We start from the raw sequence: 72,089 nt of genomic DNA, 5'->3' as shown, positions 1-72,089 counted from the left end.
GAGGATGTTTTTCTCTGACTGCTGCCTAAACCTCCAAGTTTCCCTTCTTGAACGTAACTTTAAAGCCCTGCAAAGCTAAGTGAGACATAGAAATAAGCCCTCCCCCTCCTCCTCTTATTTTTTTTCGTCCTGAAGCTTGTTACATGGAAATGGATAGAGTAAATATGTTAATAAAGCTGAAGAATGAGCTGAGATAAATCTATATAGAGACCTGCCCCTGCCCTGAATGTGAGCTCACACACAGATTGCCATAATTTGACACTAACTTGGCACTAGCACATTTGCCAGATATTTGTCAGATAAAGCTTTAATGTTGAGATGTTAGATACTGAAGAACTATGCACAGGTTTACATGCACACACACACATTCCTCGTTTTAACACACTGCAAATGTCCAAAATACCTCTGAACCCTCTCCAAGAAAAGTCTCCAAACGCTGCTAATGATTTCAATGGAAAGAAAAAACAAACAGCTTTTTCTCCTGCGCCTGCATGATGGCCATTTGGGTGCAATTTCAAGCTATTAATACTTCATTTTCATAATTGTGGGGTCATCTCCCGGGTGTCTGAATATTTCCCCAACAGCTGGCTGCGAAGCACCGTTTAGTCTGGCCTGGGAGATAATCAAAGCCAGCAGGCTGGTTAGAGTTACACCGTCGAATCAAAGGTGATTTTTTGGCACTTATTTTATCAGAGTATACAATGAGGACTGACAGGTAAGACGAGAGTGACACAGAGAGCTGTAAGCTACAGAAACCAAGCCCATAAGTTTGGCAGAAGAGGTGTTTTTAATGCCATTTATAACTTGAACTCAAAACGAAGCATTGAAGCATGTCGGACAAAATCAAACAGGCTGAACTGATTAAAAGAGGAAGCTGTTGATTTATCTCTCTCATGCCCTTGTTTCCTAGCTTGGAGCAATATGACTGATTAAAAGAGATCATTATTTACCTAAATGATTTTAGTTCTCAAATAATGTGCAGCTAGAAAACGAAGCAAAGCATGCCCTGTTTTAAAATTCACACTAAGGAATGAAAGAACCACCATTAAGGCCTCTGGAAACTTGGTCGAAAGAGTAAAAATGCATTTATGATATTAAAGTTGAGTCTCTCTAAACATCTATTAGAGTCAAAGTCACTATTACAAAAACTCTCTAGACCAAGACTGTGTTGACCTGGCTAATGATGTCATAACTGACACCTCTCTGGCTCTGCACACAACAGTTGACAGTGCATGTGACAATGAGTTTAGTGAACCCTGAATGTGTGAGACATCTGCTTCATAAATATATGTATTAAGTGTATTTTAATTGGTTATTTAATGGTGACTTAAAAATCCCTTTGCTATCCATATGTTAAGCGGTAAGCATACACACACAAAGTTAGCAGAGATGCTCCTATTCGTTTTCATAAATGCAATGCTAAACGATAGCTCTGAAGCATCAGCTGGACTCATACTGTATTATTGAACCACACTCCCTCCTGTGATGCTCAACTCCTGACTCTAAAAACATCAACGGCCCGAACTGAACTCCCCAAACCAAAAAAATGACAAAAGCTGTCGACACTTCTGTGTTACTCACCTGTTCCACCGTGCCTGATTAGCTCCAAGGACATTTAAGCAGTCCACTATTATTGTACATTTTCACCAGCTCTCTGCCAGATTGTCTTTGTGCTTTGCTTTAACTTTTCAGCGTTCCTTAGTCTGCTTTCTGATCTAGATTTTTTGACCCAGCTCGTATTCCGTATTAACGCCTGGATCCCACAGGATCCGTGTCCGCTGCTTTCCATATTCTGGTCCGTCAGACAGCGCGAGCCCTCGCCCACAGGAAGCGTGTCTGATCCGCAGCGCAGCAGAGCGCTGGCCCAAGCAGCTGGATTCACGAGATCACAAGATTGCGGGAAAACTTAATTATCGTGCGAAAATTGCGAAATCACGCAAAATCTGTTCATTTGGATATCATTCCGCAATTTTTGTGCTTCTACCATTGATGAGTACACTACTTAATTAAGTAATTAAGTGTTCAAGATTTCAGTGTGTTGTCGTTATGAAAACGGACTGTAGTCTGTACATGGTGTTTTATTTTGAAATGACCGGATGCTATATGCTGTTTTCGTGTGTGACTTCCTGTTTGGAACAATCTGCTCTGTTTAGCTTGACGCGCGCTTGAAGTGGCCTCCATCAAAAATAGATCTTTATCGCATATCTTTAGTGGAGCAGAGCGGAGAGACGCTTCTAGGACGTGCCAGAGACGGACTGCGGCGCGTTCTGTGGAATTACAAGCATTGACTTGCATAGGTGCGATTGACTCCATAGGTCACACCGGAGACAGATCCTGTGGAATTTGAGGTTAACGCCTCCAATTCAAACGAAATTTAAGGAAAATTTGGGGAAACTTAAATACTAAAATTTCATATTTGATGGAAACTGATCATAGATACTTTTTAGATGCAGTATGGACATAAGACCCTATATTACACAGTTTGAAGACTACTGAATTTCCCAGAGGGAGTCATCCCAAAGGGATCAATAAAGTTGAGTCTAAGTCTATTGCAGACTGGGGTTTCCAGTGACTATAAGAGAGTATTCAAACACTCAGTAACCTGGGGTGACCGATGACCTGCAGAGAGAGGGTGACGGCTGAATGTGAGGAACCCTAAGAAGTAGACGAGTTAATTCCCCCAGTTCCCCAAACTCGTCCAATTACTACTCAACACTTCTCTACTGGTTGTCAACATGGGATTGTTAAGATTGGAGTGTTGAGGTCTAGAAGATCATCCGTCCGTCCACCACTGTCAGCATCAACTGGACTGCACTAAAGGAGGGGAGGCCGACAGTTTCACGGCTTCCACCCAGAAGTGTTTTCAGGTTCAATCAACCATCAAACGTGGCCAAGTCCATGCCAGTGCGGAGGGAAAACAACAGAACGAGCCCAAAGCCGCCGCAACCAACCCGAAAGCTCGGCACGTAAACACAGGTCAGGCCTCAGCTGCAGGACTCAGATCAAAGTGAGCTGTGGGAGAGCACATCGTGACTTTTGCTCATTTGTAGACGTCAGCACCTTTTTACCTCGGATCTAAAGCAGCCAGAGTTGTACGGTCTTGTGTGATTGTGATTGTATTGTATATTTATGATGTACAGAACTACGCAGTTTGTTTTGTAGAAGCTGAGGGAGACCGGCTCCATTTTTTAACTGGAAATGAAAAATTAAAATTTACGGACTGGATTTTCAGGTCTAAACGAATAAACTGAAGGGATTTAAAAGTATTCTGTGTTTATTTATAAACCTTTATCCATTAAATCAGCTTTATTTATGTGGCGTGACTAACCGCCAGAAGATCTAGGTCTACGAATAAATGGGACGGAACGGTTACTAATTTTTACAAACCCCATGACCCTCTGTGTTACCAGTGCCAACAAGTGCCAATTAAATCATGGAAAATTATGCAAAACCAAATGGGCACCAGAAGCTAGATCAAACCAGTGTGAAGGAAAGAGTGGGCCGATGTAAAGGTACACTCACTGTTTCTCTCTCTTCTGCGTCTTTATTGCTGGATTAGTCTCCTGTAAAACACTGCACCTTGCAGACAGGGTCTCCTTTTACATGCAACAGGGGTCTCCACCTCAAGGCCTATAAAGTCCAACCAGCTGGCCCTATGCAGACCAATTTAACTCATTACAATACAGAGAGAGAAAGGAAGTCAGAACGACAGCTCATGGACAGAGAGAAAATCATAAGCACAACAAAAGAGCAACAGGTAGATAAGTAAGCAACCTTACAGGTAAGTTTCATGCTAACGTAATAGCTATGCTAGTAGCTGTTGATTTGTTGGTTGGCTGGTCCATCACTTCCAGACTGAAAGATCTCAACAACTATGTAATGTGTTGCTGCATAACAGGGTACAGGCATTCATAGTTCACAGAAGAACTTTGCTCCGAACACCATCATGAGGTTTCTTTTGTGGAGCGTCTCGGACCAAATATTTGAACAACTGTTGAATGATTGACGTAAGATTTTGTTAAAACATTAGAAGATTAATTCTAAATAACCAATCACAGCGACTCTATACTGACTAGCATCATCCGGCTGCCATGTGACTTGTTTTAGCAGCGCGCACGCAGAGGTTGTGTCAATCAGGAGCTATGGCAACTTGCGGTAAAATTCCTGTACCACCGTTAACAGTAGCTCTTACGCTAACAGCTAACAGTAGCAGTAAGCGCCAACACCTACAGGTAAAAAGGTGGTCCACACCCACAATCATAACTGTAATGATAACTTTAGTAGTATTTGAACATTGTGCCAGCAATAAAGAGCACTTTTATAATAATAAACCGCATCTCTCCTCTCTCTCTCTCTCTCCCCACCGCAACGGCTGTGCAGCACTCACCAGTTGCAAACTGCGCATTCTTGTTTGGTGTAGCGGAGTCATACAGAGAGGCAGAATTACATTGTACTGTTCATGTTGCTTACTGACACTTTAAGTGATCCCTAAATTGTGCCTTCATTGGGTCAAATTTAGATTCCTTCTGTAGTTTGGTTTCATGAACGCACGCCTGAAAAGACATTCACATTAGCCTTAGCTGTACATTGTTTAGCACAATTAGCAAATGTTGGCATGATAAAATGCTAATCTGAGATGGAGAAGGCCTGCTGAATATTAGCATTGTTATTGGGAGTATGCTAGCAGGCTCATGTTAGCATTTAGCTTTAAGCACTGCTCTCCTGTGGTACAGTATGACAGAACTGTTGGCTAAAGTCCTTGTTATGGTGACTTTTCTCTGTTTTTGCTCCTTAGTCTGAACCGCTAACCACTGAGGTCGCCGAGTTCCAGTAACGTGACCAAGCCAGTGGAAAAAAGTGGACACATACCTTCATATACATGCAGAAAAAGCCCACGTTTAACCACAGTATAAATACATATAATGTGTTTCATAACTAAAGTCGTCACAGGCTGTATGTACAAAAGAGTGTAGGTGAGGCAGTTCCTGCAAACCCTAACTGACCTCTCTAAAGGCAGCACATGGCAACAGACAGGATCATACTCTCAACAGTCATTTGGAGGAACTAAATGTCTGATTATGCTTTATAAAAGAGAAATATTTCACCGAGCACCTGTTTATTACTATCATTAGCCAGCTATCTGAAACGGAGGCTGTGGGCTAAGTGCATCTGGCATGGCTTAATATAGCACGCAAACTACTGCAATGGCAAGTAACCATAAAACCACACATGTAGTAGTTAATATCCACCTCACTCCGTACCATTAAAAACTGATTAAGGACTTCAAACAGCCTCCATTACAGAAGCGGTCTTCTGCTTCGGTTTAGGAGAAAACAGTCAGGTCTCTATAAACAGCTCTGGTTTGGACTGTTGTGGTCTCATTGGTGTTCTGCTGTATTAATGTGGTCAAAGTTAGTCATTATGATTGTACTGTACTCTGTGGAGCTCTGTGTGTTTGTGTAGGCGGTATATGACTTTAATGTGTTTTTGCACTCGTATAGAAGCACATAGAGGAACTACCGGATGGATTTAATGACCCAATCCAACCTTTTTAGAGGAAAGATGGTTTTTAGAACCTATAGAAGTTAGTGGTGACACAATATTTAGTCACAAAGCGGGGTTTTCTAATCCCTTAAGCACCGGGTTCAGAAGCCGTCTCTAAACACATCAAATATAAGCTTCCTCAAAGCGACGTGGAATCATCATGAACCCTTTTTTAAATGCCAACATTCAAGCCTAAAACACATGAAAAGCAAGAAAAAGAAAAGCCAGAATCATTCGTGGTTGCTTATTTAGATCAGTACAAATTCTATCACACACAAGTGCAGATGGTACGAGGGAATTCCAGATAGACGTGCACCTGAAAATAAACTAAAACAGATTACTTTTAAAAGCATTTTTCTCCACTACAAGTAAGTGAGATGGGGGGAAAAACATTCAGCACATGTTAGGTACTCCCAAAAAAAACCGAGGTATGTGAAACATCTGCAAAGCATTTGCAGAATTAAAAATAAATTAATAAATAATAATGGGCGTCTGGTGCTCTGCCAGGGTTTTGAGTCTAGTTTAATGGCACATGGCTTCATGGTTTGTATTAATTTACCCTGGGCTTTGGCGTTTGGCAGCAGGCTGGAATGAAAGAGACGAGCCCCGGGCAGAATACATCATATTTACTAATAAAAATACATATTGGAGCCGGAGGTTTTTTTTTTTCGACCTCACTTTTTCCGTCCTAAATTACTGAGCTTGAAGTGCAAACGTGTCCGTGTCTGGCAGGAGGTGAAATTAAGTGTGAATATAATGTTCCAGCTCCGCATGCCAGCAGTGATGATAAAGAGCCTGATAAGACATTAATGCTCGTACGGAAACACAACTCAAGCATGAAAACTCAAACTTCCAACACTGTTGTTCAGATTTACTGATACCAACACTCTGGGCATGCACTGCTAGATATTGAATATTTCATTCAAACAGCATTTCATATTTGCAGTGTTTTTGAACTTAGTAGTGAATCTGAGAGTACTGCTTTTAGGTCACAGATTCCATATTTGCGTGAGAGTTTCATGTTTTTTCGTTGCTTTTATATGGATACCACTTTTATAAGCAGGTAGAAGAAAGGAACCTGCCCTTTAATGAAGGCCATTTATACGCCACAGATGGTATCGCGCACCGTACTCCTGATGAAAGGTTATGGAAATATGCAAAAATAGTCCCTCCGTTTGGTCCAGTAAAGAGCAGCTTGGTAACAGCTGCTAGTTGTGTTTTATCTGAAACGTAAATCAAAATGTGACTCGGAGGTTTTTACAGGAAACTGTGATGCTGAAAATGAGAATTAACTAAAGATCAAAAACAGTCAGACAGGCCGACATGTTCTTAGACTGAATTCATCACTTTGTGTTTCACAGACTGAGGAAGCCATTTGAAACCCATTTTGTAGATAACCACGACACACAAAAGGTTCTTTTTGATAATTAGCAAATCATTCGCTGGCCTCGACACATTTTTCTACTTTCTGCGTTGCAGTGAAGGTGGCTTAAGGCTCTGAGAGGCGATCAAAGGCCCTTCATACACCATTAACCAGGAAGTGCTGCCATAACGACTGGAGGCTGTTGCCAGGTTTAACACCCTTCCTGAAATCTCCTGGATGTGCGCACTCACCCAGAATAACTGCTTTCAGTTCTGATACACCCAATCTCTTCATTATGTAAACCTGCAACGGAACAATGAAACAAGCTCCTTATTTCAGAGATGTCTATTGGTTCATAAAAAGTGTAATCTGAGAAATCCTTTATACTTTCCCCAGGCCTTTCAGTGTGTGTACTTTTAACATATATGTGTCATTATGTTGCCAAACATTTCGTACTAAGAAGACCTTAGCTTAGCTGCTACAGTTTCCCTCAAAAGTTTTGATAACACAATGTCAACTTTATTATATTTAAAGTTGTATTAGTAGTATATTTACATTTTTTTAATATTAATTAATTAATTTTTTAAATTAACAAATGTAGCAAGTCATAACTATTTTCAGTTATCAGTTTGAAGGTAATAATAAATGAAGGAGTGATGAAGGTCTAGTACCGAAACGTCTGCAAGTTAGATAGTGTGCGGGAGTGTTTTGACCTGTTCCTCTCCTACGCACCTGTTTTAAAATGGATGTGCGAAGCGTTTTTCAATAATAAAATCTGTGAAATTACAATGTCAAAAGAAACCTCTGTTCGCTATCATAAATAATATTGAAACTCAAAGATGACGTTATATTCAGTAATTTATCTTTAAAGCCACGCATCAGCTGGTATTTTCTTGGAAATCAGACAATGTGATTTTTTAATATATATATATATATGTATATATATATATATATATATATATATATATATATAATATAAATGTATAAAAGGGTATAACAAACCGTATAAAAGGGTATAAAAGGGTATTAAAAGGTATATAAAAGGGTACAAAAGGGTACAACAAACGGTATAAAAACAGTATAAAAGGGTATAAAAATAATAGGGTATGAAAATAGTTTAAAGGGTATAAAAACAGTATAAAAGGGTATATAAACGGTATAAAGGGTATACAAACAGTATAAAAGGGTATAAAGGGTATATAAACGGTATAAAAGCACGCAAACCATGACAACATACTTCAGTCTGTTGATTATTCTTCTGGTTTGCGCTTTTATTTTGAAAGCAGAACAAGCCAAAAAAATAACAGTACCTTTTTAACAGTCATATCTCTGTGTGTTATACATTTATGCAGTGTGCTGTGAGATCATGTCTTTGCTGTTTACACTTACTGTACATCAACTAACACTTCTTCTGTTACCCAAGTGAACAATATTTCCACACATTACATTCCTCTCTCTTTGCTCAGGTGTAAAAACCTCTTTCTCCTGACATTTTATTCCAACCAAGGTGAAATGATTTCCTTTGATATGTGAGAGGTCTGAGTGCTTCTGGGTGTCATTTGGGTCCAAACACCTGAGAGAGCTGAGGTCATACCAGACACACACACACACACACACACACACACACACACAATTAACTGATTGGTGAAATGTGTTACAAGTGCTTTGTCTGCTCCAATTAAGACCTGCAGAAGATGAAAGTGCAACTGCCTCACCTACACTCCTGATTACCAAAACACATACACAGGCCTTATTTAGAGACAAAAACAACCAACCAAATCAACAGACAAACTCGCTGTACTGCAGAAATTGTATACATGTACATTCATAATAATTATAGTGATTGAAGCGTATTGTATTTCATGACTAAAAGAAAAAGTTGTCTACTGTGTTTGTATTTTTACTCTTTTTCTTACACACCAAGTCTGTGGCCAAATCTTGACACTGAGGAGGCATCTGAATACTGGACTGAACCTGCCTGGAAAGACCTCCTGAGTTGAAAGCTAAGAAACATAAAACAGGTGCATGCAAACACACACACACACACACACACACACACACACACACAAACACACATAGAAAGAGGAGGAAATGGCCCCCAGATTCTGACAGGGAATGTGCAAAGGGGGATTTTTCCTGCTCCTGCTGAATATCAGTGCATCTTATTCAAAACACCAAAGCACATGTGCAGAGGCGTGTGGGCACCGTTTGAACCACTGTTTGCATGTGTGCGAGGTCGACCAACGCTGATGTAAAAGGGTGAGAAGTGTTATTAGCCAGTGTCGCCTGATGTGGGATTCAACTTCTGAAAGTGCTCGTCATTTCATGCTGTCCAATGGCACACATGTGGTGTGTAAACATAACAAAGAGGACATAGGAGGCTATAGAAGTATATTTATACATGCAATATATATGCTTTATAAAACCAATATGCCCCCTCAGCAGGAGGCCAAAGCCTTGAGTACATATTATGTTTTCTTCTTTCATTTTATTTTGAAATTTCCTCAGTGATAAATGTCAGATCATTTTACAACGTACAGCATATTACAGTTCAGATAAAATGTGAGCTCAATCAAAATACTGCACAGCCTTTTATCTTCTGTATATGCAGCTGTATGAACTTCTTCATTAATCTTATCTCACTGAGCCCACAGCATCAGAGAGCCAGTCCTCCACCCCCTGCTGAGCGTGCATATATGTCTTTCTATAGTAGGCAGACGCAGGTTATTGCAGATATAAAGAATGCAGGGAGAGCCATTTGTCATGGTTTAAGAAGCAGCAGGGGGTCCAACAGCATGTCAGGCTTTTAATGAATTTGTTTGTGTTGTGTGAAAGATGACCTCTTCAGCTTTCTAATCTATCAGATAACATGTATCACAGTACGACAGGAAGGAGACGGCTGTTAGTTATGTTAATGTAGCAACACAGATACCAGGAGACATTTAGTCACATTAAGGTGCACTCACTTATCTTAATATTTCTTGCACTGTTATGATCAAGTTATAAATGAAAACATTTGTTATTCAGAAAAGAGTACATATGTGTGACATTTCTGAGGACTGAAATATTATAGTGAGTATTTTTGGTGCTAAAAATTAAACTTTACATTTATCTGCCAATCCAGAGACATGCTCGTTAGGTTCATTGGTGACTCTAAAATTGACCGTAGGTGTGAGCGTGAAAGGTTGTTTGTCTCTATGTGTCAGCCCTGTGATTGACAGGCGATCAGTGCAGGGTGTACCCCGCCTCTCGCCCAATGACAGCTGGAAAAGGCTCCAGCCCCTTTTTCACATTAAACATTCCACTGCATTCTCAGAAGGTAGCACCAAGTATCAGAAGATATTGCCCATGACTTCTCACTCGCTATCGTTATTTCTACAGTCTTTACTTTTCAAGAAGAGCAAACAATTTTCCAGTCATTTGTGTTTCTGCAAGCAGGACAACTTTTTGCTTAAAATGGAGGGAGGAGACGGACCCCACAACGGCCCCAACAACATGAGTACTTTTCTCCTCATTTCACACACACTTCACTTGATGTGTAACCAAACACATTTTCACAACACTTTTGTCTTTGCATAAATAAGAAATGAAGACTGAAATCTTTCAATCAGTCATTTAAGACACAAATCAATATCAGTACAACATCTTAAGACCACTGCTCACCAAGTATGGCAATGCTGTTGCTGCTCACGGTCTTGCCGATAGCGAAACTGAGGAAGAGGACTTTGAGGATGAAGACACAGAGGAGGAAGAGCCAGAGAGCGCCTTCATCGAGCCCAGTACCAGCAGGATCCAGGAAGAGGTCAAGGGAGGAGGATGACGAAGAAGAGGAGAGAAGCAGCAAAAAATTCAAACAGTAAAATGAGTTTGCTGCCAACATTTACTGTAAAGCCAGAGATACATCTACAGTACTTGTTGCCTGGCCTTGCGTTCGCATACACAACAGTATACAACCGACTGCATCATCAACGTAATTGTTCACATACTACATACTCTTTGCATTACGTGTGTTACTGGAGGATGCCTCCGTCCCGACTCCGTCTCTGGCTTAACTTGCTGCACCCCGTCTCAAGAAGGATGTTATAAATAAAGCTCATCATCTTTTATAATTACATACGATTGTTGTGTTTTAAAATGCTCAAATCTATCATTATAAAATGCAGTCAGTTATTATTTAATGTGTTGGAATTGATCACAGTTGAACTCTGAGTTTCTAAAGACAAGACAACTTTTGACAGGAAGTAGTTCCTGCACGGTGTCCTGTACAGTAACACTGATGGAAATGTGTTGATGTTCATCGTATAAAAAGGTTAAAAATACCACAAATAAAGATCCAATATAAAAGTGCAAAAATATGACATTTATATGAACTAAGAAGTGAAACACAGCGCCCTCACAGACCTGCTGCAGGCGTGTATAAAAGCTCCATGGCTCATTTCAAGCTTTGTTAAAGCCACAGTCTACGTTTGTACCCAGAGGGCTGACAGTTTTAATTCTTCATCATAAATGATTTTAATTATAATCTAATTCATCAGTAGTTTGCTTGTTTGAGAGGAGTGCTGACTGGCTAAGATGTTTTTGTTCAGTCTGGTAACTTTGAAATGGAGAACTTTAAGAAATGAGCTCCGAGAAAACGACCTTCTGAGGAGAGGTCTGCTGAAAGAGAGAGAGGGTCCTCGCCGGGGAGTTTGTTTGCATTCCCACATAGTGTTTATATAATCGGTGTGCCACGCAGCCCTGCTCTCTAGGACTGTGTGTGTGTGTGTGTGCGTGTGTGTGTGTGTGTGTGTGTGTGTGTGTGTGCATCATGAATCATTCTCTCTAGGATTCGAGGCGAGTCCCTGAAAGTAAAGTGAAACCATTAGACCGGACACGATGTGGACACGATGTGGACAAAGGACATTTCATTCACAAAATTCAACACATGTTGAGTGACATGTTTACTTTTGTGTTCAACAAGCTTCTTTCTTCCACATTTATGGGAAACGTGTTTACAACAATGTGATAACATAATCTACTTTATTCATTGCGTCTGACTTTTTTTAAAGTTTATTTCTTGTAGTATTTAATTTCAACTGTTCGTGGTGGAGCGACTCCACAGAGAGGACGGATAAATGAAAGTGTTGTGCTGAGTCAGCCCTGTCAGAAACCTCTGCAGCATGAACATCCATTATCTATACCGCTTATCCTGTTCAGGATCGCGGGGGGATGGAGCCCATCCCAGCTCTCATTGGGCGAGAGGTGGGGTAGTCCCCGGACTGTTCACCTGTCAATCACATGGATGACACATAGTGAAAGACAACCTTTCAAGCTCACATTCACACCTACAGGCAATTTTAGAGTCAGCAATGAACCTAACTGTGGGAGGGAGCCAGAGTACCCGGAGGGAACCCACGCATGCATGTGGAGAACATGCAAACTCCAAACAGAAAGGCCCCAGGCACGTTGGAAGTAGGGCTGTGGGTGGTGCGACAGCACCCCTTATTGACATCACCTGTTTGTCTGGGATTGTCCCAGTTTCAAGCTGGGTGTCCAGAGTCCTAGCTAATATTTGTGAAACACTAAAAGCATCAGCAATTATCATGTTCTGTCCCACTCCCATTATTACCTAACCCAAAGAAAAAAAAACAACACAGATTTGTCTGTATGTGTATACTATGTGTATGTAAGCATAGTGTCTGTGCAATACTGCATTTGAGTTACATAACCCATGCACACACACGACAGCTCATTTTGGTCAATATAGGCAAAAGTAAATAACAGAGTACTTGTCGAGTGTGAGATGTGTGTGCGTACAGTTGATCGGGCAGCGAAAGTGTGTACAGTTTAGGCTTTTTGTCAGATGACTTCAATCCTTTATAAGAGCACAAAGTTCTTGCACAAAGTGCACCAGATTGATTCGTTTAACACAGCATCCCCTCCCAGAAAACAGCTACAACATCCCTGAAAACCCTCCTATGTCCGAATTGGGATTGGAACCAGGAACCTTAACTGTGAGGCGACAGTGTTAAACTTAATAAATCAGAACTCTTGCCCTTTAATGTAAAGTTGGAGAGACTTTTAGCTTAGCTTAGCATAAGGCTGGGAACAATTGGAACAGCTAGCAAAGTTCTTCTCTGAAGCTCAATAATGAACATGTTACAGGTACGGGTGGAAAAAACAGAGAGGACAGAGTAAACCTGCTGTGTCCCCTTGTTGCCCGTCTCTAAGCGAACTGTCTTCTTGCTACGCCTTTAAAATGAAAGATTGGAGAGTACATTTTTTTCTCATCTTACTCTCAACAAGATAAACATAAGTTCCAAAGTTTCTAAGTACACTTTAAAATAGACTAAAGAGAATAAAATAGGAATTCATTCAAGAGCAGATAACATACACAACTCTAAAAGTTAAAGCAACAGTATAACTGAAATGTTTTCACTACCTGGCCCAAATAAAAGCACATCGCTTTGTTCCAAAAGGCAGGAGACATCCAGCCATCTCATACCTTTATGATGGACCAGGTGTGCAGTTGTAAAAATGTAATCCTTTAAAAGAGTTGAACATTTTGCGCACCATCCAAACTAAACTGAATATTGCAAAAACCAATATCACCCAGTCTCTTTCCTCAGGTGAACCACGTCTGCAGCAGAATAAATCCCCCCTAACTACCAGCCTACAACAACACAGCTGCAAAAGCAAAATGCAGCGTGTCCATTCCTGTGGTGTCAGGGTCCGGGGGTGTCAGGAGAGCTGACCCCCAACACACAGCAAATAAAAGTGATTTACTGCGGCTTCGCTGGCTGCACCGCACTTTATAAAACTGTCCTGGGCAGAGTTATGACCCCAGGTAACACGTCCATAGACACACGCTCACAGGCACATATAAACACACACATGCAAGCATACAGTTCTCACACACACGCTGAAAGATGGATGGGAAAACTACTCAGAAGTGGGTCCATGAAGCAGATACTTTAACATAGACATGCATGTGGAGACTTACAAACTAACCTTTTAAGGTAAAGATCATATACTCATAAAATGATAAGCATCATCGACGTCTTTAGGACCAGAAATAACACATGAGCTCACTGTTCTTAAGGTTTATATTTAACTTTTCCATAAATCCTCCTAATTTCAGGATCATTTTTCAAGTCATTTCGCTGTGTTATTCAAAGATAAGAGACAGAGTTGCATGACAGAGGGAGCAAACGCATGAAATGAGACGTGGAGAAAGAGTAAGGGGAGAGAACGAGCCCCTCAGCGCGCTTACGTGTTTACATGTGTGGGGTTCGTCTGCTCGGCAGTGCCATGCTCCAGGGAGGTTGTGCAAGGCAGATGTCCTGTCTTTAGGAGAGGGGAGAGAGCAGAGAGAGGAAGAGCAAACACGGGGGAAGATATCATGTAAAGCTTTTCTTAATTTCTACGTTTCATCATGCTATGTGAAATGTTACATCGCACCCAAGCTGACCTTCTCTGTAGCCAACATCACACGCTGCTGAGGAGGGAACAACACAAAGAGGTCGTGCAGCACGTTTATATAAAACATAAACATATTCAAATAGAAATGTGGTTATGTTACAAAGCTGCATGATATGGCTAACATCATGGCTGTGTTGTATTTATGTTGTTTTAATGTCCATCTGCTGTATGCTACTGCACTTTCACACAAAGCGCTACATTTTGCTACACTGACCTTACCTGAAAATAATCAAGCTAGCAAAATATCCTCCGAATTAAATGACATAACATGTTTTCTGTCTGTCAGGGGGTTATAATAAAGGTTTATTACAAAAGCTTATGGCGTGTGTTAATCAGTGTTATCAGGGTGTCTGCTGATGGGTAAGAGAATGCGTAAAGTGTTGTACGGTGTGAAATAAAACTACAAAGATGGCCGAGGCCAACCAAACAATAACGTGCCCGGAGCAAGAACAAGATGAAGAGAGAAGCACACATGAGGAAGGCTACGTCTTAATTACACATAGAGACTGGCCAGGTACTCCCAGGTAGGAATGGGTATCATTAGGATTTTACTGAAACCGATATCAATACCGATACTGGTATTGATACAACTTTCCGTTAATTGGGGCAAAAAATAAAGACATGTCTGTATTAGAGTGTCTGATAATGTGCTTCTGGAAGGGAGCTTGTAACTGGGGTTAAGGGCTGTGGGCCTCTTCACACAGTAACAACAGTTAACATTAACAGTAAATGTACAGTAACAATCATAAGCAATACAAAAATCTGGCTGTCATGGCAACTTAAAATTCACACTTACACATACTATCAGTGACTAGCGTACCTAAGCCAACTGGACTCCACTGTAAGATGGTAAATGGACTGTACATAGCGCTTTTCTATTATTGCAACCACTCAAAGCTGCTTTTACACAACATGTAACATTCACCCATTCACACACACATCCACACACTGATGGCAAAGGCTCCAATCAGATCAACGCACATTCACAAGAGATGGCTATGCCAACGGGAGCGATTTGGGGTTCAGTGTCTTGCCCAAGGACACTTCGACATGCGACTGTAGCAGTCAGAGATCGAACCCCCAACCTTCTGATTGAGAGACTACCGACTCTACCACTGAGCCACAGCCGCCCCGTAAAGTAAATCTGAGTAAATATGTACTAGATATGTACTAGACTTTCTCCAGCATGAGACCACACAGTGCAACGTCACTGCCTGAAGACAGCGGCTTCATCGTCACTAGGGGACGGATACCAGCTACGTTAGGATGAAACGACTGAAATAAGGTAGGCAGTTCAGGTGTGGTTACATTTAGTCACAAAAATTGGGTTTGGGTTAAAACCAGTTATAGTTATAAATATTGTGAAGTTTTGTTTAGATTAATAGGACTACATCTCAAGAGTAGCTCAGTCATCATGTTGCAATGATGTGCTTAGACTTGGGTAATGATCATAGTCATCTTTGATGATACAAATCTTACGTCTGTACCATTCATACTTCCTAAGGCCACAGGAGTGAAAGTGTATTTCATTTGGCGCACTTGAACAAGTGAAGTCCTCTTTCTTCTTGAAATAATAGTCTTATTTAGCGTATTGTTCTTCATATTTCACTACATTATACTTCATCACACTGTTTGTGATCGCACATGGTGACCTTAAAGAATGAGGATCAGAATAATACTGAGGTCAGTTTTTCAGTCTGCTCTCTTTTTGGATCCTGATGAAATGAAACTCCCTGGCAGCTTCTGCTTTGACATTCAGAGAGTCCATGGTTTGTATCTACATAAACACACACACACACACACACACACACACACAGAGCAGTATCATGATGAATGCAACCTGTGCTCTCTTTATATGCCAGATTAACAGATTAACTCATATGACTGATATGAAAAGTGGCTAAAATAAGTAGCAATGGAAAAAGTGTCGTGAACAGGGGCGACTTTATGATTCGTAGAGGTAAAAGAGATACATCCTCACTTCCTAGTCGAATGTTCCAAACAGGTCAGTGGTTTGAAACCAGTTCAAGAGAATCTTAATTCCAGGCTGAGGGCATGAATCATTCAGTGGTGAGAAAGCTAATGACACAGTGATAAACCTAACCGTATGAGTCAGAGGATGCAGGTCCTCCTTTAGATGATTACACTGTGCTGTGGTAACCTCAGACCGGTTCACACAGGATACTACAAATCCATCTGGTTGCACCATATAAGAAACCGTGAGGAGACGCACATTAGAAATATAATCTGTGCAGTTAAACTGCTGCTTTTTTAGACAACCTCAGCTCGTGAGTTTAAATCACCCCCGCTGCCACACACTCCCCCTCCGCTGCTCGTCCCTCCATCCCTCTGCAGCAGCGGCGGAGCGCTGACACTAAGCAGACGTGCTGCGCTTTATCTTGTCATGACAGAGAGCTACTGAAGGAAACATTTAGGACTCAGGGGTTCAGCCTGATTTTGATTTTCAATACTTGATGGCTCATTACCATCAGTACAGTGTGTTATGAGAACATAATAATCTGATGACAAAGCGTCTGAGTGTTGACGTTGCACAGAGGTCTTTTGGACCCAGGCTCAGCTACTCAGCTTCCTCCTTGTCTGGGATAGAGGAAATCAGACTCAGGCTCAGTGTTCTTGGCTAGAATCACGTTTGACAAAGTTACCAGAATATTCTGTTGTAGACAAACAAGGTATTGAGGTGAACTTCTGACTATCGGGTTACATCACTTTAAAACACAATTCAATTCTTAGCCTAAAAATGTGTGTGAGGTTTGACTTTACGATCATACCATTAGGGCCCTTAAAACTTTACTTCATCTTAAAAATGATGGTTGATCATGATAAATTGTGAGTGCTGAGACTAAACAGATGCTCTGCGTGTTATCTTGTCCCGGCACAGTGCTACCAAAGTCAACCCCTCAGTTTTAGAGGACCCTCTCTGCCTGCTGCTGCCCTCCTTTGTGGCCTGTGACGGCTCTAACAGTTCCCTGATTAACAGCAGCTGTAATAGGAGGGATGACATGCAGTCAGCACCTATTATTAACTATTAACTCATTCTTGTAGGGAGAACTGGGTTGCTTAATATTGCAAATATAATAGCATGTGTCAAGTGTGCACAAGTTCATTTTAGCATGAATGTTTTGAAACCTACACTCTACCTACACCTGCATTATTAGAAAAAATGATGTCTGCACATAAAGATGGACGATGTGCAAAAAACACCCAGGAGCGTGAGCTACTGTCTAGCACATTTGGAGCTACAGTCTGTGTAGTAGAGATCGGCTGGTGGAGCCGCGGCATTGATTTCCTGCCCCTTTCGCTACCCAAAACATACACTTAACTTACAGGAAAAAACAGCAAAGATCCCTCATGTCTCATGTCACAGTAAACAGCAGAACAGCTTCTTGTGTTGGTCTGAAGCACATATTTGTGGTAATGGAAAGTTTAATGACTGTAGTGCTGGGCTGGAGATATACTTGCTTTTTAACCCTGCGTTCGCATACACAATTGGCTGCGTCATAAACCTGATTGTTCACATACTTGCCTTTGCACTATGTCTAGGCCGTATGCAGCTACCCCATGTGCGGGATGTAAACAACAGACATGGCAACATTTGAGGAGGTTACTGTTATGTTCATTCTGAGATCACGGCAGAAAAAGCGACAGAACACACCATCAGCGCCGTCCGCACTCCGTCTCTCCAACATGTTCCTCCGTGCACGGACGTTACGATCCCGGACTTGTTTCCATGTAGTTTTGCAGGTTTCCATGTTGACTTCTAAAATGTTCTTATCTGTCTCCAGCTGTTTTGACAGGCATGTTTGTCGCTGTGCAGCTGTAATGACACATCGCACAGATGTGGATAATTGCAGACTTGATCTATCAGCTCTTCTTCAAAACTTTTTGCCATTGTTGTCCCTGCTGCTGTGTTGACCCTGTCACATCCCCTCTGCCTCTACACTGCTCCTACCGGTCATGTGCACACTGCATCTTACGTATGTTAATTTAGCGTTAATTAAGGCGGGCTTTATGACCTATACTGGAGCCAGTCAGCAGGGGGTGATAGAGATATTTGGCTTCACTTTTAGGGAGCTGTCATGTTGTCCATCTTTTTATACAGTCTATGAGAAAAACAATAAGAAAGCCTTTCAAAAATAAAGAACATGGACGATGCTTGACCCGTGTTAGCCCCGTTAACTGATGTGTGTGTCTGATGTGACTCATCACGTTAAGCCTCAGTGTGTTGTTGCAGGCTGTTCTGCTGTATTACATTACAGGGCAGAGGACACACACAGCACGTCAGCTATGAGGGAAATGTTGCCACAAGCCTTGTTCATCTTGTACCACGCCGACAATTACACACACTATACACACAGGCTCAGTTGTGTCAATATATAGCAGGCACTAGTTTCATTCTAATGGACAATATATGATGCATGTGTCAGTGTCTATCTCCGTCGCACAGCCTCACCTCTGTGCGCCGAGGTACGGGCATGAGGGTATGACCGGAGATTCCTGGAGGAGGGAGGAGAGCTGATCCCCGCTCTCTGTCACCCAGAAATGAGAGGTGATCCTGGGATTAGAGCTCTGTTGGTTCAGGCTGGGTCACTGGAGACAGACTGGGGCTGGCATGGGGACGGGAGTGGGAGGAAAGGGGGGCAAAGAGGGGAAGGTAAAAAGTAGGGAAGTGTGAAGGTGAGGAGGAAGGGGACTTGTTAAGAAGGTGTTATAGAGAAGAGAAAGGGATTAGGATATGCAAACAGATACATGAGATAGGTCAGACTGTCTTGCTGAGAAATGAAGGGTGATAATGTGGTTTGATTTCTGCTATTTCGATCTTATGATGAGCACACACTGAAAAGTAAATCCCATATTAACATTTGGTTCAATTGTAATTTCTAAATAAGTGGAATATGTTGTATTTCTGCATTCAAATGTTTAAAACAGCTAGACTTGCGTTACGTATTTAGTTGGTTTGTGTACTTAAAGAAGTTTTACATTTTCCTAAAAGGAATGGTGAGTTTCATTATGTCTTCTGGGAAACACAGGACATATCACATGAAACAGGATGTCTGTGAACCACCAACGTTAGCTTACATTACTTGAAGCAATTTCAGTAGTAATGTGAATAAACGTGACTGAATGTAACATGACTACCTTGTTACCTTGTCAGCAATCTCGTAACCCATCGGCTATCGTCTGATGATATATGATACACGTATGTGTTGCGGTCCACACAAAGTAGTGCCAAATAAAGAGGCATTCTTACTGAAAAGTGAAACATGGTGAATTATTCAAATATAGTGTACAATCGATACCACTATTGATTTTTACGTGAGACACCCTTATAAGTGGACACATTACGTGTGGAATTGACCCTATCTGCAGCGGCATGTAGCCTAGCATCCGTGCCGCACTCCGGCCAGTTCCTAAACACCGGGGCCGTGCTGACCTGCATCCACTGTATGTAGCACACTTACTATTGATAAGTATCTCATACAACCCACCTTCAAACAAACCCAACTATCCTTTTAAGTATGTACAGGACAAAATCAGCAAAGAGAGAAGACGTACTGCTTTGTCCACAGGGGGCGCCAAAATCAACACAAACTGAAAGTTCCTGACAGCAGCTTTGAAGAGATCAATAACAAACTACATTGTCAACAGATGACCGCTAATGGAAGCCAGGATGGCATAACAGCGGATTGCGTTCTGCTCGTTTGCTCTCCGCATGGACTTATTTTCCTGCATGCACCCAACGCCTGCTGATACGTAATTGGTCAGTACAACTCGGACTACAAACACACTACCAATGGAAACTAGAGCACTTCTACTACACTGTAAGTACTCACGCCCGATGGTGGTTGTTTCACAATGAAGACAACAACTCCTATTATCCAACGGTACTTTATGACATCATCAACACATCATTTGTTACTGACTTGACCGAGAGACCCTTAGTGGCAGAAATTACATACTGTGCATGTAATCTCCTCCAAGAGTGTTTGTTTTCATTATTCAGGGAACAAAACGTCTGTCACATCTCCCTTTGCTTCTCCTACATTTCCCACAGTGCATTTCTGCCTCCCCTGGGTGGAAGGGATTTGCCCAGACTTGTTCCATCCACAACACTGAAAGGACGTCTGTGATGGACAGAAGTGAGCTGATTCTGCAAAAATGTGACGATCTCTGTAACTGTAGAGCAGCGTTGTATTTATTGAATCTTGACTGAGGCAAGTGTTTGCATTAAAGCCATTGTAGCTCCATTGACACTGTTGCGAGGACTCCAAGATGCCTGAAATTGTCAAAGTAGATTGGATTCATCCTTTATTCATCGACCTCTTAGTGTCCTTGGTGAAAAATAAAGTATTTCATACAAACTGCTGCGCTGCTGCAATAGCCTGATTCTCCCAAAGGGATTATTAGCCGAACGTTTAATTCAAACTTGACTCCCTTCAACCTGTCTAGCACCCAAATTGAGTATTTGCACTCAACGTGGGACCAAAGATCGTCTGAAAAAGAGTAGAAAGGAGTGTCTCCAATGTAAAAGACCAAACATAGGCAGGTCTGTGATCTATTCTGGACGATGAGACCTGGAGCTGTTTGACATTGATAATGAGGCTCAAAGAAGAGACGTGAATCAAACCGGCCTGCTCGGGACCTCCTCTCTCCACAGGTGCAGCACCTATTCTGTTTCAGACAGAGGTCATTGTCACCCCCACCGAGGGGGGGGAGGGCTGGGGGAGGGATGAAGTGACCGGAGGACAGGACCCTTCAGCGCCTCTTTGCTTTGACAATGGGTCGCTTCTGCCCGGCTAAACGCTGGGTTTGTGTGTGGAGGGAGGGGTCAGGTGTGTGTGTGTGTGTGTGTGTGTGTGTGTGTGTGTGTGTGTGTGTGTGTGTGTGTGATAGAGTGCACGAAAGAGGGTCGAAGAGTTTTTATACACACACACACTCATAGATCTCTCCCCTCTCTCTGTGCTTTGACCTTGTACTGACCTGAGCCAGTATCTGGTTCACCTGTCCACAGGGGATCTCCTCATCCTGCTGTCAGCTCATCACTCCCTGTCCAACAGTTCCACCTCTGTGGCTGCGGACTGGACGGATAAACGGGACCATCAGATATTGTTCACTCCTTTTGCAACAACAGTGAAATGAGCAAGTTCAACAAGACAAGGACATGGCTCAAAAAACTTTTTTGTCATATTTGCTGCTGTTAAATTCAGGTTCAACAAAAAGTGTGAAAAAAAAATCTAACAAGAAAGGCTAAAAGTAAGTTTGCAGATGGAGGCGGAGGAGGAGGAGTGAGGGGAGGTTTATGATGAGACATGGCCCTTTTGCTCCCTCCTGTGGGCAAAGCAGTCCCATTGGACCAGGGGTCAATAGTGTTAAATTGACATGTGCAAATACTAGAATGAATGCAGTGAATTTGTTCTGAGTAAGACAATGTTTGTCCCCTTTATGTGCAGTACAGTATGCTCATACAGCACTATAAACTAGTAAGCACTTCTGACTTCTGTAAAGTTGTTTGATTAAGAGAATATTTAGTTTTTTTTCATCATTATGGTAAGATAAACTGATACTAAAGCAAATGTTTAAAGGGCCAGTTCGCCGATTTTCAACATCAGTCCTATCATGCTATTATGCGGAGCTAATGTCATTATGGTAGGAAAAAATGCAATTTGGCTCTGTGCCTTTGGAGGACGCTATCGGCTTCTCCAATGGGCCCTGGAAAACCTCCGCCAGATGACACGTTCTACGCCAGGGAGCTTGCTAAACTACACTTTGAAATGTAGACTGCAGACCTGAAGATTTTTTAGACGATCCACCGATATATTCTCATCGTATTTCCGATTCCTTTCGGACCCATTGCATGCAGCAATGTCCTTGACTGGAAAACAATAGCGTCTCTCGCTGGGCCGTTCCTTTCAGAAGGAGGGGTGCAATGCATGCTGGGTGTTGTAGGAATGTAGAATGGGCGAAACCATGAGCTGTTTGTACAACTTTCTCCACAGACGATTTTAAATATTTCTGCCTCTAGCGATTACAGAGAACACCAGCTTTCACTGACAGTGACTTTTTCCAGGGGCAAGTTTCTCCTTTAAAACAATAAAGGAGGCTCTGTTAGTCAAGATTAAAGTGAAGTGTTTTGTCCACTATAGATCCTTGTTTCTCTGTGAAGCTAATACGTCTGACAACAGGCTGCAATAATCAATTTCTGTGGTTAAGAATGGGCTGAAAGTGAAAAGGAGGTGAAAAAGAGAAACACACAGAGGCATGAATAGCGTTGTAATGCAGAGTGATATATGGAGAAGGAGCAGTGGTCTGGAAGCAATAGTGTTGTCCAGAGTTTTCAGTGGCTCCTACAGCGAGGGCTGAGTGATGGAGAGAGGAGAGCCCGGCCTTCACCTCTGTATGACACCCATCCATCCACCGTCGTAACAGGAGCGCATCACAGCCACGGCCAACAAAGGCAGATGGACTGGTTTGAGTTGTGCACTCACCACAATAAGAGGTCAGGGAGAATATCTGTGTGTGTGTGTGTGTGTGTGTGTGTGTCATGACAGAGACATCCATGGTTTGCTCTACTTAGCCTCTGTCCCATCATCAAAGGACACAGGTGAGAGCAGCATTGTGGGTCCTGAGTTCTCATGTTACCCTTTCAACTCAGGGAGGGCAGATCAAAGACGGGGGCTTAGAGAGTACAAGATACATGCTCACACATGCACACACACTAAACCATAAAAAATGCAGGAACATATGTGCACACAGACAATATATGAGTAAAAGGATGCATGCTTGCACACAAGCACAAAAATACAGCCATGAATGTGCGTGTGTGAGGTACATGTAACTCATCCCTTTCCCCTACTCACCACTCTGAACAAATTGTCTATCAATCAAACCTCATCCTGTCACATAGAGTGATCTGGTAGCTGTCACTCATTCATCAACACAAACAAATGCAAACTTGTCCTCACTGGCCATAACATGAAAGCAGGATTATATCTGTAGCTACAGGGTGTAAATTCTGCCCCTGCTCGTAGCTCATCTGGCTGATGCAGGGCTCTCATGGAGGTTCTAGTAATGACCTGCCAGCTCGTCATAATTTAAGACCCATCTAAGCGTATTTTCCTCTCCTGGACCTGCATGAAGCAGAGCCGTCAGGCCCTGTTAGCGAGACAGTGTGGGTATGCCAGGTGCTTCAAAGCAGAAGCCAATGCATGCTTGTGCACCATCTGCAGGCACGACCGAAGCTAACCCACAAGCACACATTACTGCCTTCCTAATGTCTAATGTAACGCAAAGAAAACCTGCATTCAGCGGCTTTTTAAATGTAAACATGTCTTCATCTAACCCTTTGTTTAAATCAACTCAGTGCTAACTTTGTATGTTTCTCAAACTTTATCATGAACCCAATGACCCCTCTGTAACTTGAGACCTAATTTGAACCACCTCAAACTGCTCTGAAACCATTGGTATAAGTAACTATCAGTGAATGTGAAGTATCTGTCTCATACTGCCAGCTGAAGTAATGATCACTGAGGACCCAATACATCCAGAGCCTATTAGTCCAGGACAGTTCACAGGTCAGAATCAAAATTGAAAGCCAAAATATGAAGCGTCTGTCTTAATATTTTTCCATCTATTTAGAGCTGCTGAAAGTAAAGACTGGAAGACCTTGTTATATGAACAAAACTATAACATACTTGTGTGTTTGTACAAGTAAAACGTCTTTAGAGAAAACAAAGGATGCCTAAAAACCATCCGCATGTTTCTGCTGTGTGTTACAGAACAGAAGAAGGCACACCTGAGGAGTCAAACATCTGCAGTTAGGACAACGATGAACAGGTGTACTGCTCCTGCAAGATGCTGAAACTGGGCCAAATATAATCATAAAAATAAAATCATACTCTCACAATAAAATGACACCTTATGTCTTGACTTAACAAACAGACCCAATAGTTGTGTCTCAATTCGGGGGCTGCATGCTTCAAAGGTAGCTCTACGGAGGATGAGTCATTCGTAGGCTGTGTAGACCATTAGGACCGAACTGAAAAGAGACGGTCGTGTCAAAGGAGGATTTCACAAGCTGTTCCCGCCCTTAAGGGGTGTAATTCTCCCCTGGAAAAAGCCAGTCGGTCAAAGCTGGTGGTCTCTGTAATCAATAGAAGCAATAATATTTTAAATTGGTGCCACAGTTGTGGAGAAAGTTATACAAACAGCACGTGGTGTCGCCCATTCTACATTCCTACAACACTCAGCATTCATTGCTCCCCTCCCTCTGAAAGGAACGGTCCAGCGAGACACGCTGGAGTGAAATACTACTGTTTCACTGCACGCAATGTCTCAGAGCGGTACAGAATCCAAAATACGATGAGAATATACCGGTGGATTGTCTAAAAAATCTTCGGGTCTGCAGTCTACATTTCAAACATGACGTTTTAGTTAGTCTGCCGGAGGTCTTCCAGAGCCCATTGAAGAAACATTTAGCGTCCTCCAAAGGCACAGAGCTCTGTGACGCAATCGGCCTTCAGATACGTCCTTTGAAGGATGCAGCCCCTGGATTTGGACACACCTGATAACAGTATGTCTACCCTCTGTGGCCTCTGCATATGACCTCATAATACCTTATAAAATAAATGAAGATGTGTCTTTGACAATAAAGTTTGGCAATTGTTGGTCAGGTTTTGGGGCTTTCAATGAAAACAAAACATGAAAAAACATCTACATCTACTTTTAATAATGTACGAACCTGCAAAGGGAAACTGACGTTTTTTCCTGCATCTCCACAGTAAAGTATGTAGACTGTGTAAAATAAAGTTTTTCAATTAACTACTTGTTTAATAGGTTTCTCCAATTTGACCCTTCACCTGACTCATGACACACCTGCGATCTTTTCACTTGTTTGCCCTTTTATCGTGTTTTTAAATCCTGCTTTCTTCCTAATCGGTAACACTGAGGAGACTCCACGTTAAAGCTGATAGTTTTTATTTCTCTTTTGCTCTCTTTCCTGATGATATTCACTTTTAAAATCTCCTTGACACGTTCAGAATGTATCATCATGCTTTAGAAAACAGAGGTATATTCTTCCCTCTCTTTCCCTCTCTCTGTGTTTCTCCCACATGAGAGCACCTGTGGGGCTGGTGGCGAGCCTGATGTTCTCTCTGCGGTCTTCTTTTATAAACATTGCTGCTTGTTATGCTTTGAAACACTTGAAGTAAGTGAGGTAATGGTTTCCACTTGGTCTTCGAGCAGAGTTGGTCATGTCAGAGTTAGGTGCATTATAAAACTTTGAAGTCAGATCATCATCTGATCCAACGTCTGCTTTAGTTTCAGAGACACTATCTGTGACATCGTCAGCTCTCAAGTATGCCTTTAGAGTGATATGAACCATGTCCACGTTGCAGATTGATTCCTGTTAAAGAAAATGTTCATTTGAATATAAACAAGCTCCATTTATTTCGAAAAGATATCACCACTCCTGCCTTTTAGGGAGTGAAGGGACTATTTGTTCTGCTTCCAACTGTCTGTATATATGCACTGTATCCTGCTAACACTTGAAGGATATTGAATTCTAGTAATAAAATCCAAACGTATCATGTTGATATGAGAGGTGCTGTGGCCTGACAAAGCAATAACTAATACAATAATAGAAGAAATGATAAATCATAGGAGAAAAGTATGTATCTGTTGAAAGTGTATCCTGTCAAACATCATAAATATTTCAGGAGTCAACCAAACAGTTCATTTTATCATCATGATCATCATCATCAAGATGCCACATGCAGCATTTCTAGATTTGTCATATTAGATGCAAATGAAATCCATCTCCGTGCTGAACGCTGTCATCTGTGTTTGCTCTGTTGTTCTCAGTCTGGTTCAGATATAAAGCATCTCTCACAAACATCAGAAGAGCAGAACAAAAGAGAACAACAGCAGAGCCATAAAGTCTCCGTTTTCACTAATGATGACCCTTTCTTCATACAGTTTATAGTCCAATATTTGCCCCATGATGCCATTGTATAAACAGCACAAGAGAACAAAATAATCTAATGCAGCTTAAATAATGTTTTTTTTTATTAGTTTGCTTGTGTGACACCTTTACGACACATCCCTCTCCTGAGCCCATGAAGTGATGTCATCTTCCCTAATGAGCCCCGCTGCACATCAGAGACCAAATATGGTGTTTGTGTACTTGCATTTCTATAAACACAGTATGTAACTGGTGCCAATGATGGTGTCTTGGCACTGTTGTCACTCTGATATATAATAAAGTATCTGCGCCCAGCTGAGTGCTGCATTGAGATAATCCTTCTTTAACCCCACGCTGTACCGTACCATTGAGATGATCCAGGAGCTGCTGCTTGAAGGGAACAACAACCAGCCCTCAGTCTGTTTCCTCAAAATGTGTTGGGATAAAATGAGACAAGACAAGTTACTATCATTTGTAAGATGGAACACTGTAAAAACAATTCATTCAGAGGCTGGGTTGTGGCCTCAAAAGCACAATCACTACGAGGTGTGTTCGTAGGTGTTGGATCTTAGGGAACGAGCTGATGAGTATGGGTGGATGAGTTCTGCCAATTATTGTGGGGCCTGATCATGTAGGGCTCGATTAAGTGAGGGTGAGAATTTTGAACTTATTGCAACAAGGATCCAGCGTCAGTGTAGAGATTTCAATATGGGAGCGATATGAGATCGTTTGTTTCTAAAAGGTCCCTGGTTTGCATCCCGGTTCGGCCATAAATAAAGTTGAAAGACTGTGTTGACAATTCTAATTGAAAGTTAACTGAATTAATGGATTACTAGTTCAAGTTAATTTGACTGGGAAAGTGTATTTGTTTTGATTAAACACAAATGTTTCTCAACGTATCAAATTCATTTTAAAGCAGCCTGGACACTAACTTTTGTAGTGCAAACTACTACTTTTTTCCCAGTGAACAAAAAATGAACAAGGACAGTAAAAGTTATGGATTTTAAACAAAGTGAAGCCTTTGCACAATTGTACCATATACAAACATATATTTTATAATAGAATCCATAAACTATTTTACCAAAAGCTCTTACCCTCTCTCAGGGATGTTTTGTTCAGATCAGCTCACTCGATGTACGCCTCCTTCTTTCAAAATATGTTTTATTCCCCCTCTCAAGTTATCCAAAATCCTTGCCTGAGTTCAAGATGTTGCAATTTTGCTGTGTACTTTATGTGTGTGTTTCAGTCTAATAAGCGTTACCCCTCCTTGTGCGCATTCACGGGTCGGTTCCTTCTGCAGACGAAGGCAAGAAAGCAGAATGTGGCTGAATTTGCAAATTGTAAATTTGATATGCTCGATAAATAAGCTGAATGATCAATTACCCACCATTACCGTCACTTAGCTGGATGTTAAATCACAGCGCTTTCATTGTCGGCACATGTGCTGGGTCTGATACTCTGATAAAGAGGGTGTCAGGAAGAAATAACACAGTAGTCCAGAACCTCTATAAGCCTGTTGCTGTTAATAATAAGCAGGCTGTGGGTTTTAAAGGGTATTTTATGCCAATTACTGAAAGTGTTTCACAAAGCCAACTCTGTGTCTGCGCCAGGGTGGAAGGTAACAGGTGAAATCAGAACACACAATAACTGCATCTAATTTACAGAGATTTACAGGGATTATAAACTGTTTTGATCTTTCAGGTAACTCCAACTCTACGAATAAAGGGAATCATGCCCCAACAGGACAGTGAGCCCTGTGTCTGCTGTTACACTTATGAAAACCCACTGCTCACCTGCTCACTATTATCCAGGGTTAAAAGTTAAAAGTCTTTTTAGGACAACGGCACTTCTGCACATCTGTTTGCACTGACCTGACCATGTGTTAGTCACTTTTACGAGAGTGACCTGTTCTTCCTCTCATGTCGACTTCACAGCCCTGACCACCTCTCCTCAGGTTTTAACCCCACATTTCACACCTCTCCACCCTGCAGGATGGAAGCATAGACACGGATTACATGCATGTCTGCTTTGTGGATGATTTACTGAATGTTAGTGATGGACAATGTCACCTTTACAATGTCTCTGGTGATGATTATAAACTTTTCAAAGAAAGTCATGTGATGCAACTACAAAAAAGGATTGGAAAGAAGTTTTGTGCAGGCGTTCATTGTCCCACGATGATGAGGCATGCTGACTTTGAAATCCCCTGACCCTTCCTCTGCAGCCACCATGAAAATAAATTCAAATCTTTCATTTATCTTGTATTTGTCTTGTCTGTTAAAAAGTAAGAACAAAAGCCACATGAACATTTATGACAAAGCAGCCAAAAACACCTACAGCCTGATGTTAGCTGGTTGTGCGTCTGCTGCAGCACAGAAACATACATGTTCAATGTGTGGGATAAATTCACTGGCTTAATGCAAGGAGTGTTACACCCGGCCAGACCTAGCAGTTTGTTAACAGAACAAAAATGCACAACAATGCAATGAAATTAAGGATGATGTCATCATGGCTCATGATTATGATTAGCAGTACTGCACCTCGGCATAGATCATGAAATACCAGCAGATGTGTGCTGGGTCTACATGCTAAACTGTTCATGGCCGATCAGCCAGGCAATTCTTTTCATACGACTCTATCTGCTGTTTTTAATATCAATCACTGTCACTCAGCTCAAAGGAAGCTATTTGAGAAATACGAGGAGCTCAAGTAATGTCATCTCTTTGAATGAATGAATTAGCAGGGAAGCTGAACCTAGAGCAGAATGTGGAGGACGTCAGGTTACTCATGAGTGTTGTTCACACAGGTGAGTTTGACAACATTCAGTGGTGGAGGTCTTTCCTGTGAAGAATGAAAACAACAGCTGACTAGCAATGTAGCCAGCGTGTGTGTGTGTGTGTGTGTGTGTGTGTGTGTGTGTGTGTGTGTGTGTGTGTGTGTGTGTGCGCGTGTGTATTTTAGCTCTTTTTTCATGAATATGTGTGTTTGTTGGCTTCTTTCGGTTTATATTGTCTTTTTATCTCTGTGTTTGTGTTGGTGACTCTGTATTCCATGGTTAAAGTGGCAGCTTCTTAAACGCCGTGTGGGCGTGGCAGGGCACATTTTGATTGACATCTGACTGGATCCAAACACAAAAATGGTGCTTGTGACAATCAACGTTGTGTAGCCATGAACATTCCTGATTCACAATAAGAGGGGGAAGCAGAAGCCCTGCAATCTGAAAATATACATTTCAGTTGGTCACTTAAGTTACAAAATTCATGCTACAATATCATGGGATATTCAGCAGTTAGCATGCACAGTCAACTGTAGCTGAGATGCCCCCTACTGACTCTTGTGGCTATGAATGCAATATTAAATGATGACTTAGTATTTTTAGCTAGTGCCACATTAGAACTTAACTATAATAATAGAAAATAAATAATAATAACAATAATAATAAATAAACTATTAACTATATAAAAATATAATAGGACAACGCTAACGCTGGGGATAACAGCTGCCTTGTTACTATTCCTACGATTGTTTGCGAAACTAATCGTGTAATTTTCATGTAATCTGAGCTTAACCACCCAAAATTCAAGTCAAAGTCAAATATCAGGAAAGTTTACAGGAACACAAATGACTGAATTTTGAGGGCAATTAACCTTTATTGCAACAATACTGACTTGACAAAATATAAACAGTTCTGCAGAAATTGTATTTTTAGTATTTGTATTTATTTATTTTTCTTAAAATGTAGATGACAAATTAGAGTTTCCAGATTTTAATTTCAATATTTGTATTGTTTTTTATTGAGATGTAAGCCAATTAACCTAAACTAAATATCTGTGGGGAAACCAGAGCAACCAAGGGAAAAACCACAGGGGGGGGGGTGGGGGGGTGAGATGTAAGCCAATTAACCTAAACCGAATATCTGTGGGGAAACCAGAGAAATACTTGTGTGAGGAGGCATGTGCTTCTCTCTCTCAGCCTTGAGCTCTGTAGAAAGCTCAAGGTTGAGAGAGGTCTGGACGCTGAGCCGAGTTTTCAGCTCCTCGTTCTCTTGTTGGAGCAGTTGCTGGATGTTCACCTTAACCCTCAGCTCTTCCAGCTCTTTCAAGAGAACCCTCTCCTTTTCAAAAGCGGCTTGCTGCAGGACGTTGATCTCCTCCGCCATATTTTGACGGAGGGCATCCTGCTCAACCCTCAGATGAGTAATAACAGCCTGGTACTCCAACACTACATCAGCATGAGTCTGGACTTCCTTCTCCAGTTCACGGTTCAGGAAGTCAACCTGCTGTCTGACAGTGGGGACTTCAGTATCATACTTCAGGCTGAGGTTTTGGTGAGAGAATTTGAAGTTTTCGAGGTCTTCTTGGAGAAGTTTGTTCTTCTCCTTCTCCTGCTGCAGCTCCTTCATCAACTTCTCCTGGCTGCAGCTCCTCGTAATCTTTTTGAAGATTTTTCTTGCGATTAATCTTCTTTTTTCTCACCTGAGCAGTAATCTGTCCGAGTTTGGGGGTTTCATCGTCATTGTAATAATTTAGTTTCTCCAAGTCTTTCCTCTGCAGTTTGCTCCTGTCGATGTACACGTCTTTCAGTTTTTTTGTTTTAAGTAACTGATTTTGTGTCACCCTCAAGTCATATTCGTACTGCCTATTTTGTCGACGGAGATCCTCAAGCTCCATCAGTTCTGCCTGATAATAGTGATACAGTATTCATGCCTATATTTCGATGACAGAACCAGCCTGTCCTATTAAAGTGGACATTATATATCCTAAATATACAGGTGTGGGAATATATTGCGAGGGATCATGGCAGAAGTACACATATAAGTAAGCCAAAACAAAGTGAGATTGCAGTAATAAAGTGCTATACAGTAGTGAGAAATTAATTGAAAAAAATAATAAATTATTATGGGGCAGCTGGCATCAGAATTAGGATACATTTTAGACAGTTTTTCTTTAGTAAAATAAAGACGATGTGTGAGTTTAAGCCCCCTTCCCACTGGTCAAAAAAACGGCTAACACGCCTTTTTTGCTTAATTGGAATGGTTTAAATCGGCATTCAGGCCGGGCAATTATCGCCTCAGCTTCGATCGACATTGATGGGAATACCAAACCTGTGTCGACACGCTAATCTCTGCCCCCTTTCCGGCATGATGCTGCAACCCGTCTCCGTCCGAGCAGCGCTCGAACATTGTTCCAAAATTTGTCCCACTCAGTTTGATAAACAGACTGAATGAGTAATAGATACAATAAAGACCTAACCTCCGTAATATCTTCACTGTTTACTAACCCTGTCTCCGGCGTGTTTGTACGTCAGACGGTGACGCAGCAGAAAAGAGAGCGAAAGGAAATACTCCACTGGTAATGGGAAAAGAGACAATTGGCATCTATTAGCGGGTCTTCTCGGGTCTGAAAAACCCGCGTCAACATGCTAATTTAGGGGTATCAGTCATAGAGGTATTAGATGCAAACAGTACTTGCAGCAAATTAGCAAAGTCACTGATCATGCTCTAAAGCTAGCTTTGCCCCACTGTGCTTTTGAACAGCGCTGCTAGTATGTCCGTGTACTTTTAGGTTAGTGTTTCTCGACTCAACCTTTAGTTTCCTGTTGTTTTAACAAAGAAACAGAATGATAAAGTAAAAAAGAGGAAGGTGTTCTTTTCACTAGCACCATTTAAGGTTATTAAAATCATGAAAATACATTAAGTGTTCTGCCAAATTGACTTTAAGTGCTCTTTAAAGGTATAATAAGGGTTTTTCCTGCATTTCGTCAACAACACATTCAAACTGGACCCCTCCTCCTGAGCTCTTCGTCACCAGAAGCTCACTCTCACTCTCTCGTGCGAGAACACGCCCACCCCATCGAGCTAACACCGACTGCATCACGGTTACCTTTGCGCTAGCAGGGTAACCGCCGGTTGGCTTGTCCTACCCAGTTTGAGGCATCTACCTGTCCAACAGAAAGGCCAACTCTGCATCGCTCTTTTGCCATGTTTGCCGGTCTGAATGAGGCCCAGTTGCTAATTTGAACCACTCCCACGCTCACCTATAGGCCGTGATTGGTTGAACGAGAATAGATGCAGAGGGAAGGGTCTCTAACACACATGTATAGATATAAGTGATGATTTATATCATATTATATTTGTTTTATTTTTTAGGAAAATCCTACTTATTATACCTTTAAGGATATTGCATCACTACATTGCTTGCCCCCAAACATTTACATGAGCTTGTAACAGGAGTTATCATAGAAAAAAAAGATTGCAATAATTATTTGTCCAAATCTGCAATATTTCAATGTCTACCATCATAATCTCAGCACAAACACAGTTTCCTTGCAGATGTTCCTTCACCAAATCTTTCTGCCTCTTCTTAGCGCTCCTTCCAGACACAGCCGCCTTCTGCTGGACATACACTCTCAACATTTGTTTGCTGACACCTTTACAGTGGAAAAATGTACCTCAGTTCTGGGAACATGGCTGTCAGTGGTGATGCTGTTGTGCAAGAGCATTCAGCCATAAAGCGCCAACTCAACATCGGTGCATTTGGTTCTGCTCGCAGCCTCATAAAAGCAGAGATCATCTACGGCTCCCTCTCTGCATCCAGGCCCTAATTCATTCCTTATAATGTGACGTTTCCCCTCCTCCACCAGCACCACCTTGAGGAGTGCTGGCAGCAAATGAGACGTCACCTCCTCGCCTCCTACATGGCATGTCTGCTTTTTATTACAGGTTAAAAGTTTTTTTTTCCGCTGAGCTTTCATTACACAAACGGCTCTTTTTTGGAAATAAGTATACGATGATAAATGACTGTTGGAGGCAAATGCGGTGTTACTCTGCGGGCACATGGACCTTTGATGAGGAATGGAGGGAGGGGATGAGGTGGAGGAGCGATGAAGTTCTGTTTTTTTCCCCCTTAAAAATAAAAGCTCCCTCAAGACCGCTTCAATTAGTCATCGTAAGGTAAATGTGTCACTTTATTTGAATGAATGAGAGCAGATTTCAAGAAAAATGACATCAATGCTTATGAAGTGGAGAGGAATTTCTCACCCAACTCCCCCTTGTTAATGCAACTGTGTGCCTTGCATGTGTTGAGCTGAGTGTTGGAGACCCGGACTGATTAGCTCAGTTTCAAGAGTTTCAGACAATCCTTACATATCTAAAAATGAGCATGGCTTCCATCATTAAATCCATTATACCTCATGAAAGAACCGACCTTTGCGTTGACCCCTCAGCTGGTTCCCAGTACAGCGTGGACCATACCGGGAAACGCTACCAGTGGAGACCCCCGCCAACACCTGCCAGTCATGCTCACCGTGGCTGCAGGCTGGCTCGCCTCCAATCATCCTTTTTTTTTTACAATAACTCTGTCTGGAAAGTTGATGAGGTGCTAAGTGTGTAATAAAGAGTGAGATAAAACTCCTTAAAACTTGACATGACTCCCTCCATACTGCTTCAACAATCTCTTTATCATTTGCCAAGGAATGTGGCCAAACCCAACCGGTAGACCCACTTAAAGTTCTGTGTTTGAAGCAGCTACACATCACACTGTTCTCTTCGGGCTCTCTGCAGGACCATCAAGAGGCTATTGGGTAAAAATTAAATTGTAGTGCACTGTATGAGAAAATGAAGAGCTCAATGGTGGTCCAGTTTTAAGACTTTATATGAGGATCTAATTTGTTTCTTCAGGCGTTTCACTCGCTGACACAGACACACACACAACCACAAAAATTAATATTCAAGTCCATCCATCCGTTATCTATACCTATTGCTTATCCTGGTAAGGGTCGTGGGGGGGCTTGGGCCGATTCGAGCTGTCATTGGGAGAGAGGCGGGGTACACCGTGGACTGATCACTAATCACAGGGCTGACACATACAGACAGACAACTTTTCACATTCACACCTACGGGCGATTTTAGAGTTCCCAATGAACCTAACGTGAATGTCTTTGGACTGTGGAAGCCGGAGTACCCGGAGGGAACCCACGCATGCACTGAGAGAACACGCAAACTCCACACAGAAAGGCTCCTACTGTCCGCAGCCTCTTGCCGGAGGGTAGGGTCTCAAAGAGACTGTGGGGTGAGAGGGGCCAGCCACAATCTTACCTGTACGCCTCAGGATCCTGGAGGTGTACAGGTCCTCGAGAGATGGCAGATTGCAGCCAATCACCTTCTCTGCAGAGCAGATGATACGCTGCAGCCTTGAACAAATTGAATTTAAAAGCACGAACCACTGCACCATCGTGTCGCCCCTGAACATTAAATTTTAAGATAAAAATTCAGACATTACCGAATGATTGTTCCAAGAAGCTGTCACAGTGATGTGCTTTCATCCTAAAGCCCCTCACCTGTCTTTGGACCATCCTGATGTCTCTCTTTAAACCTCCTGCTGTGCTGCTGGAACCAAGAAACATCCATCACCCGCTCTGAAGGGTGGAGAAGACTGGAGCCAGCAGGGGCCTGAACTCAGATCTATAAGGACCCCTAAATCAATGTCAATTCAAATAAAAGTATACTGGACTTATGCTCTAAACGGTTTTGGTCAAAAGAAGTTTGCACAAAATGAACATCCTGGTAGTTGGAAGGAAGCATCTGAGAGCCATGTGGGAACATCAGACAAGGGAGCACTGCCTGCACAAGGGCAAAGTTACTTGAGGAATATTCAGAGAGGGTGAAGAAGAAAATGTCCTTTTAATGGCCTTTTCTATTTGGGGTATGCTCAGGAAGAATACACAATGCATTCAGTGACAGCATTTTAAACGGAGTTAAAGAGCATATTCTGGACATACAGGATCCATTAGGTTTTTTACAAATCTAGAACATGTGGAAAAACCCGGAGCCAGAGTGACCGTGTTACACCTTGTTTCAAATCAAATCCAAATAAAACAGAGCGGGGTTTTTTGGACTACCGGGGCTGGTTGCTGCTTTATGGCAGATGCTGAATCATTGCATGAGTGTGGCAGGTGGGAGGTAAAAAAGCATCACAGGAGCAAAGAAACAAGAAGGCTGCAGATTTCAACGAGGGCAGCTGGAAGGAAAATTTGCAAGCAGAGAGAGAGAGAGAGCTGTTCTGGAAAGCCCCCACGATACAAAATGTACAGATAGTCAGAATCACAGACGTACAAACGAGGTCATGGCTGTGCAGGAACCTACACGCGAACATGCTCCTGCATGTAAACGCAGAAGCTTACACAAACATATCTTATGTATTTAGATTCATAAAACCTCAAAATGTTCAACAAAAGCTATGCACGAATGGCAGAAAAAACAGCAACAACTTTTCATCATGCACTATCCAAACACGCGGAGTAAACAAATGCAGCCAATTTCCCACCAGCCTCATGTTACACTCTATAGATTGTAACATGCTGCCTACAGCCACTATATAAGAGCCACTTACTGCAGGTGAAGGAGTGAGTTCATGGGGTTCAGAGGGTTTTCCCTATTCCCTATGTCATCCACATTTACCACCAAGGTGCATAAAACCAGAAACTAAAGAAAATAGAGGGAAGAAACATATGCATTTTATATGCACTGGCAACCTGGCAGCCCAACAAGCAGCCCCGAGCCGACAGCAGGGTCTCTGCGGTCTGCAAATTGTTTATGGTGTTATGGCAAGGAGAGGTAGCATAGCAACAGTGTTTAAAAAACAGTACGAGAAGAAAAGAACAAAAATAAACATCACTCCTTGTGGTTCGTTTGTAGATGTTGTTTTTTTCGTGTTAATCTGCCCATAACACTTAATTTGTATCAACTAGTTAAAAAGCCTGAAGAATCCTCTTCCTCCTGCACCGCGCCTGTTGTTGCTCAGAGAGGAACCATTTCACTAAACACTTGAGTTGGATTTATCTCTCCCTTTTGAACTTTAAATCAACTGAAACTTTAAAATTGCACTTATCTATTTGGAAATATATGTTTTGCAACATTTTAGCATAGTGGTTTTCATGCAGCCTTGCAGAATAAGACTAAGTAGTTGCAGCTCTGTGCAGCTCTTGGAAGCTACATGGATGAAAGTCAGTGTTGGTCCGGACCTCGGCCAAACCAAAAAGCTGTAACAACAAGAACAAGCACTAACTCACATCTACAAGGTTTATTTGGTTTGAGTTCCACACTGTCAGATACTGGCCAGGTGGTTTCTGGCTGCACAGAGCAGCAGAGAGGAAAGTGAAGTTAGAGAAGAGCTTCATCCAACAATCCTTTACATGAGCGGCTTTATCAGATCAGAGACGCTGAAGGGAATATATATGATCTGTCTAAATACTGAGGCCATTTTTTATATATATGAGGAAGTGGTAATAGAGCCTTTGTGTAATGTTTTGTATTTATTTTTTTTAGTTAGTTATTTTTTGTATTTAGAGAGCATAAAATACGACATTATGTGCATGCACCCTCTGCATTCTGAATCTTGTTCAGTCGCATGGCAGGAACATTTTGCAACATTTGTTTGCCGTCCCTGTTTGCATTTCTCATTTCTCTCCATAAATTATAAAGCAAGCCAGCCGCTGTAAGCTTAGTGTAACATGTGTAAAAGAGCAAACATGTAGCCTGGCTGTGTCCACATATAAAAGACCTTATGTTGCAGCAGTCATTAAGCTCACTGATAAACACACTTATCTCATTTATTTAATCTGTGCATGAACTCTCCGTGTGTTAGGTCACATTGCAACAAGCAAAAAGCACAGTGCCAAGAAGTTGTCTAACTTTAACACAAAAATAGTTGCTTTGATTTTTATGTACAACTTAAACAAACAAGATATAAAACATGGAAAGCTTCAGAGATCGTAGTAGTCAGACTTTTGGACTAAGGCAACCGTCCTCTATCCGTAGTTTCATTTAACAGACAGATATTAGAGAGGCATTAATTTTCTCTTCAAACTCTGCAGGACAACAACAAAAACATGTTCTTCCAGATGTTGAAGTATTCCTTTGAACATCCTAACAAATGACTGACAGACTGCCCCTTCACCCTCTGACAGTGTGTGTACTTTAAATTAGGACCCATGGCAACAACAAGTCAATTGAGATTTCATCCATTTGAACTGCACAATTTAAAACAATGCACTGATTTATTTTAAATGCAGGAACAGAAAAAGATGTGGTTATAAAGAACAAAGATTTTCACAGTGATGAAAAACTTGGAAAGCTAGACTAAAGCATGTAAGATATGACAAAAAGTACACAGCTGGGGTCTGTGGTTGCATTCATTGAATTAGACGACACAACTTGCATTAAAGGAGAAATTCTCCTCTGTAAAAAAAACACTGTTAATCAAAGCTGGTGTTCTCTGCAATCGATAGATGCAATAATATTTGAAATTGGCGCCATAGCTGTGGAGAAAGTTGTACAAACAGCTCGTGGTTTCGCCCATTCTACATTCCTACAACACCCAGCGTGCATTGCGGCCCTCCTTCGGAAAGGAACGGCCCTGCAAGAGACGCTGGAGTGAAATACTACTGTTTCGCTGCAGGCAATAGCTCAGAGCGGTACAGAATCTGAAATACGATGAGAATATACCAGTGGATCGTCTGAAAAAATCTTCAGGTCTGTAGTCTACATTTCAAACCTGACGATTTTGAACGAGACATGACATTGGAGGCGGGCGTCCTAGATTGAGGAAGTGTAGTTTAACGAGCGCTCTGGCCTCCACCAGATGACGTGTTTAACGTAGTCTGGCGGAGGTTTTCCAGGGCCCATTGGAGAAGCGGATAGCGTCTACCATAATGGCATTAGCTCCACATAATAGCATGATAGGACTGAGGTTGAAAATCGGCAAACTGGCCCTTTAAGTGTAAGATTTTAAATATAACTGGTTATTTCACTGTAAATAAGGTTGAAGAGTCAAACAGAACAAGGCGAGAGAAAGTGGAAAGCATCACGGTGACAGAGAAAGGGTGGTTAGACAAAGATGAGCAGAAAAGACACAATACAGAAACACACCCAGGCAGGCAGGTGAGCTGGGCTCAGCCTCAGAGAGGACAGGTGTGAGTGTGCTGCCAAGAACTGATAGGGGTGTGAAAGTCTCCGCGGGTCCCGGAGGAGCAAACATTTGAGCGTCATGCGTGTATCCTGACTCTGACTAACGCACGCCCCCATGTACAACACATTCCACCCAGCTAAACAGCCATGAGAGCAGCAGCAGCAGGAGGACACATCTACACAGCCAGGGATGCTCACAGACACACACACACGGTACCCCTAGACCTCAATCAGACCCTCTCAGGAGGCACTGAGGTGCATCGCTGAAATTCAACCCCAGCTCAGACCTGCACTCCTCTCTGCTGAGAGGAGGAGCAGCTCATCCTGAAAGATGTAATTTCTCAGGGAGAGGGGAGAGATGAGGGGGATGCAGGGAGCATGCAAAGAGGGCAGGAGGTGGAGGAGATAAGAGGGGAACGGGTCTCTGCTGGTCCTTTTGCATGTTAGAGTGTGGACTAAATCGTGTTAAACAGCTGCAAACAGATTTCATGTAAAGCACAGCGGATATTAATATTTCCTCTCCGTGGTGTTCTTGCTGTGTTCATTTATTTCCTTTGGCAGCTCCAGCTTCCTCCCACTTTGCAAATACATGAAAATCTGTTGAGACTCAAATTTGCTCATTAGTGTGAATGTCAGCGTCAGGGGGTGTGTCTGCATTTGCTCTACACACTAGTAACCTGCCCGGGCTGTTTCCGTGCCTTCAGTCCAATGCATGCTGGGAAAGACTCCCAGTATCAATGAAAAGGTAAGCTACGGAAAATACATGAATGGATGTGAAAGGCTCTCGTTATTGCTACATCCTCACTGGTGTCTTATAATAGGCACAATTAGTGCTTTATGACCCTTGCAGGAGGAGAAGAGGAAGTGTGTCACAACCGCCATGTTTGCCATCTTGGCTGTGTGTGTGTGTGTGTGTGTGTGTGTGTGTACCCACTTGGCAGTTAGGAGTCATTAAAAAAGGGCGTGAAGGAGCCATCCAGCGGTTTCTTGTCATTAATGAAGAACAGAGCTGACAACCGCAAGAACCCACACAAACACTATAAACACAAAATAAGGCACACATGCAGACACCAAATTGAGAGTACACCCATTGACTGTTTGTTTTTGGCTCCTCGCCCCACGCTGCTTCTGCTACAAACACTCTTTTTTTCAGTCCTATTAAGCGCGAGGACCCCGTAAACACACATAAATACATCCACACGTAGACAAACAAGTAATTTGACTAAATCAACAGTGCATGTGTGAAGTGCTCTGGAGGACTTAAGGGTCACGCGCTGGAAAATAACAGGAAGTAAAAGAGCAGCACTAACCACAGAGCGGGATATCTGAGGGTTTATTTAAAGCGAAGCATTAGTGGTTTCAGCTCAGCTTCCTCAAGCGTCACTGCTATATAAAAACATTGCAAGATGATCCAACAGTCCCAAGAAGTTGTTGTGAATGGGCTGCGAATAGGTGAAAGAAGGATGAGGAAGTTGTGTGACAAGCCGTTCAGTCACCCCCTTTACTTCCTGGGTCGACAACCCCTCACCACTTCCAGGCTAGTATCTTTAAAGAGGATGTTGTGTGCTCGGAGTGGCTCTGCGCTTTCTCAAGCCGAGCTCTATCACTTCAAAAGCTTAGCCCCTGAACTGTTTGTTTACAGGCTGCGCAGCATTGATTGTACGGCAAACAGTCTGCAGCCGGTGCTCACAGCTCGCACAGGAACTCTGGAGATCCCTGAGGGGAGGAAACGCTGACGGCTTTCTCTGCTCAAGACTGTCATCTAGTGGTGCTGGGCTTCATGATGCTGGGATAAGACGCACTGAAGCAGCTGTATGCTTGATTTTAAAAGGAAAAATCTCATTATACTCACTCTTCTCTCTGACCGCTCCCCCTCCACCTCTTCTACTTTCTTCTGAGCGTGGTGTGAGTTTCACACAGCTGGGTGAGATGCGACTCCTGTGGTGATTTGTGGTGCTGTAATGGCTCTTCCTCTGCTGTGCGTCTCCTCCCAGACACTGAGATAACAGCTCTCACCTTACCTCGATCAGCAACTGAGGGGCTGCGGAGGGCTTCCCTGGGTGGATGAGGGCAGCAGGGTGACCTGAGGGCGGGGGAGGCAAGGCAAGGAGGGGTGGAGAAGTTGCAGGTGCCCAAACACCCCTGGCTACGGACAGGTGCACTGCACCTGTGCCACATGTGTTCGGTCACTAACGTCTGTGTGTGCATGTGTGTGTGTGTGTGTGTGTGTGTGTGTGAAGTTAAACACACAGCTGTGCGCTCTGAAGTTTCTCTCCCTCACCTTCACACACTTCCCACCCTGCCACACACACTCTTACATCAGGTGGCCCACACACTTCTGAGAAAATGGATCAATGCGTTAGCTAGTGTTACAGGTCAGTGGGTGTCTAATCAGCTGCTATCCATCAGAGGATGTGACTGCAGGGATCCTCCCTGAAGTTTGGGGAAAGGTGTGTGTTGTGCATGTGTTGCCTTCTTATTCTTTTAGTGGTTTAATAGTTTGGGGGAATCAGCTTATTTGCTTTTTTCTGCAGTTTAGAAAGTTGATTGAGCATTCATGTTTTTTTACAGTAAATATGAAGATGCACGCAGCAGCTTGTTAGCTTAGCTTAGCATGAAGACTGAGACTGAAAACAGCATGCTTAAAAAAACGTAACACTTCCAGGATGTTGATTTTGTGCAAACCTTTTTCGACCAAATTCAGGGGTCCTTCTAGATCTGTGTTCAGGCTCCTGTTGGCTCCAGCCTTCTCCACCCTTCAGAGCGGGTGATGGATGTTTCTTGGTTCCAGCAGCACAGCAGGAGGTTGAGAGAGACATCATGATGGTCCAAAGACAGGTGAGGGGCTTTAGGATGAAAGCACGTCACTGTGACAGCTTCTTGGAACAATCATTTGATAAATTTTAAATTGAACTTTAATGTTCAGGAGCGGCACGGTGGTGCAGTGGTTCGCGCTGTCACCTGACAGCAAGAAGGTTCCTGCTAGCAATCCCAGTTGCATGGGTTCCCTCAGGGTACTCCGGCTTCCTCCCACAGTCCCAAGACATGCTTGTTAGGTTCACTGATGACTGAGTGATGATGGGTGTGAAAGGTTGTCTGTCTATGTGTCAGCTCTGTCATTGACTGGCGATCAGTCCACAGTGTACCCGGCCTCTTGTCAAATGACAGTTGGGTTAGGCTCTAGCACCCCCGCAACACTGAACAAGATAAGTGGTATAGATGATGGATGGATAAAAGTTTCTCCAAGTCTTTTTGAAATTGGGTTTGAATTGGCGAGGCTTAACTCAACTCTGCATGTTTGCATGTGTATGCTAACTGCTAACTATAAAAATGCATAGCAAAGCATTGAAACTAACCTAATGTAGTGACTCCATCCATCCATTATCTATACCGCTTATCCTGTTCAGGGTTTGCGGGGGGCTGGAGCCTATCCCAACAGTCATTGGGCGAAAGGCGGGGTACACCCTGGACTGGTCGCCAGTCAATCACAGGGCTGACACACAGAGACAGACAACCTTTCACCAATTAGCCTTACAAGCATGTCTTTGGACTGTGTGAGGAAGCCGGAGACCCCGGAGGGAACCCGCGCATGCACAGGGAGAACATGCAAACTCCACACAGAAAGGCCAACTTTGTCCAAACCTGGGGTTTGAACCAGTGACCTTCTAGCTGTGAGGCAACAGCACTAACCACTGCACCACCTTGCAGCCCTAATGTAGTGACTAATTAGAATAAATAATTTTCTCTAAATTTCTGTTATTTTTCTATAATTTTCTTCTGCTGCTTCTTCTTCAGGCAGCTGGAGCCGCTCCTCAAGTCTTTATGCTAAGCTAAGCTAACTTTTGGTGGCTTCAAATAAAGCGTACAGACACAAGAGCGGTATCAATCCTCTAATCTAATTATGGCAAATAAAAAACACCTTCTCTCAAAATTGTTGATCTACTCCTTTATTGATGCCAGCTGTGGTTTGGTTCTGTGTTTGTTTATTGCTCCGCTCTCCGGCTCCTGTGGCCTGGAAACGATGGCCGTGGTGATGGGTGTGCATGGCCTCATGCTACAAACTGTTAACAAGTGAGTTTGAGATATTTACAGTTTAGGGGAGTGCAAACAGCAAGCCTTTTGACTGGTGCTTTCTTCAGTGAGATGTTTGCCAAGGCTTGTAGTTGTGTGTGTTTGTGTCCTCAGGATGGCATATTGTACGAGCTGATTCAGCAGTCTGACGGTCACTTTCAGACACAAGGGAGTTTAATCTGGAGCCATCGTTCCAAAACAGCGACCCTCTCCTCCTACAGGGAGTTCCCCTTTGAGAAGAGGAGAGGAGGGGAGGGCAGAGGTGAGGAGGTGAAGGGGAGGCTGGGAGGACTGGTGGAGGTGATGTGGAGAGTGATAAAGGATTTTAGGTAAAGGAGGAATGCAGACTCTAGGGATTTTTCCGCAGAGTACAAATGGGGCGTAATGGAAAAAAAAAAAAAGGAATAAAGAATGAATAAAGTCGAACCAAACCGATTGTTTAGATGTGACTTTTGTTTACAGTTTCAGTCCCAAATTATTTTATTGCCACTGGATTACACCAGGAAACTGTTCTGCTGCAGTTAGCATCCAACATTAAACAAAAGCAGATCTCACAAGTACACACATGCACACACACACAAACTGAATTTCCACAGTGTCTGGACAGCATTACGTGGTGTAGAGAGGAACCCCCCCACACCCCTCCTCCCCCTCCCTAATTATAGTCTGCATCATTGGAGACTGAGGGAACACGGTTTATCACTGTATTGCGGCAGCGCAAACACACACATACAGACACACAGGACCCTTCAAACACAGTAAGGGAGACTACATTTTAACACCTTTGTGAACATAGATGGGTCTTCTGTTGCGGCAAACAGGGAACTCGTTTCCCTGTGACAAGCAGAGGAATACCTAGCGAGAGAGAGACGGCAGAAGTGTGAAGTAAAGAAATGCCAGCTCTCTTGTCATGTGGAATAATTCGATTTCGCTAAATGATGATAGACAACAAACGGGCTCTGTGGGAACCGTAAACAACACGCACCGCAAACGATGCTGAGCCGGGTATCATGTGATGGTGCCTGGAACAGGACGGAGTAGTGTGGTGGAGAGGCAGAGGCCCACCAGATAAACAGAGCAAAGGGGAAACGTACATAAAGGCCTGCTGCGTGGCTCTCAGCGGATGAATAATGAGCCAGGCGGCATGTAAACTGTGGTTGGAAAACAACAAAAGCTGCTGACTAACTGTAGTGGTGTGCGGCGAGCCGGGGACGCCCTGTCATTTAGGCTCCTGCCTGCACAGAGAGGCCTCTCACGCCTAAACACGCTCGCTTTGTCTGAATACAGCAGGACAGCAGCTCTAATTGTACTCATACTTTGTGTCTCTGCGAATGGTTAGCATCCCAAAACAAAACAACAGAATTTCTACATTAAACCACTATAAAAGTCATCCCAGGTCAGCCTGATACTACGAAGCTAGTTTTTACACATAAACATTAAGGCAATGCACACTTGCATACTTATTATATTATTATTTACATACCAGCAGGTACTTTAGACTTTAACCTACAGAAGAGTACGTATCCCTGAATGAAAAAAAAACCCTTACACAAACTACACTACATATTATTATTATTGTATTCCTGCTTTATCAAATAAACTTACCATTATTTAGACTTTTGTCTTTTTAAACTTAAAGCTACTGTGAGGAACTTTCATTCTGTTGTCGATCCTGCCGACATCTGTGGAGGAAAGTGGTACCGCTTATCTCTTTGCTGATCCTGTCCTGTATATGTGCACGTAGAACTAAAAATCTGCTCTTGCCTATTTTAACAGTAAAACGTATCACTTACTGTGAATCTTGTGAGCAGAAAACAAACACCTGCCTTATATTGTGTAGGTCCCCCTTTTGCCACCAAAACAGCCCTGACCCGTCGAGGCATGGACTCCAGTAGACCTCTGAAGGTGTGTTGAAGTATCTGGTACCAAGACGTTAGCAGCAGATCCTTCAAGTCCTGTAAGTTGCGAGGTGCGAATACGAGCATGTTTATAGAAAAATAAAGTAACAAGGCTGCTGCTCGAGTAGATGCGCAAGTTTGAACTGGTCTATTTATTTAATACTTAATCACAATTTAATCATTTATATTAATTTAGGAGCAATCCAGCGGGAGAAAAAAACAAACATGGAAGCAGTTAAAAATAAAATACCAGAACATCATTCAAAGGTGCGGCTCAGGCGGAACAGGCTCATGGCTGAACCTCACTTCAACTAATGAAATATCATTTAGTGGCTGTTTTAATGTGCATTAGCTTTATCCCTAACATGATGCTGACTTCACATACATTATAATTTATGTTGATTAAACTGAATGTGTTAGTTTAAAAAAAAAAAATCCAATAACTTACGGCGTCTTATTTGAGTGCTCTCGGCAGTGGTGGTGGAAAATCTAAAAATGATGACTTTGACACAGATTTGTCTTTTGATTTTTTATCATAATTATAAAAGACTTTTGCAAAGGGGTCAGAGCAGCACAGAGACACAACGTTTATTTTTTAAATTTGTAACTGCTCAAACACACGCGTGAGACGGGCTGAATGAATGAGGAAGTCGAATGAGGGTTTTATATTCTAGAGAGAGGAGACGGAGCGAAACTCAGGAGTTTCCTGAAGAAAACCTGCTTCCGACCAGGTTAGGTTCACAGACACAGTTACCATAGTAACCAACTCAGAGTAAAAGTTACCTCTCTTTCTGAAATGGCAACCCCAAGGTTTCCCTCATTTTAGGGTTAACAAATCCGGGGTTTTCACTAAACCCACTTTCCGAAATGGACCCCTGGGGAATTTGGAGGCCAAGTCAACACCTTGAACTCATTGTGTTCCTCAAACCATTCCTGAACCATTTCTGCAGTATGGCAGGGCGCATTATCCTGCTGAAAGAAGCCACTGCCATTAGGGAACACTGTTTCCATGAAAGGGGTGAACTTGGTCTGCACCAATGTTTAGGTAGGTGGTACGTGACAAAGTAACATCACCTGAATGGCAGGACCCAAGGTTTCCCAGCAGAACATTGCCCAAAGCATCACACTGCCCCTGACTGGTGTGTGGCTACGCACCTCCATTCGCAACAAACTGCGATGCACTGTGTGTTCTGACACCTTTCTATCAGAACCAGCATCAATTTTCATCAAATTAAGCTACAGTAGCTCTTCTGTTGGATCGGACCACACGGGCCAGCCTTCGCTCCCCACGTGCATCAATGAGCCTTGGCCGCCCATGACCCTGTCGCATGTTCACGGGTTTTCCTTCCATGTACCACTTTTTGTAGGTGCTGACCACTGCAGACCGGGAACACCCCACAAGAGCTGCAGTTTGATGTTCTGACCCAGTCGTCGAGCCATCACAATTTGGCCTGTGTCAAAGTCGATCACATCCTCACGCTTACGCTCGCTTACGCTCCTTCTGGTCTGGTTGCTGTAAATCACCTTGATTTTGTCTCGTTTGCTTTTGAAGGTCATATTGAGGCATCAATATTTACTTCTGTTTCATAACCAGAGTTTTAAGGATTTTTGTTATATTATTGAGACATAAAAATTATGGAAAATTCCACATATTTGTAAAGAGGTTTATGTCGTAGCTCTCATGTAAGAACAACTCTATTTTATCCATTTATTTGAATTGTATTAAGTACAGGCATAAAATACTGATTATTAAAATAGTGAAAAAGCTTTAAAAAAAACAAAACACATTATAACAAATAAGGTATCAGTTTGTTTCCTTTTTGAGTCCACTGACAACCATGTCCTGATTGTTGTGTCATCTTGTCAATTAACTTTTTAAAGACAGTCTTCAGTGTATTCACTCACTCTCCACTGAGATCAGATCTGTCGTCCTCTTTGCTGCACCTCTTGTTTAAGCCACTGAAATACTTCTCTCTGAAGGCGTTGTGTCCCTGGTAGGGGCTGAAGTGCAGGTCTGCCAGATGAGCCAGGCTGTCCAGTTCCTGTAAACACACAAAGGTAGAGGTTATTAAACTGAAACTTATTCAACCTGACTGCATTAAAGTGCATTTTTCCCCAATTACAACAAACAAATACAACTTTTTACAGCTTTTAGAAACACATGCCATAGCGTACTACTTACTGTAATACAGGTAAGTATTATACATTTTCCATTTAATGAAACAACTCCCATTCTACATCCCTGTAATGTCACTTTCCCATGTTTACACGTCGGAAACAGGACTGTATATGAACTGTTAGGAATCCTATAGTTAAACAGTTTGTGTTGGCTGTAGGATGCTGCTGGAGGTCGACGCAGGGATGAGAGCAGGAAGAGAGATGCTGGGAAGAGGAATAATGAGGTGAGTGAAGTAGGAAGTGATGACTCCGGTGCTCGGCCTGTAGTTTGTCAGTAACACCTCTCCTCTGCTTACTGATGCTGCCAAGCAACCTGGAAACAGTTTCCATGACCAGGCTGAGGGAAAATAATCATGACTGACTAAATAAGCATGATCCAAAATTAATAAGGAGAAGGGGACGAAACAGCAAGTGAAAACAGAGGTTATGACAACTCAGCCTACGCCAACAATCATACAGGTGCAGGGCAGCAGGGATTTAGTGTTACATTGGATTAAAAAGAATTTATGTCCAACAATCACATCATGTTACAGAACATAAATAAGACATCTATGGGTTTCAGAGACTTTTCTGCACTAGTTCAACACAATAAGCAATTAGGTATAGGCATACAGACAAATAAAGCAGTGAAACCTGGTGGTTTTAGTTCAGTGGTTCCCAACCTTTTTGACTACACGGACCAGACAGTAGTTAATACGGGACGATCTGACTAGAGGGAGAGACAGTGCAGGTCAGAGAGAGATGATCCAGAGTGTGATCTACAAGCTGTTGAGCAGAATTTATAACAATGTGATCCCGCAGTGAGCAGTTTATAATCATGCAGCGCAGTGAGGACACCGATCTGTGTGTGGTTCTCATGCTCTGCCCCTGACTTAATAGGGTCGCGATCGCTCCCGTATTTCCATGAACAACCTTTATAAAGAGTAAAATACGTCTCCACCACACGCTGTGAATGAGATGAGCAGGAGGTGATCCACGCGTAGTTGATCACAGTTATCATGAGCGCGGGGAGGAGACGGACGGTAGATATCAGACACAGATCTGTGTGTGTTTTGATGCTCTGTAGCCTACCTAACCTATCGTCTGTCATGCTGTCCATATGCTGTGTAGTTCATATATTCCACTGATAAACACAGAGCTGTCGTGTCAAACAAAGTTTAATTTCACATCATGGCATGCGACGCCAGGGTTGCCAGGTCCGTGGTTTTCCTGCTGAATTGGGCGGCCAGGTACTAAACGACCCAAGGCCCGGTACCGGTCCACGGCCCGGGGGTTGGGAAACCCTGGTTTAGTACACACAGGTGTGCATGTAGGCCTCTTTGGAAAGAGAAAACTGCGATCTGCGATAAATAGCAGTCAGATCAGATCAACATGTGTGTGCGTGTCATTCAGGGCTCTTTATGGGAACAATTTGGGGTTTTGAAGCAGAATAGATGTCAGATCCAAAGATGGATTGTTTTCCATATGACGTGTGATTAAGCCTTTCAGGGTTTCAAGTATAAAAGAAATGAGCCAATCACAGCCAGATGGAGAGGATTTACCCCAGACAGGCAAACACAGCATCACATCCACTGGGATGACTAAAACACATACACATATGCACATCCTACATACATGAACATGACACATAGTTATGTGGTTACGCATACACAAACATTTCTGTGAACTCCACTTGAAAGAACAGTCAGGCACACACATGCTCTCGCTTTACATGAGCTAAGTCATATCTGTGATGCTGTTCATGCTCACACATACAAAACCAGAGAACAAACTGCTCACAAAGGTCGGTAATGTTTTCATGTATCACTCTGCAACCACGATGCATGACTTAAAACTAGAGCTGGCATTAAGTAAGCTTTAAGTAATACATTTAAATGTATGCTTTAGGATGTTAAGCCATGAATTTGCTTTAACTTGGCTAGTTGCAGTATTGAGGCAGCACTGATTCCCTGAGTAGTTATAGTATCGCAGGAGTTCTCGAATATCAACATGTCCTGTCTCTATTGAAAGTACTGGCAGTGGTTTGTTTTTGCAGCGCCCGACCTTGAGCTAACTGCTGTTGGCATGTTTTTGCTAATAGATCAGAAGTCAGACAACATATACTTAAATCCTGCAAATATAACTTGTTTTTCGCAACTATTTTTACACACTTTTAACAGCAATTTTGGTGTGCATTTGTGATTTGAAATACAAATTTGACTGACAGTGGCTTTTTCCTGGGGAGAATTGCGCCTTTAAGTTATTTTGAGTCAGAATGCAATTCTTGGAGAAAGTTGTACAAACAGCTCGTGGTTACGCCCATTCTACATTCCTACAACACCCAGCGTACATAGCACCCCTCCCTCTGACAGGAACGGCCCAGCGAGACACGCTGCAGTGAAATATTACCGTTTCGCTGCAGACAATGGCTCAGAGCGGTACAGCATCCGAAATACGACGCGGATATACCGGTGGATGGTCTAAAAATCTTCAGGTCTGCCGTCTACATTTCAAACCTGACGATTTTGAACGAGACATGACATCAGAGGCGGGCGTCCTAGATTGAGGAAGTGTAGTTTAGCGAGATCCCTGGAGGTTTTCCAGGGCCCATTGGAGAAGCCGACAGCGTTGTCCAAAGGCACAGAGCGAACCATGATAGGACTGAGGTGGAAATCGGCGAACTGGCCCTTTAAGCATCCACATGTCCTCCAACCCTTACAAGCTCCATGCAAACTAGGGTGGTAAAACTTCTATTTCTTCACTGCCTTTTTCATTTTGTCAATATGAGTCAGAAAATAGTTTAGTAGCAGTATTTTAACACCACAGAGCCAAAGGTGACTTATATTCATTCATTGCTCTTCTATCCATCCGACACTCAGAAACCAAATCAGTTGTAAGATATCTGGTTTACTAATAGATTACAGATTATATAGTATTTGGAATAATTTTTTTGTATAACTTCTCACGTCACTGACTGGCATTTTTGTTCTAAAGCAAACACATATGAACTCACCTCAGGCTCCTTGATCTTCTCCATGGCGATGAGGCGTCGAGAGGTGTGGCTGGACAGCGTCTGCTCACAGTTACTGATGAGCCGCAGACATGGATGAAGAGGAACCATCTCCTCACAGTACCTGAGAAGGACACACACACACACAGTTACAGTTAAACATGAGTCTCTCAAAAAGTAACGAGCAGAGAGACAGAAACTTACTTCACCCTGGCATCATACATTTTGGTTGTACACACCTGAAGAGCTACACTTTCAAAATATTTGACAAGGCAGGACTCCAAAAAGTAGATCTATGAAATAATATAGTTTGTAGTGTTAGTCACATTAAACCAATATTATTTGAAAATAATAAACATAGATGGACTGAAGTGGTTTTGTGAACGTACAGTCTGATCGAGCAGGTTTCCCACCCAGAGCACTTTAACACCCATAACCCCCATAATCCTTCTTGTAAGTCCATGAGGAGTGGGCAGCTTTTGGTGCATGACACATTGAAAAATAAACAACTACTAGAAATACATTTGAACATGGCCGGCTAATCCTTTTGTGTGAGGATGAAGGTGGAAAAAGTGACCTGACAGGTTGACTGCTGCCTCTGTCATCAGCAGCCAGGCCAGGTTAGGGCCTATTAACAGCAGATGACGGATGTGTTTATATATTTGTGTCAGTGGTGATTTCTGCTGACCACCATCACAGTAACAACAGCCCTGACTCGAAGCCAGATCACTGTTTGTCTGCCCTGTTGCCATGGCCACATGTGGGCCTCTGAGGTAACAGGATGTTATGTCATCACAGGAGAGCCGTACCTGTGGGGCCGTATATTATTGGTTTGACTGTATGACTTCATTATGGAAACAGGCCTAATTTGTGTCACACTAATATACTGTATTAAATTACAACTCCTAATAAGGATAATAATGCTTGAGTTTTATGTCATTTGGAGACCTTTTGGGCACCACAGGCTAATGTGTGACAACGACCTTTACATAAGCAGTGTAATTAAATATACGGTGTTCAGTATCTCAAAGATCTCAGTTTCGTTCTCTTTGGCGGCACATCTGGTGATAAACGGCAATAGCGGGAGCACACTTCCAAGATATCCGGACAGTGTTGCATGTGTGACGTCCGTTTGTAACTCTTGATTTTCCTCGCTGACGGTCGCTTTCCTTTTTAGACTGTTTGCTTCATCTGGGCGTCCAATTTTTTTCTTTTTCTTTGTATTTTCACTTATTTTTGAAGTTGTATCTGTAGTCATCGATCTTTTCTTTGTTTGTTCAGCCATAGTAGATTACTGTTTACTCGCAACACTTGCAGAGACCTGAAAAGCAGCCGCTTAGCTCCGCCTACCCTCTCTGGCAGACCAACCACTGCTGGGTGAATCCATAATAATACTATATACTGCAAATGCAAAGGCTTTCATCAGTGGGCCATAGGCTTAAGCACCTGTGTTACCTCATTCTGCGATATATAGTGACAGACATTTATTTAAATGAAAATCTTCGAGATTATCACTTTAAACCACTATGAAGATACAATAAAATACATATCCCATAATATATCAATACACAAATTCCATACACCAACACTAGTACGGAATGTAAAATACAATAAGCTTAAATTAAATACAGCTTTTACTCTTTGTAGGGAAAGATTTTATACCTGGGATTTATTTTATCACCGTTGGTAATGTGTTCCAGCGATAAAGGACATCCGCACAGACTTCCTTTTCAGTGCGCTGGTCAGCGTTTACAGTCTGACTAGCAACTTGAGAAGCGAGAACTGAGTTGGAGTTAAGATACGATGTCTATAAGCGTGGATTGTAAGCTGCACTCAAAGTAAGATGCCTGTTTATGAGATGTAAAAACACTAAATCATCGTCAGATGACAGCAGATGACAGTGTTTCGGGATTCATTAGTCGACTGTTTTCTGCCTCTTTTGCTTCACACAGACTGTTTTCCTTCACACAACCAAAGCCCGCTGAAACACTAGTGGGTGGTCCTTCTCGGACTGCAAACAAAAATCGGAACACTACTGATGCCCAAATATCGTGTCACTTGCCAACTGACCCTACATTCATATTCATATTCATATTCTGTTTATAGACCTCACAGAGGTCAATCTCAGATCCCATCGGCTATAGTCTGACGACGACATAGCCTCTAGGGACGGTGAACATGCCGGGCGTGTAGCTGCCGGTTAGCGCTAAACGACTTCCTTTTCCGCGTGCTGCATCGTTTACAGAAAGAGAAACCGTTTTTCTTGTGATTTACTTTAATTAACGGGTCTTAACTTCGCTGAACGAAGGTCGGATCGATCTGATGCATTCGTGGAAGTCGAAAACCTGCTAAATTACAGACACATCTGAGGCTGGCTGGAGTTAATTGTAACACTTTAAATTATTTATTGAAAACCAGCCAATCAATGCATGTGATGTTACCCAAACTCTGCTGCCTGTGGCGGACAGTGGCCTCTTGTAAACTAGCCAGTACCACGAAATGAGAGATTATGCAAAATGTCGTGAAAAGAACACTCAAATAAAGAGTTATGAGCTCAAAAAGAAAACAGTGCTCATTTACGCTCAGTGACACACGTATCACTTTACCTCTGACAATACACACACTTTATTTCTTTGCTGCTCTTGTTTATGCTGTAATTAGGTCCCTTTATGGCTGCGATGACGGATTTTCCATCATCTGTCTTGATACTTTTTCTTCCTTCATTTATTTTTTAAAGTTGAGAAAGGGAAGAGAGTTTAAGGGGTCTGACCTGGTCTAGACGCCGTCTTCTGCTGACAGGACTTTGTGTCACCTGTCATCACGCACACACACACAAACACACACAGCTTCCCTGTTCTCATGAAGCAGGCAGACGCACACAATCCCCAGTGTTTCTACCACAGACACGGACGCCGATACAGACGTATGTGGGGGTGACAGAAACACGATATCTCCCCCGTAGAGCCCCACATTAGGCCCAGGAGACAGGCGAGGTCTGGGCTTACACACATGTGATTGTACACAGAAACACACGCACACACAGGTCAGACTGCAGAGACAGATAGTTCACATATCTGACTCGCCTGGCCTCAGACGTTTATTTTGGCTCTGCGCTCTGACAGGCACAGAGTCAGGCTCTGGTAGATGAGTAGCAAAGACAAATGTGTGAACATGATGACACACATGTATGCATGGCTCCATACACTGGACCACACACATACATGCCTATGTACTGCACACACACACACACACACAGAGGACAAACCGACAGGGAAATAAGCTAAGTTCCAAAGGTTTGGACTTGTGCATGCTCCTTTTTTTCTCACGCACACGCACACACGCACACACACACACACACACACACACACACACACACACTGAAGACCAGGATTATCTCATCTCCTCCCTGCTCTTATAATCAGTGACCAGAGGGAGTGCCGGCCCTGCAGGGGGTTTGATTTCCCTAACGTCTGCTGCCACCACTCTCTGTTGTGGTTCACACCTTTACAGTCAAACACCTGCACCTAAAGTCAGCGTTTCTTTTCTGCTAATGCACACAACATTCAACAATGCACAACTTTGTTTCAGAAGAGCCTTCTTCTAGGGACAAGGTATAAAGGAGTTGTTAGTTGTGGTTTTCTGTAAACCACATCAACACACCTGCTGCTACTACTCAGTACAAACACAGTCATTCATACAGGTGGTGGATGTTTTATAGGAGCGGGAATGGAAAAGTGCTGCCGGGACAAGCTGGAAGGTAGAAACCCAAAGTGGGAAAGTCCTTTGTGTGCCAGTTTACTGGACACAAACTGATGGAGATACAAACACTGCAGAGAGGTTTAAAAGCATTAAGCAGCTCATTAAGTCATAAAACTGATTAATTAACAGTTATTCATTATGTAACATTTATACTTCCCTAAATCAATTAACAAAGCCAATTTTAATCATTACATACGGTAATTAGATTGTACAACATGTAAGACTTTAAACTTTATTAACGTGCTTCTTTGCTTCTTATTATTTAGTTACGAATAGTTATGTTAGTTATGAATAACTTCAGGCAACAATAAGTTGAAGTGTTATTTGATGTTCTTAAGACAATGCATATTGTGCAGTTCTGGTGAATGGTACGAGTTTGCCCCCTGCTGATAGAAAAGCAGCACTTCAGCAAAAAGTTATATTTCACCCCTGCCTATGACGACACTAAAATGGTAAATGGACTGTACTTATATTGTGCTTTTCTAGTCTTCCGACCACTCAAAGCGCTTTTACACTACATGTCACATTCATGCATTCACACACTCATTCACACACTGATGGCAATGACCTAAGTGCCACTCTCCAATCAGGATCAATGCATTCATACACTGAAGGCTATGCCTTCGGGACCAATTTGGGGTTCACTAGGAACTTTAAGCAGCAACGGTTGAAGGGATGGCTACGGTGTTGGAAAAAAAACGTCCACTTTGTGCACCTGTCGTTACAGCCCAGCTGTCTACTACAGGAGAAAGACTGGTTTATCGTAGTCAGTAGTACAACATCAGAGTGTAAGCAGGTAACTATATATTTTTTATCGTATTAGAAACTGTTATTTAGTTTATATTCAATTCTACCTTTAGTAGCTGTATGGATGGTTATGGTTTAGTTTACTTAGAACTTTTACTAGGTTAGGGGGGGAAGAGCTGGGTCCTACGGCCCATTGTGTGGTTGGCCCAGACTTCCTCACTCCTTTTGTTCTTTTTGGCCGGACCTCCAGACTCCCATAGTTTTGGTAATTATCAAAGTATTGTTTCTTCGTAAATAAAAACTCCTTATCTTTTTGAAACTTGTACTCGGTTATGGTGTCCTTCTTCATGTGTTACTGGCCACATGGTGAGCCATACATTTCCTTTGTTGTGGCCGTAACAGTATATTTGTTATATTGTTTGTTACAGAAATGTCATCTGATGCCAGCAGCGGTCAGATTTTCGCAAGAAGCAGAAGTAGCAGTTGTTAGAAATCGTTGCTTAGTGACATTAGATTTCTACCACTACGGCAACACGTTGGAATGTTTCACGGGCGCTTTAGCCGTCCCTCAGCCGTCGCTGCTTAAAGTCTCTAGTGTCTTGCCCAAGGACACTTCGACATGTGACTCTAGCAGTCAGGGATCGAACCCTCCAACCTTCCGAGTGAGAGACAACCGACTCTACCACTGAGCCACAGCCGTCCCTATAAAACCATTATAAAAATATAAATCTCCCTACACCAAAGCAAGTTTTATAATGTCCACAAAAACAAAACATTAGTCACAGAACGAGTTTTACAGTTTAAATGACTTAAGTGCTTTGAGGATCTGCATGATACTGCGAGAGACAAAAGTTTCTATTGACGCAGGCTGTTTGAAAGTGTGACTGTAGCAGCAGGATAATCGCTCCAATGACCTTTATATCATCAGCTAATTACTACATAGAAAAAGTCTGAATACTCACTCTGGTCTGTAGACAGGCAGCCAATAGACGAGCCTCCCGCCCATGACGAGGTGGTGGGCAGAGAAGCGTAACAGATCAATGAAGATGTCACTCAGGTGGTACGCCTGTGAGACGGGGACGTGAGACTCTACGAAGCTGAGGAAGAATAAAAAAAAATGTTTAGACCAGTGCAACAAAATAAAACATTTGATATAACAAACTAAGGCAACATAAGTGAGAACAAAAAATGTTTGATTCAGGTCCATTAAGTCGTCAGGTGAACATACATGCCATCATGGGGTTTGGTAATGTCTTTGTGGGAGCCTGTTCTCCTTGTGGACTCTCGGATCCCGTACGGAGCTGCCGTCAAAAGAAAAACAAAACATTTTTCACATTATTTTCCCACTCAGCATGCCAGAAGTGTTAACAGTGGTCTGTTCAGAATAAACTTTAGGACCTACGATCAGTTATGATGGCATCAAACAGAGCAGCCTCCCTCCACACAGGCTTGGACGCATCAGACACCATCACATCTACATACATCTTCTCTGTCCCGTACTGCCGCAGGTTGGCTCGGATATTCTCATCAGGTCCTCGCCACTTCTGGTTTTTACGACTCGACCTTCCTGGAAGACGGAGGCAAAGTCTGGATACCTGAAGCAATACCTGCATGCTTGTATTTAACATAGAACACTAAAAGTATACCATAAAGCCACTCTATAATAGGTGACAGTTGATTTACTGCATAACTCTGAGCAGACAAGACTTACCTCTGCCATGAATGGTGTTGTAATCAATATCTGTTCCACAGACATAGGCTCCAAACTGAGAACAAGCCACCAACAGGCTCCCTAACAAACAGAGACAAAGAACTGAGACCCTTTATTGACACAGAGTGTGTTGCTGTCCAAAGATGCATATGCGTGAGGATTATCTTACCTGTGCCAACAAATGGATCAAAGACGAGGTCATTCTCTTTGACCTTAGCGTGGTTGGCCATAATGAATGAGAGCCCAGCATCCATACTGGTGTTCCCTATGAAGTGTCTGTTCTTCACACTGTGCGAGCGAATCAGTTCACGTTGTCCATCTGCTATCTGGTGAAAGACAGTAAAAGGATGAAAGGTGAATAGTTGCTGATCAACTCTTCTTTGTCAAAACTAAACAAATGTATCTCACCCATCGGCCAAAATAGATGTAGTCTGGATGCTCGGGGATGTTGTTGGGGTCTGTGCCGTAATCTTCCAACAAACAAAAGATGTGTTCAGGGCTCTTCAGGCTCACTGCGCCCTCAAACGGGAGATACTCCAAAGCCTGGAGAGAGGATAAAGATAACCTGATGAGATGCAGACAGGCATTCAAAGATGCACATGCACTGCACACATTCTTTGTTTTCACATGCACCCATTCAATCATACTCACATCAATCCTTTTGATTCTGTCTGAAAACTCCAGAGTCTTGTTGAAAGTGTAGACATTGATCCTGTAAGTTGAGTCTTTTTGCATAAACGGTGACTGTAGGAAAACGAAGAAACAGAAACGTAATATATTAGTTTTGACGCTATGTTCAATATGAAAGTTTGAAAAAGTGATAACAGGATAGAAGCATAAGCCTTAGCATCACAAACCATGTTCTCTGACGGGTAGTTCAGGAGGGATGTTTTGAGCTCACTGTGTGTTTGTCCGTGGCCCCAAAGTTCAAAAGCAGACCTGCAAAAATAATGTTGCATGAACTAGAGCTCCATCTCAGCATTTATGGCATTTAGTGCAGCATTTCAAGGCCATTTCACCACTACACGTGAAGGGCCATCACTCACCTGCCCACCAAACTAAAACACTTACTTTGCACAAACAGATCTGCCCATGATGCTGCGGACATCCTGCTCAGACAAGCCATCCAGACACCAAAAAGGAGACTGGAGAGAGAAGAGGCAAGAAGAAAGGTTATTCTGGGGAAATGGCGTCTACAGGACACAAAACTTTCTGATGTGACAATATCATTAAAAAAAAATTTAAAAAGCCATCAATAAACAATCATCATCATAGCCAGTCAACTCATTAGAAACAGTTCAAAAACCAAGGACAAGAAATAAAATTGCTATAATTGACTTGCAGACCTTTTCTTTGAAGTTTACACTTGCATGAAAGGGTTTTCCTCTCAGAGCCAGCAAAGCCTTAATCTCCTGCAAGAATGAGAACAGAAATCACAAATACTGATGCTATACAATCTACCTACAGGAAGAGTAAATTGATAAAGTAGCAGTGTAATATTCCACTTACACACTTTAAGGATTTATGGGAGCCAGATTAAAAAGAAATTGAAATTTATCACAGCAGAAGCTTAAATATTTCTTCCTGCACATCAAACAAACACATCAACTTAACTTGTTGTTTTTTTTACAAGTTTGCACAATAAGTCTATTGTGTACTGTATATTTAAATCGTGCTCACTTGTTCAGTTGTGGTTACATGTAAATAGATCCAGTTCATATAGTTGAATTTAAAGATTGGTTTACAATTCTGATATAGCAGGCTAGGGATCAATGCAAGTGTAAACTGTAAGTTTATCACATGATTATAAAGTTCTCAGTGGTGGAAAAACAATAATCTAAAGCTTCTCACACCGCTACAGTAAAAGATAAGTGTCTATTTACAGTTTGGATTAGCAATTAGCTAGCTTGCTAGCTTTAGGTGGCCAAGTTCTGCTCACTTCAAGAACAATTTAACTTAAACAATAGCAATAACTATAAGAGATAAAAAGTAACCGAATATATTAATTAATATATGTTACCGGTAACCTGAAGTCCAAATTATCTTGGGCAAGGTGTAGCAGATACTGTAGGCATGATCGACTGTTGGTGGTCGCCATTTTGTTGCGGATTCAAAACAGGTCCGACTAGAAACAGGGCTCTAAAGCAAAGTACCGCCCTGGGGCGAAATTCCCATAAATGGAAAAGAATGAGGTCTCGTCTTGATTTTATTTCAACTACTTGAAATTTAATTGGGTTTTATTTGTAGTGGGGTTTTTTGTGTGCGTATTTTTTATGTCCAAAAGCTACCGTTAAGGTTTTTAGTATCATTTGTCATAATGTTAGTTATGTTTATTAGTACATAGAGTGTATTTTGTGGTATGTATTTTTATGTTTGCGGGTTTAACAAGGTATTAACAAGTCACCTGTGAGCAACTTTTTTTTTTATGTATGTCTAACTATTTGCACTCGCGTTCCTGTTCTCTTTAATCGATAAACTCCGCTCCCCCCTCTTGTAATCTGCTTTACTTCAGAGACACCCTGTCACTCTCACTGATCAGTGATTGGCTGACCGGATCTCCTCTAACAGGCCACTGGCCGGGACAGATGTCAATCACAAGGGTTTTGCCTCAGGACAGCAAAGCACCCGCACTCCTGCTGCAGTCAGCAGAGCTGCTGTATTGTTAAGTGTATATAGTTACTGTTTAACTACACAGTTTATTTTCACTATGGCTACAATGAAACATTATTCCAGGTGAGGAGAGGATCGAGGCAGTGTGTGACATGTAAGTTGGATCCTGTTTGATCATTATTTGCTTCAAAATCTGAAAGGTTGTAAAGACTCATTTACAAAGCTGGTTATTAGGTATTGACTTTGTAAATTTTTTCACTTGTAGTCTTTAGATGTAAGGAAAATTAGTTGTTCAGATTATTGCTTTAAACTTCTTAGCATCACTGAACTCTGAGTCGTCTGTTGCAAAGATTCATATAGGCCTACACATCTGGACAACTGAATCACAAAACACATATGTAAGTAACATGACAACAACAATTAGCTGAAATATAACATTTATCTTGAAATCCAAAGTTCTTTTTAGAATTTGTTTTATAATAAAGCAATAAAAACAGTGAAGAGCTATTATTCAGTGAACAGATTACCCTCCTGCATGCAAACATGATGCATAAAGCTATTCTACCGTCTCCTCAGCAGAGCCAGAGATGGGGACAAACAGCCAGAGCTCCACCATCCTGAATTCTGATGATGACATCCCCGCTCCTGCTCACTTAAGCGATGACACCGCAGCGTGTTTCGTCTCTGTGAAAGGCTTAAAGGAGAACTGGCAGAAGTGGTCCCATGAGCACCAGGAGTACCAGAAGCACAACCCCTTCAGTAACAACACCAGGCCCAGTGTGGAAGTCCCTCAGAGGGGGCAGGACGACTACGGGAGGCCCCTGCAGGGCTCCATGACCGAGCAGCGGGGGAAAGACGCTCACACGCACATCTGCAGAGAAGTTCAGGAGCTGTGTGAGGTGATAAAGAACATTGGAGAGCCCAGAGACAGTGATGGGGAGGTGATCGCTGTCAGATTTGGGAAACTGTTTGAGCATTATGTGACAATCTCTAACAAGCTGGTGGGGGTTCTTCTGCGAGCGAGGAAGCAGAAGCTGGTGGACTTTGAGGGGGAGATGCTGTGGCAGGGGAAGGATGATCATGTAGTTATCACTCTGTTGCAGTGATCAGAAATGATTACTGTTTATGCCTTGATTCATGTTACGTGAAGTAGAGAGATACGTCTTTGCAGTAATGAAAGAAGTCATCAGCACTCGAAAAAGACCAATTTAAACTTAAATGGTGCGAAATATTGGTCTCAAGTTCACACTTAATGACAGAGATATTACAGATATAATGTATATTTATTCAAGGGGGGTTCAGCCTAGTATAAAAAGGTGATAGGGTGCTTTTCCGAAAATAGAATATTTGCCCCATTTACCTCTTTTTACACACTCAACGAGTGTTGCTGCTTCCCTGATCTAAAAATCAGTATTCAGATCTGCGCTGAATTGATCCCTTTCATTATATTTCCTCTGATAGCATTTTAATGTGGGGAAAGTGCAGGAGTGAGCTGCTGAGATGAAGTCAGAGTGGTTAATGACACTGAAACAAAGCCAAAGAGAACATGAGGCTGCCTGTGACAGAGGATACACTGCTATAGGATGAACTTGATCGGACTTGGCCCGGGTGCTTCAGAGCATGTATTTATTACAAGTGTGCTTTGTTATGTAGCCAACCTGATTATAGTTTGATACTTTTGTATGCCTGTGCCACACTGAGATGAGATGTATGACCTAACAATGCTGCTTTAATGGAGCCAAAATGACATAATCTATGCACTGACAGATACACGCCACACTATCTGCTACTATTAAAAATAATGGCCTTGCATATTCATGATAATTTTATATTGCATAAGGTAGCAGTAGAATGATCAATGTGCAAATACTGCTTTTGGTATTTTAATAAAGAAAGAACAACAGCATCCTGTCTGTTATTAAAGGTACTTTGTGAACTGTAAGCACTGACTGGTGTAGTTAAACTAATGAGGGAGAGTGTAAACGGATCTCTACACGTGACATCACTGCAAACACACTGAGAAGCAGCAATACATTATTTATTCTAAATTACACTCATTCATAAAGTGCATACACTTTGGTACAGTACATACAGTATGATTTCCTTTGCTTACATTCCTTTACATACAGTAATATAGCTAAACATATGTATATGTGTTCACTTCACACACTTACCACAATCTTACAGGCAATCAAATATAAATTAGCATATGTTAAAAGATTCCCAAACATATTTCAGTGCTTGTTGAGACCAGTGAGCGTACTTCACAGTTTCAGAGGATGACTTAGTTTCTGTCCCTGTAAAGGAGCTCTGTTAATAGTTAATGAGGATGTTACTCTGTGCTATGAGGATGTCAGATAAGCCACCAACTGCCCATCAGTGAAGAGACTGAACATGAAGTAACTGAGGAACTTTGTGTACACAGCCTATCAATATAACATGTCAATATATGAATTAGTCAAATTACTTATTTTGCAGCGGTTTTGATTCATTTCAGCAATACATGCATAAAAAAAACTGCGAAGCATAAAGTCAGTGTTGCATGTAAAGAAATAAAACAGTTTGGGAATTGTAGACAGATGATACAAGTCATCTGGACACATCGATTGTTCTTCTCAGCTCACCTGAATATTCAGTAAAAAGAAAGAATGCCTTCAACCATTTTCTTCGGTGATTAACATCACACTGTATGCGACGGTACCTGGTCCATAAAGTAAATACATATTGTGTTATGGCACAATAAAGAACATTTAGTCACCTTCTCCTGTAAAACTAAAAAAGAAAAGTTTACTTCGGATGTTTGAACAACTGTGACACATATCTTAAGTAAGAAGAAAAATATTTGGCTTCATTCAAACTTTCATTTCGCCTCCAGTCTGAACCATTTGATACCAAATATTAAAAGCTAAGTGGTCTCGTTATACAAAAAAGTCCCTGGTTTGAAATACTGCCATTAGCTCCGGCCAAATAGACGGCAACTTAATGAGTCACATCCAACATGACAGCTGAGAGAAGGTGGATGTTTCAGTCCTTTCATCACAATCAGGTACTGTAAGAACTGGATTCAAAGCAGGTGCTCAGTTGGTCTCTCCTTTAGAGTTGAGGAGTTCAATCAGCTGATCTGCCTGCAAGACATTAACAGATGTGGAGAGACAAAAGTCAGACTGAGAGTGCTCCTGCTTGACCTTAAACTCTATCTGGATGAACAAAGGATGGTGTCACCGCAGGGTTAGTGTCACTAAAAGAATCAGTGAGCTAATTTAGAGTCTTAAGTGTACTAACCTGAAGTCAGCCACTGTTATTATTCCAGATTTTACGGACTCAAGAATACTGTTAAACTGAAAATCTTGAAGTTCTCAATTTCGTTCTCTTTGGCGATAAAAGTCAATTGTGGGAGCACACGTCCCAGATAACCAGACGTCCACGGTTGGCTCCGGTTGTAACTCTTGATTTTCCTCGCTGACGGTCGCTTTCCTTTTTAGACTGTTTTCCTTCATCTGAGCGTCGAGTTTGTTTCTTTTTCTTTGTTTTTTCACTTATTTTTGAAGTTGTATCTGTAGTCATCGACCTTTCTTTGTTTGTTCAGCCATAGTACATTACTGTTTACTCGCAACGCTTGCAGAGACTGGAAAAGCAGCCACTTAGCTGACGCGCTACTAACTGGGCGCCGCTTGTGATTTTTTCTGCGAAAGTCGCCACAGACACTCAGTCCATACTAATACAATATACTGCAAATGCAAAAGCTTGTGTTACCTCATTCGGCGATAGATAGCGACTTAACAGACATTTATTTAAATGAAAGTCTTCGAGATTATCACTAATATAGTGGTAAAGAGGTCTAGAACTAATAATAACAGAAAAAGAGATGAAATGTGGAAGAACAGTAAAAGTCGGTGGTCTCCACACTGGTAAACCACGCAGCCAGCATGGATTTAATATCGTATTGTAACGTAGGAATACACTTGCTGCATTTCCAATTCTACGTTGTAAATCACTCGGATGGTGCCACAAACTTTCAATTTAAAAGTACTGAATTTATTTTTCCCTAATCTTTAAACTATGTACAATTGTATCGTTTTAACAAACAGTAAAGAGGGGACTTACTGTGATAAACCAATAGGAGTTAAGTCTGTAGAAGAGGCGGGACATGAAGCCCATTTGACTGGCAGGTGCCAGAACATGAAGGTGTAGGTGTGTGACGGAACAGAATGGAGGCCAATGAAAGCCAAACCTGCAGACATGAGGATAAGAAAAAAAGGTGTTTACTGGAAGGAGCCTGCTGCTCTACGGGAAGGATTTGACTCAGTGCCTTTCCCCTCATTGTTACATCAACATGGCAGCAGATATATTACCAAAGCTAAAGAAGTTAATCAGTTACATGACAGTTGAAAATATTATCTGTTGCTGTTTACATTAGATTACGTACTATTGTTGACTTGGTATATACAGTTCATTGTTTACTCTGAATTTAAGTAGATAATGTGGTGATAACTCTATCTCTACCTGGCATCACTGAGGAGTGTTTGCTCGTGTTTCTGTCTAGACAGGCATGGTGTTGATTATTAGTATTGATTGTCATCAGAGAGGCAGTTCACCTCAAAGTGATGGGTCAGTCTCTATGTGTAAACATAAAACTGAACTGACCCTTGACCTGGGGTTAATGACATCATGTGACTAAAGCTGCTTCCTTTGTAATAGTTGACAATGTATCACTTACTACTAACCCTCAGTGTGAAGGGGAAAATGTACCAGTGAAAGTCACCCACCTGACATCACTGAGGTCTGTTATGTTGTTTTTCTGGAGGATCTCCTTTCCTGTCTCTACCATCAGCTTCACTGGGTATGACAAAAAAAACACATGTTTCTTTTCAAACATTATACAACTTGCAATCACATAAACAACTAAGCCTTAAAAAACTAGCATCATTATTTCTTCTGCAGCTCCATTCTTAGTAAACATAAGTTACAAGTTCCAGTCCACATGATAAGTTTGCATAAGAGTAAAACTACATTTAGTAGTAGTTTGACATTTATTTCCACAAGCATCAGTAATAAGACATGTATTCCTAAACTTACCTAAAGGCACATGTTCTTTGCTGAGTGATTTACAGTTCCCAACATGTTTGGATGGGACGACCAGGTAATGGTGAGGAGCTCCAGGTTTGATGTCTCTGAAACATGAGATCTCCTCATCCTGTAGCAGACCAAAAAAAAGAATAAATCAGAGAAGACAAATGAATCATCAGCTTTAGGAGTTACAAGACAAGACAGTGTGGACAATAATGGGGGAGTGTTTAAAATGTTCGTTTTTATTGTTTTTTACACCCAATTTATTCACCTGTTTGCAGGCTGTTTTCAGCTCTTTAACACCTCTTTTACAGCTGCAACCTGCAGTAAGAGTGTGTTTCGCGCAAAACAGAAGTAGCTTAATTTATGCAAGGTCCTTGATATGAAATAAAGTTAAACAAATACAAGTAACGGGACCAAACTAGCACATGCCTGTGCAGGGTGGACACAATATAATACACAATACATGCGTACAACAACCCCATGTGATGAAGCACAGCAAGCAATACAACACTGTAACGTTAGGTAACCAACACTATAAACTGTCACTAAATAGGTCAAATGAAATAGGGTAGTTAAATTATTACACAATTTACTTAGTGTAAAGAAAATGTACCATTATCTTTGCCTTTACAGAGCCAGTATTTGTTCCAGAGGTAATTATGCTGCATACACACATCTGTTTACAAAAGCAACAGGCTAACGCTAGCTAGCTCGGCAATCAACATTATTTAATTTTGACAATATTCTCACACTGTGAAGAAGCTCCGTGCCCATTTCATTGTTTACAATCTTGCAGAAAATACACTTCTTCTCATATCCTTCAGCTGCCACGCTGCTAGTTTTGGAGATATCAACCTGGGCAGGTTGTGTAACGTTAGCCTCGACGCCTGCCATTGTTTAACAATGATCTGTCAAAATCAAGACCTGCATAGTCGATCTCAGAGATCATCGAGCTGTCAAGGGGAAACTGTTGATGTCGATACGTTACAACTGTAAGGGAAGAAAACTGCCATCAGAGGGCGAAGAGGTTCAACATTACCTATTATAATAATTTACTAACTAAGTATGTTTTCTATTGCCCTGTTCTGGCAAAAGGGTTCCTCTTGTATTAAGCTTATTATTAGTGTGCTCCATGAAAACACCAGGTTTTCTCATAACTTTCAACATGAAGTTCTTAAGTAGGCTATTAAATTTGTTGGATGCATCACCGATGACAACGGGGAGGGGCACAGAGGACTGATAGAGAGCCTCCAGCAACCAACAACCACCTGAAGCTCAACATCAGGAGGAACAGGAGGTCCCCTGCCCCAGTCATCATCCAGGGAGAGAAAATGGTGATGGTGGACTCAAACAAGTACCTTGGGGTCCAAATCAACAATAAACTGGTCCGGTCTCACAACACTGATGCCCTCTTCAGGAAGGGACAGAGCAGGCTGTTCTTCCTGAGGAGCCTCAGATCCCTTCAGTGTTTGCAGCAGGCTCCTGAAGACCTTCTACCAGTCTGTAGTGGCCAGCACACTGTTCTTTGCTGTGGTTTGCTGGTGGTGTGGCAACAAGGCTGGCGAGGCCAACAGACTCAACAAGCTGGTGAGGAAGGCCCGCTCTGTGGTTGGGCTTGAACTGGACACTCTGGAGTCAGTGGCTGAGAGGAGGATGAAGGACTAAATTAAAGCCATCTTGGACAACCCCTCTCACCCTCTCCATGATGAGCTGTGGCAGATGGGCAGCACATTCAGCCAGCGCCTCATCCCACCCAGGTGCAGAGCTGAGCGCTTCAGGCGCTCCTTTGTGCCCACTGCCATCAGACTGTACAACAGCAGTGGAAGCCATGGACTGTCATCATGCTGAACTCTAGTACAGGACTCTCATCACTCCCACCTCATTGACTCTGTTGTTCTGATTTACTTAAATACTTGCATATACTGCTCTATCTATCAGGTGGCTATCGCTTCATTTACTGTACTGTACTTACTACTAACCTCCATATTTTACTGCACTGCATTTTATACTATTATTATAATATAGTGTATTATATTGTAGTATTCTATATGCTCATAATGTACATGATTACGATATTGTTACCATACCATACTGCATTCTATATTATATTACACTATACTATATTATACTATATAATTGCAATTTTTTATCATTATATTACTTGTGCTCTTTTATACTGCAACTTATATTGTACCTTATCATGAACGTTCGACCTCATACCATACTGTATTACCTCATCCTGCATACCATGTCACTTGATCCCATAACTGCCACTTTAACTTGTCACTTACTCCTACTTGTATAACAGCTGTATATACCTTGTATTTTTATTTTTTATTTATTTAATCTATTCTTTTTTTTATTCTGTATTTACTGACTTGCTATTTCATCTTTGTACTGCTGCAACACCTGAGTTTCCCCCTGGGGATCAATAAAGGATTATCTTATCTTATTTAAATTCACCTTCCTAATTCAAAATTTCCGTTACAGCTAAAGGACCTCATTTCAACCCAAGCTAACTCTAGCAAGGAGTATTGGACTTATTTGAAAATAATGTTTTAGGCTTCTCTGTTGATCCAATATTGTAAACAGGAAATGACACAGCACTTACAGACTCTGGTTGCATGAGGGACAGGGGTCAAAAATAAAAATAGGCAGCATGCGGTTGGGAACAGCGCACAGAACCTTTTCTTGCATCATGGGCAGCCTGTTGGGCTCTGAATCATGTTTTGTTCCACTGGAAAAGCACCCCCTAGTTAAGATTTCCCCCTCTAACCCACCCACTGTTACTTTTTTTTACCTCTTTCTGTTTCCTGTACCACTGTGTTGTTCTGATATTTCCTGAAAACAAAAATAGAACGTCTACATACTTTCCAAACCTTGGTCATTGATTTGAAGAGACACCTTCCTCCACATATCCTCAAAATTATATAACAACACAACAAATGAAACTGAGCAGGAGTATTCTGCTGTCTAATATATGTTCTTTACAAGTTCTTTTCTCATTTTCATGTTGTTTTTTGTGTCTTACTAATGTAATTCACAACTAAACTAGAAAAACAAACAAACATCCATCCATTATCTATACCGCTTATCCTGTTCAGGGTCGCGGGGGGCTGGAGCCTATCCCAGCTGTCATTGGGCGAAGGGTGGGGTACACCCTGGACTGGTCACCAGTCAATCACAGGGCCAACACATAGAGACAGAGAACCTTTCGCACTCACACCCACACCTATGGGCAATTTAGTGTCACCAATAAACCTTACAAGCATGTCTTTGGACTGTGGGAGGAAGCCGGAGACCCCAGAGGGAACCCACGCATGCACAAGGAGAGAACATGCAAACTCCACACAGAAAGGCCAACTTTGCCCAAACCGGGGTTTGAACCAGTGACCTTATAGCTGTGAGGCAAACAATGTGGTTTGAAAAGACACACTTAATAATGGCGTCTCACTTAAACTGAGCACTGTGACTTTTGATCAGTGCTGCCACCTCAAACATTGGCTCTGAGGCCCTCAGGCCCTTGGCTCGTTTAGCAGGCCACCCATGCCTGCAGTGTCTCCAGGTGTCCTCTTGGCAAGCTTGTCTGAAAGACTGTAGTGACTGAAAACTACTCTTCCTCTCACTTTTGCTGTAATGGATGAATGAAAAGTGACATGAAACAAAAAAAAAAAGCTATTTTGTTGCTTTCTCTTAATATTTCTGTTGAGCGTTTTGGTTTGGAAGACCAAGTGCAGCCATTGGACGGAATTGGACTCTGCGTACGGTGTCCTGTAGGGATTGAGGTGACTAGACATTATCGTTATATTTTTCAATTTAAATTAAAAAAAAAACAGCAACCTCGGTTGAAAAGGTGATATTTCTTAATAGTTTATTTATAATTAAATGTGAATGATATAAAGCTTGTGTTTCACCAGGATAGACAAAGTTTTAATGAGGTTCCTCAAACAACGGCAGCACCAGCACCGCCTGTAGACTTAGACATAATGAAGTGCAAAAACAAATCCAGACAAGCAGGAAAATCCTGAAATGTTCTTTGCTTTTCTGTTTAAATGTTCTTAGAAATACATTCAGACATAAAGAGAGTAAAAAGATGTAAAATATTTTAAATGTTTTTCCTTAATCTGGCTTAAAATATTGTCAGTTTATGCAAATAATCAGGCAGGTGCCTGTGACAGTTGGAAGTTTAGAAGTGATGGTTAACAGTTAAATTATCTTCCTCCAAAAACCTCACGCATCACAGATAAGCAGTTTTTCATAGTGCAATTCTATACCTTTATTCTGGAGCCTGAGTATTTGTTCTTCATTTTCAGCTGTAGTTAAAAAATGGAGAACTTTAAAAACAGACATCACGTAAAAAAAAAAAAAAATACTACAACAATTACAAGCCCAGATAGGTCCTTTCAGGTCCTATCTTGCTACAGTGTTTTAACAATGAAGTAATAACATTAGCTTTTTTATCTTTAGGATAAACATATATATAGCCCTTTATGTGCCAAGTATGTGCCATAAACCTTGGGGCCATCAGAGAAAGTAGGACAATGTAAATGTAAACACACATTTTAAAAGTTCCCCAATTGTTTCACATTGTTGTAAGACAGAAACATTTTCTTTACATTCTTAATGTGCCTACAATAGTTTCAAACAAAAGTTTTATCCAACAGCATTACACTGACCTTTGTATCATAATGCTTTTAAAACAAAGGGAGGGCATGGGCGGCTTAAAGCTTCAGGTGCCAGTTACTAACTGGACTAAGCACAGGGCTAGTGGTGACTAGCCGGTAGTTTTGCAGACGGAGGACCCTGAAATGCAGCTTTTCTTCCAGCATCTTGGATCTTTAACTGGCACACATCACACCAGCCTGAAGTCTGGGCTGAGAACCACCGGAACAGGCTCCGTTCTGCGTGTGTGCTGACCTGAGCCAGAGCCAGGCGCACAGATTTCAGCAGCTGCTCCATCAGGTTGTGCAGTTGTGACTTAGCTGCACGTACACCTTTCAGTCTTGAAGTTGTGTAACTCCAGACAGCACTACTTTACTTTAACTTGTCTTTTCAGATGTGATTCATCAGTTCTGCACAGTCCAGACTTCGAGGTCTTGTACAATGAAGTCTTCATGTGAGGAGAGAGACGCGTTGTGGAAGGTGGGACAGGAGAAGCTTGAACCGCGGTACAGATCAGCATCCAGCCACAGGCCGAATCCGCCCCTACAGAGCAAGAGAAAAAAGGAATTTAATGCAATGTCAGTTAGAAGCTGTTCTTGTTTTATGCTTTCAGATAAGAGATCTGATAGCAGCTAGTAGCTGTAGTCATTATTTTATTGAGTTGCTTTTTATTACTTTATGATACCGACAGACGTAAATGCTGCCTTATCCTCCATTGAGCATGCAATTTATAATCACATAACTTACCCTCCTCCCCCAATCTGCAGAGATTCAAGGTTGCCGCTCACAAAGTAGGAGTTCTCGCCGCTCCACCTGTACGCCTGGAAGAACAGCAAGTGTCAAAGATAAGAAACTGGTACTCAAACCCACCGTGCAAGTTTTAAAATATGTACCTAACCCTAGAGAATTCTTGTTGCAAACTATACTGTAAATGAGAAAACACAATCTAAACCGATTCTTTAAGGTTAAATCTGGATTTGTAGCCACACTATAGGTAACAAGAAACAAGTCAACTCTTACCTGGAATTCAGGGTTGAAGCTGAACAGGAAGGTTTCTCCTGTGCCGTAGGAGTATTTGCTGACTTTGAATGGATCGGAGGAAAAAGCCCCGAATACCTGAAAGAAACATGACAGCAGGTCATTAAAGGAGAACTCACAGGTGTCAGTTTGACTTCAGGTGTGTTCTGAGATGTGTTGTAGAGCTTGAATAAAGATGCTGACCTTTTTGTGCATGTCTTTGATGACCAGCAGCACAGGGCTGTCCAGGCTGGCCATGTTCCTGTACAGAGTCTTCAGGCTGCTCCCATGGGTGGCTGTGCTGTAGACCAGTTGCCACGGGTAGCCCTGGGTCCTTGCTGGCATGTGAACAGCAAGCTGTTGAAAAGGTAGACGTTAATCAAAAGATGTCAAACTAAAAGGAATAAATATCAGAATTGTCTGCCTCGATTCTTCTCAGTAGTTGGCGGCTGTAACTTACTTTCTTTAGGTGGTAGTCGTCCAGCAGCTGGCTGTGGTCGCCCAGCACAGGAAGGACATCGTCAACGTCCTCGTGGTACTCGGGCTCTTCTGCCTCAGAGTCCTCAGAGCTGCACAGACTCAGGCGCCGCTTAGCTTCCTGTACTGTAACAATCTGAAAGAGGACACAAGATGCAGCAAGACGGTTAAGAAAATGATCATAAAAAGGTGCACAGATGTCCTTTTACTGTTTGCTTGTTTTCCATTTCAGTGACATTGAGGTTTGTGGTTGAGTGACTCATTTACAGGCTGAGCAAACATGACAATTAAAGTGTAAACATGTTAAATGAGCAGTCGATCATTGAAAGGAAGACTAAACTAACATTCTTTTATGTTTTTTCCCCATACATAAAGTGAGCATCCTCACATTCAAGACAGCATTATGGTCCTACCTGGACATACGGCTCCAAACAGTCACTGGCAAAATAAAGCACTCTGATATTTTCCGGCAGCAGCTTCATAGCTCCTGATTTCCCTGTCAGGCTCTGCACTCTGCTGTACTTCATGTCTGTTAGACAAACAGACCAGCATCCCTCACTTTTCTACCCTCTCAATTACTTTCACTTTCTTGGTCTGAACTGCCATTGGTCGGAAACTTGAGAGCAGAGGCTTCTCATTGGTTAGCTCTAACACTGATCAGTTTCTTTTCCCTGTAACGGGAAAGTGAAGCGTGGGTGCAGGATGCTGTCAGGGATGATGTCCATATATAGAGACAATGGGATTTCCCACAACGTCTGGGATGACTGCCAAGCCCTTAAGGGCCTCAGTTACTGTAAGTTGAGGATACTTGAAGACTTTCATCTGGAAATATTTAAACTGTGGAGCGCTCGTTGTAAACCTCAGATGACTTTTGCATCATCTCGAATCGTGTTACTTCTGCAGAACTTACCTCCCAGTTATTAGCAGAGCCGCTGACAGGGCTACTGAGGAGCTTGTTGATCACAGCCACATTGTTCTTCTCCACTACCAGATATCGGTTCTGATGTTTCTCCCTGATGAGGTAGCGGGGCTGGGGGCTCTTCTTGCTGCCCTTCTTGTAAATTGCAGGAGACCACTGCACAAAGAAGGTGTAGAGGTGTTCAACTCTGCGGAAGCAAGAGGACAAAGGGCACGTTTTACTTACAGATAATCAACATACTGTGTACCTATAGATAGTTAGATTGTTTATTCATGTGGCCAAAAGCTATAGTGTTTAATATAAAGAGTCAAAGGCAAGTAAGAAAAACATGTCTTCAGAAAATACTTCAGCTAAAGCAGAAAGACATGTGGATTACAGCATTTAAAGTTATTTACAGTGAATTGATCTTTTATGTACTCTGAGCATGTAACTTTAAGTCAACGACAGTTTGCCCAAAAGAGAACAAATGTAAAAGTTCACCACGAGCCAATTTGCAATCTCTAATATCTGTTGAAACGTGCCCGGACATGGCCAGTGGGGAAGAGGAAGCATGCTCTGGATGTTTTAAGCATTAATCATACTTAGGACGTGAGTGTGTCGAGAAAAGCAGGACACCCATTTGTGGGAAATATTTATGTTGGATTCTGAAATGTTCTACATTTTCCCCAAACAGAACCACTTCTGGGAAGCTTAGTGCTGCAATCCTGGAAGTTTATATAACTCTATTTTAGTTGTTGGGATACTTAACCTTGATCAAGAACCCCCCCTCCCAACGCTTCTCTCCTTTTTTCCCCCTCTTCCTGTTACGCATGCAGACACAATTTCCAACCCCTTGGACTTTTACGTATCAAATTGCACTGCAAGAACTTCTTTCTGCCATACAATGACAACAACACCTCCATGCTACCTTTGCACATAAACATTAAGGTCTTAAAACCCTCATATTAAAATGCTTTTGCAGGTCTAAGCTCACATTTTCTTGCGTTAATTAGAATATAAATCCTTCCTGAACCTTCCCAATCTCCGGAACCAGCAACAGCAACGTTCACAAATGTCTCTATAATTCGTTCCACTTACTCTCCGACACTGTATGCGACTCCCATGGCTGATGAAGAGGATGGTGTTGATGGTAAGCTGTGAGGAGAAGGAGCGAGTAGAGTAGTCTGGAGGCTCAGCACTGAAGCAGCATGTCCACACTGAGTCGCTGCCATCAGCTGCACTTTATACCTGAGGGTCAATCGCTGAGATAAGCCCCTTTGACAATAAACCCTCCTTTTCTCCCTGGACAGCTCTATGTTACGCTCACTCCCTCACTCACTCAGAGATTTCACAATGGTGCCTGAAAGCTAAAGTTTGTGACACATTAACTTGACCTGCTTGAGGTCCCTGTCCTTAAGTCTGGCACCAGTTCAGACAGTTACTGTGTCAAAGGAGTGCGTGGCACAGTGACTGCATGATGTGGCTTAATATAAAGACAAATGTCAGTATGTCCGTGTGTCAGTTTGATGGTCTCTAATCTGCCTCCCTGTATGCTTTCTGTAGTAGTCTACTGTTGATGCAACTTAGTGAAATGACACCACACAAATGTCTGTACAGTTAATATGAAGCTAGCATCATTAGCTGGTTAGCTTAACCAGATTGGGCGGCTTTCCGCCGAATTGAGGTTCTTTT

The 72,089-nt window shown here is 42.1% G+C and overlaps 4 protein-coding genes across 4 annotated transcripts; 1 reads left to right on the top strand and 3 right to left on the bottom strand.

Moving 5' to 3' along the window:
• Positions 1–45,991: 45,991 nt before the first annotated feature.
• On the bottom strand, positions 45,992–57,767 carry trmt11 (tRNA methyltransferase 11 homolog). The gene is made up of 13 exons (XM_069656665.1): positions 57,684–57,767; positions 57,010–57,075; positions 56,735–56,808; positions 56,521–56,602; positions 56,315–56,407; positions 56,072–56,206; positions 55,833–55,989; positions 55,664–55,744; positions 55,355–55,519; positions 55,181–55,253; positions 54,915–55,049; positions 49,450–49,570; positions 45,992–46,321 (listed from the first exon to the last, which is right to left on the bottom strand). Exons 1-13 carry the CDS (start codon positions 57,759–57,761, stop codon positions 46,181–46,183), a joined length of 1,401 nt encoding a protein of 466 aa, XP_069512766.1. The 5' UTR covers positions 57,762–57,767; the 3' UTR covers positions 45,992–46,180.
• Positions 57,768–58,860: 1,093 nt separating this feature from the next.
• On the top strand, positions 58,861–59,379 carry LOC138583719 (actin-binding Rho-activating protein). The gene has a single exon (XM_069655680.1). The coding sequence runs from the start codon at positions 58,861–58,863 to the stop codon at positions 59,377–59,379; it is 519 nt and encodes a 172-aa protein (XP_069511781.1).
• Positions 59,380–60,290: 911 nt separating this feature from the next.
• Positions 60,291–64,259, bottom strand: hint3 (histidine triad nucleotide binding protein 3). The gene is made up of 5 exons (XM_069656658.1): positions 64,094–64,259; positions 63,350–63,467; positions 63,040–63,109; positions 62,378–62,504; positions 60,291–61,398 (listed from the first exon to the last, which is right to left on the bottom strand). The coding sequence occupies exons 1-5, from the start codon at positions 64,235–64,237 to the stop codon at positions 61,351–61,353; spliced, it is 507 nt and encodes a 168-aa protein (XP_069512759.1). The 5' UTR covers positions 64,238–64,259; the 3' UTR covers positions 60,291–61,350.
• Positions 64,260–67,591: 3,332 nt separating this feature from the next.
• ncoa7a (nuclear receptor coactivator 7a) lies at positions 67,592–70,018 on the bottom strand. Its single transcript, XM_069656464.1, has 6 exons — positions 69,913–70,018; positions 69,483–69,635; positions 69,227–69,379; positions 69,026–69,121; positions 68,753–68,826; positions 67,592–68,548 (listed from the first exon to the last, which is right to left on the bottom strand). Exons 1-6 carry the CDS (start codon positions 69,979–69,981, stop codon positions 68,410–68,412), a joined length of 684 nt encoding a protein of 227 aa, XP_069512565.1. The 5' UTR covers positions 69,982–70,018; the 3' UTR covers positions 67,592–68,409.
• Between the last annotated feature and the right edge of the window lie 2,071 nt (positions 70,019–72,089).

Source organism: Semicossyphus pulcher, unplaced genomic scaffold (genome assembly GCF_022749685.1).
Source record: "Semicossyphus pulcher isolate SPU_LCO1_2020_fin unplaced genomic scaffold, fSemPul1.0.p SCAF_9, whole genome shotgun sequence".
Taxonomy (NCBI): domain Eukaryota; kingdom Metazoa; phylum Chordata; class Actinopteri; order Labriformes; family Labridae; genus Semicossyphus; species Semicossyphus pulcher.
This window is presented reverse-complemented; position numbering and strand designations above follow the sequence as displayed.

Bases quoted from the DNA above. Each gene is read 5' to 3' on its own strand.
- trmt11 (XM_069656665.1), bottom strand. From the start codon at position 57,761: ATGGCGACCACCAACAGTCGATCATGCCTACAGTATCTGCTACACCTT. The intron at 56,207-56,314 runs GTGAGTATGATT...TCCTCTCTCCAG, and splicing joins ACAGAATCAAAAGGATTGAT to GCTTTGGAGTATCTCCCGTT. The intron at 55,990-56,071 runs GTGAGATACATT...GTCTTTCACCAG, and splicing joins ACATCTATTTTGGCCGATGG to ATAGCAGATGGACAACGTGA.
- LOC138583719 (XM_069655680.1), top strand. From the start codon at position 58,861: ATGGGGACAAACAGCCAGAGCTCCACCATCCTGAATTCTGATGATGAC.
- hint3 (XM_069656658.1), bottom strand. From the start codon at position 64,237: ATGGCAGGCGTCGAGGCTAACGTTACACAACCTGCCCAGGTTGATATC. The intron at 63,468-64,093 runs GTGAGAATATTG...GGTCTGCTACAG, and splicing joins GCACGGAGCTTCTTCACAGT to GATGAGGAGATCTCATGTTT. The intron at 62,505-63,039 runs GTGGGTGACTTT...TCATGTCTGCAG, and splicing joins ACAGACCTCAGTGATGTCAG to GTTTGGCTTTCATTGGCCTC.
- ncoa7a (XM_069656464.1), bottom strand. From the start codon at position 69,981: ATGAAGCTGCTGCCGGAAAATATCAGAGTGCTTTATTTTGCCAGTGAC. The intron at 69,636-69,912 runs GTAGGACCATAA...GTCCTCTTTCAG, and splicing joins GTTTGGAGCCGTATGTCCAG to ATTGTTACAGTACAGGAAGC. The intron at 69,380-69,482 runs GTAAGTTACAGC...CCTTTTCAACAG, and splicing joins ACGACTACCACCTAAAGAAA to CTTGCTGTTCACATGCCAGC.